The sequence below is a fragment of the Spinacia oleracea genome, chromosome 2, assembly GCF_020520425.1.
Source record: "Spinacia oleracea cultivar Varoflay chromosome 2, BTI_SOV_V1, whole genome shotgun sequence".
NCBI classification, from domain to species: domain Eukaryota; kingdom Viridiplantae; phylum Streptophyta; class Magnoliopsida; order Caryophyllales; family Amaranthaceae; genus Spinacia; species Spinacia oleracea.
The window spans coordinates 89,646,722-89,718,810 of record NC_079488.1 but is presented as its reverse complement, the minus strand read 5'-3'; the positions used below and the strand labels follow the sequence as shown (position 1 = coordinate 89,718,810).

The 72,089-nt window shown below is 39.0% G+C and overlaps 1 protein-coding gene and 1 non-coding gene across 3 annotated transcripts; both read left to right on the top strand.

Moving 5' to 3' along the window:
- The first annotated feature begins 17,069 nt into the window (after positions 1-17,069).
- On the top strand, positions 17,070-17,176 carry LOC130468233 (small nucleolar RNA R71). The gene has a single exon (XR_008928651.1). It is a non-coding gene; the product is annotated as a small nucleolar RNA R71 (small nucleolar RNA).
- An 8,302-nt stretch (positions 17,177-25,478) lies between these two features.
- Positions 25,479-60,427, top strand: LOC110777027 (protein RRP6-like 3). 2 transcript variants are annotated; one of them, XM_021981618.2, is made up of 12 exons: positions 25,479-25,794; positions 29,109-29,350; positions 29,802-29,900; positions 34,578-34,661; positions 34,873-34,959; positions 36,416-36,542; positions 42,282-42,484; positions 42,571-42,615; positions 55,333-55,847; positions 55,919-56,390; positions 58,523-59,154; positions 60,003-60,427. In XM_021981618.2, the coding sequence occupies exons 1-12, from the start codon at positions 25,575-25,577 to the stop codon at positions 60,073-60,075; spliced, it is 2,799 nt and encodes a 932-aa protein (XP_021837310.2). In that variant the 5' UTR covers positions 25,479-25,574; the 3' UTR covers positions 60,076-60,427. The 2 variants fall into 2 exon arrangements, with proteins under 2 accessions (XP_021837310.2, XP_021837312.2); XM_021981620.2 differs by having other exon boundaries at positions 25,655-25,794; positions 29,059-29,350.
- The last annotated feature ends 11,662 nt before the right edge of the window (positions 60,428-72,089 follow it).

The window sequence follows — 72,089 nt, the reverse complement described above, 5'->3', positions numbered from 1 at the left end:
CATACGATAAATGTGATCTAGTATGGCCCGACTTCATCTTGAAGCTTTAACTTCAAAGTCCGTCTTGAAAATCTCCGTGGGAGGCACCATTTTCTTCAAATAGGATAAGCTATAATTAAAACTAATTACAACTATTTGATGGTACGCAGACCATATTTGAATTGAAAAACTACTTTGGTACTTTAGACCAATTACATTCAAATTAATGGTACGCAGACCATATTTTCTATCCTATTTGGGCCATACTAGTCACTTCATAACCTGCAAAACAGTACATATACAATATATACCATTCACCCATTCATTATCATGAATGGCCCACATAGCTGGTTAGTAAAACACATTATGCATCACATAAACATTTGCAGCAATTAATCAAGGGCGCTAATAATCTACAAATTATTCAGTCCTTATTAATTCTAATCAAGTTGTTTTAACCTTAAGGATTTGTAGACCTAATCAAGAGTTTATGACTAAAAAGGGCTCCCACTTAAACCAATAAATTCATATGCTTTACTAATTTTAAACATAAAAATGTATTTCTAGTCTAACCGGAAACATACAAATTTAATTAAAATTTAAAGCTCATATAAATTTATAATTGAATCCAAAAAGTTTAATTTAATTTCAGTCGTATTTAAATTAATTCATGATTTTAATTTTAGTAAAATAATTAGAATAAATAAAATTTATTATAATTACAATATTCAAAATTAAAATCCAAGAAAATAATTTAAATTATTAATTTTAAAATTAATTAAAATTACGTAAACTGAAAATTTCAAATTAAAATTTCAAAACGATCTAATCGTACCGCAACAATCCCACGCAACGCACGCCCATGGGCCACACGCACACAGCCATCGCTGGCCATGTGCGCGCAGCCCATGCGTTGCGTCGCATCGCTGCTGCTCACCATCGCAAGGCATCAATCGAACACGCGAGCTGGTGCTCGCTGCGCGCGCCAGCGCTCGATGCACGCGAGCCATCGCTCGCTGCGCGCGCTTGCCAGCGCTCGATCCATGCGAGCCATCGCTCGCTGCGCGCCTGCCTTTCCCGCACGCGAGCTTGCGCTCATCGTACGAGGCAGCAGTATGCGAGCTGGCGCTCACTGCGCGCGGGCCATCGACGTTGTGCGTAGCGCTCGTGGCACGCGAGCTTGCGCTCGCTGCGCACGAGGCTCCGCATGCTTGCGCGAGGCAGTGCGCGCTGTGGCGTAGTACGCTTGCTGCCCACACGCGACTGCTCGTGCCTTGCTCTCGACCCTGCCCACACGCCCATGGCTCACAGCCCACGACATAAGGCAGGGCTGCTGCCTTGTGCTCGTGCACCATGCCCTTGCTCGCTGCATTCGTACCGCATGGGCGACGAGCTCCCTTGCTCGTCGTCGCATGCCCGCACTATACAACACCCCTTAAGGGTAACACGTAGCGTTCATTGCTTTGTGCGTGCAAGTTATATGAGCGAGTCGCATAAAATTAAAATTTTATATTCAAAATTAATGACAAATTAATAAATAATATTAATTTCATAATTTTAGGGCGAAAAATCGAAAATTTATTATTTAATTGATTTCCGATTAACATGGATTCAAGTCTAGGTCATAAAAATTTAAAATTTAACATAAATTTACAATTTTTATGGTGGTTTTTAATCATAGGTATCTAATTAAATTATAACTAATTATGAAAATCAAATTAATTCTAAATTATTCCAATTTTCAACAAATTAATCATAATTACAAATTAGATTGCATAATTAACAAGGCTAGGCATTCAAACTTGTTAAACATATACGGTAGGTCAATCAAAAATTCAAGATTTATCAACAAGAATCGCAAATATTTAATTTAACATCTTAAATTTACGAAATTTTGCATTCGAAAAACTAAAACCTCCGAAAAGTCATAGTTAGGCTTCGAATTTGAGAATTCTGGGTTCGGCCGAAAAACACTAATTTTGTCAAAATTTAGAATGCCTTTTACATGCGGAATTGACACAAAAATCACTCGATTTGGATGAGTAACGAAGAACCTGCCGAAAAACTGCGTACGTATAATTAAATAAAAACGCAATTTGCAATTAATTAACAATTACGAAAATTAATCACCCCTTTTAATTCTTGCAAATTTGTAATATTTAACCATGTTCATGCAATTTAGATTATGAAAATAATAAGAGGCTGGTGATACCACTGTTAGGTTATGATACATATGACAATTCATAAATCATGCGGAAAAACCATAAAGCCAGGAAAGCATATTATTTACACATAATCATTTAGCATAGTTTAGATGCATACACTTTGTTGCGTGTCTTCCCTAGCTGCGCCCGAACCGAACAAGAACAAGTCTTTAGGACTCCAAGTGTCGTCCCTCCGTAGATAGTCCACAGCACGTCCGGATCCGCCTTAAGCTTGACCAACTAGAATCGCCCTTAAGGTACTTAGAATTTTCGGCTAATGTAGGCAATTATATGACTGAATTTTTGCTCTCAAAAATCACTTTGAATAATTGAATCGTGTATACAAATAATGACCCTAGGCCCTTATTTATAGAGGTATGGAAAAGGAATTGTAATCCTACTAGGATGTGGATTTGTTAATTAGAACTTTATTAGGACTCTAAATAACAAAGCAAATCTAATAGGATTAGGATTTTAATCTTCGCACGAATCCTAATAGGATTAGGATTTCCCGCACACGCATCGTACAAGCCGTGCACTCGCGCAGGCCTTGCGGCCCACGACAAGTGCACAGCCCATGTGCGGTGCTGCGCGCGCGCGCGCCCTTGGCTGGGCCTGGCCTTGCGCTGGGCCTGGTCGAGGCGTGCGTTGCTGCGTGCGGCTCCCTGGGCGATGGCCTGGCTTCGTGCTGGGCCTTCGTCTAGCGGGCCTCGTCCGATGCTAATTCGTACGATACGCTTCCGATTAAATTCCCGATTTCGGAATTCATTTCCGATACGAACAACATTTAATATTTCCGATTCCGGAATTAATTTCCGTTTCGAACAAATATTTAATATTTCCGTTTCCGGAATTATTTTTCGATTCCGATAATATTTCCGATTCTGACAATATTTCCGTTTCCGGCAATATTTCCGATTCCGGCAATATTTCCATTTCCGATAATATTTTCCGATACGTACCATGTTTCCGTTTCCGGCAACATCTACGACTTGGATAATATTTATATTTCCGATACGATCCATATTTCCGTTTCCGGCAATATCATCGTTTCTGGAGTATTCATTTCTTGCCTGTGACGATCTCAGCTCCCACTGAAACCAAGATCCGTCGATTCCGAATATCCATAGATGGAGTATTTAATGCCATTAAATACTTGATCCGTTTACGTACTATTTGTGTGACCCTACGGGTTCAGTCAAGAGTAATTAATATCATTAATTCCACTTGAACTGAAGCGGCCTCTAGCTAGGCATTCAGCTCACTTGATCTCACTGAATTATTAACTTGTTAATTAATACTGAACCGCATTTATTAGACTTAATATTATATGCATACTTGGACCAAGGGCACTATTTCCTTCAAGTAGCGGGTGCATTACACAGACCAAAAGGCATCCTACGATATGCAAAGGTACCATAGGGACAGGTGAAAGTGGTCTTTTCCTGGTCGTCTGGATGTATGGGAATTTGAAAGAAACCAGAATAACCATCCAGATAACAGAAAAACTTGTGACAGGCTAGCCTTTCTAACATTTGATCAATGAAGGGAAGGGGAAAGTGGTCCTTTTTAGTAGCAACATTAAGACGCCTATAATCAATGCACATGCGCCAACTTATGACTACCCTAGTTGGTATCAACTCATTTTTTTCATTTCTCACCACAGTTGTCCCCCCTTTCTTAGGCACTACATGAACAGGACTCACCACTTAGAATCAGACACAGCATATACAATACCCGCATCAAGCAATTTCATAACTTCAGCTTTTACAACATCTTTCATGACAGGGTTAAAACGACGCTGGGGTTGGATGCATGGTTTATGATTTTCATCTAGATGTATCCTATGCATGCAAAAGTCAGGGCTAATCCCCTTTAAATCATCAATATTTTACCCAATGGCCCTTTTATGCTTTTTCAACACAATAAGAAGTTGGGATAACTGGTCTGCATCAAGTGCAGTACTAACGATCACAGGGCAAAGTTGTTCATCATCTAAAAACGCATATTTAAGGTTAGCATGAAGAGGCTTAAGTTCGGGTTTCGCTTTACCTCTTTAACAGGACAAACCGGCCGAACTAACCTCTTCAATTTGGTGCTCTCTGGTCCGGACCCTTCACCAAAAAGAGCAAACTCTAGAGCATCCACTTCAGTACTCCAAGAACTGCTATCACCTGCAGAAGACTCACAACAAAGCACTGCCTCCAAAGGATCTCTTTCGAGAACTTGGGAGACGTTATCACGCGTAATAAAATCAACTACATCAATACGATAGCATTGTTCTTCCTCTAGCATGGGACTTTTTAAGGTACTATTCAGATTAAAAGTCACCTTATGGCAAAGTCAATTTCCCACTTTTAACATCAATGACCCCCCTGCCGTGTGAAGGAAGGGTCTACCTAAGATTATGGGAATTTGAGAATCCTCTTGCATGTCTAGTACCACAAAGTCTACAGGTATATAGAATTTACCTACTCTGACAGGGACGTCCTCTAAAACACCTAAGGGGTATTTGACAGAACGGTCGGCCATTTGCAGAGTGATATTAGTAACCTTAAGCTCACCCATATTCAGTTTAGTACAGACAGACAAAGGCATGACAGACACACTAGCACCTACATCACATAAAGCTTTATCAATAAATACAGTTCCAATGTTACATGGGATGGAAAAACTACCGGGGTCTTTAAGTTTAGGTGGAGACTTGTTTTGCAAATAAGCACTACATTCCTCAGTAAAAGCTACAGTCTCTACCTCACAAAAAGCACGTTTCCTGGTCAAAATATCTTTCATGAATTTAGCATAAGCAGGAACCTGTAAAATTAATTTAGTAAAAGGAACCGTTACCTGCAAATTTTTGACCACTTCCAAGAATCTGCCAAACTGCTTGTCTAGCTTATTCTTGAGTTGCCGGTTTGGGAAGGGGAGTACAATAGGTGGTACTTGAATATCTGTCCCCTTCTTAACCTCAGTTGTAGCCTCATTCTCATTGACTACCTTTTCAGCTTCCTTACTGATGTGGGTAAAAATACCCTCGCATACGTGGCCCAATTGCCGCAAGACACGTGGCACTCCCTTACTGGCTGGCCGCCTATTGGGCTGCCACTTAGGAGTCATCCATGTGCTCATGAGTGACTGCCCTAATTGTGCCAACCACTTTAAAGCCCATGGCCCATAGGGAGTTATGATGGTGACACATGTCACCATCTTACACACCAACCAATCATATGAGCTCACTTTAGGGTTTCCCCCAAAAGGGGGGGACTATAAATATTCCCATTTCCCAAGAAATGGACACACAATTCTAGATAGAGAAACATTCTACTACTTACTTTAATGCCTTCTGTTTATTAATTACATCTTCCTAAAAACCCGTGTCTTACTTAAGCATCAAAGGGAATATTCCTTCGGGAATATTCTTGTTTTGTAGGTACGTCGCCGACGTGGACTGGACTCGACACTACGTGGAACCTGATACCTCCTCGTCATCATCCAAGGAAAAACTCCCACAACATTTGGCGCCGTCTGTGGGGAGGTAAGGTAACATGGTAGACGTCCAGCACTTCGGAGACGGACCCATCAGTCGAAACGAAAACGACGAAACCACAATCAATGGTGATCGTCCTCCTCGAGGGAGGGACGACAGAAGCCACCAGTCTGTAGGGCAGGACGGTCGTCATGAACCTCCTCCTGAGTCGCAACTTGAGCAGGTTCAAGTGGAAGATGAGACGGGTCAACCTTTGTTTCCTCCAGGCGGCCACTTGAGAGCTGATGCCGACACAGTCATGGAAGAGAACCCAGACTTGCCGGTGTCTGCTGGGCAGCTTAAAGATATCCTAGCTGGATTCAAGGCACAGATGGACACCCTTCAAGATGAGATCAAGATTATCCGTTCTCAGTCTCAGGGGACGGGAATTCCATTCTTTAATGGACTCACTCGGTCTAATGTCTGGCGGCAAGACCAAGCGCGAAATGACGATCATGACAGACGCTTTGACAGATTCAGAACTTCCTTCCAGCCCATAGCTCCGCGTCGGATTCTGCCAACTTCTCGACCTGAACCTGAACCGTCTCGAAGAGTACCGATCATTCAGCTAGATAGGCCTCAAGAAACTGAGCTGTCAGATACAGGCTCCACTTCTGTCATGCAAGATTCACCCCTCGCTGCCCCTTCGCGCCGTCTCACCAGGACTCATGTCAGCCGCGCGGACAGCGAGCGGCGTAGAACATCCCTGAATAGAAGGCAAGATCCAATTTTCCATATTCAACAAGGGGTAGCCGGCATTATCCTTGATTACACTACCCCATTCTGTGCTGATATCATGAATGCTCCCAAGGAGCCTAAAGTAAAACCACCTGCTATTGACGCCTATGATGGCACGTCTGATCCTAATGTACACCTCTTGGCCTATCGGCATCATATGTATGTCCATGGGACTACTGATGCAACATGGTGCAAATACTTGCCGTCCACTCTGAAAGGAGTTGCCTCCAAATGGTTCGAGAAGTTGCCTGCGGGAACGATCAACACATATGCCGAATTGGAGATGTTATTTTCAGCAAGATTTATGGCTTACAAAGAAGAGAAAAAGACGAGCATGCATTTGGGTCGAATACAGCAAGGAAAAGACGAATCTTTGCGAAGCTATGTTCGACGTTTCAATTTGGAATCAGGACAGATTCCAGACCTGCCTGATGGGGTGGCGTTTGATAATTTCTTTAGGGGACTTAAGAAGGGGTCCTTTAAGTTCGATCTGGTGAAGAAGAGCGTGAGAACAATGGCTGATGCTTTGGACGAGGCCGAATCCTTTATTCATGCCACTGAAATCTGTTCGGTCCCCAAGGAGTCTAAGGGAGCAGAGATTGCAGACCACTCCCAGCGGAAGGACAAATCGGAGAAAAAGTTCAACCATCCGAATGGGACGTGGGCCATTGAAAAGAAAGGATATCAAGCAAACGCCTCCCAAGGAAAGAAGAGGGGACGCCCCTACGACAAAGAGAGGTTTGAGTATAACACTGACTTGTACACGATATTGCTGGATGTCAGTGATAGGTATGAGATTGATCGTCTGTTCCCAATGAAGTCGCCGGTGGAAACGCGGGGAAACTCTCTCTACTGTAAATTCCACTGTAACGTGGGACATGAAACCAAAGATTGCAAGAGTTTGCGTAGGGCCCTTGATGGGTTAGCCGCCAAGGGATTCTTGAAGTCATATCTCAGCTCGAGTGCAGGAGGAACTGGTAAAAAGTTCTACAAGAAAAGCAAGTCACCGTCATACCGACGTGATGACAATGACACTGATCCAGATATTGTAGCCGTCATCTCAGGGGGTTTGGCCGCTGGGGGGACAACCATGAGAGGACAAAAAGACTATGCAAGCCGGTTGGAACAGGTCATGTTGTCTGGAAAAGACCATTTCCCTAAAGTAGAAATTTGTGAATCTGACAGGGGTAAGATCGCCACTCCACATGACGACCCCTTGGTCATTGAGTTGAAGGTGGCAAACCTTAAGGTAAGGCGCATTCTAGTGGATACGGGGAGTTCGTCAGACATTATCAGCACAGCTTGTCTAAGTCGTCTTGAGCATGATCCGAAGACAATTGAGAAAATACATTATCCTATCATTGGATTCGGAGGCGGTATAATCCACCCCCAGGGGATAATCACCCTGCCCCTATGAGTTGGAGGCCGGCATCAAAGCAAGAACTTGAACGTCCGCTTTTTAATTGTGAAGGACCTCACTGCTTATAATATCATACTGGGTCGTCCAACTTTGAATCAGGCCAAGGCAGTGGTCGTCACTCATCTTATGCTCATGAAGTATGTCTGTGATAAAGGTCAGGTCGGCACAATTCATGGTGATCAACAGCTAGCAAGAGATTGTTATCTCACTACGCTAAGTCCCGAGGCTTGGGGGAAAGCTGACGAAGCCAGAGTAAGCTCAAAAAGAAAACTAGATGAGATGGAGGAAAAAGTCAAGAAGGAGACCTTTACCATTGCCACGGCTCATATGGAAACTAGGCGGCCTGAGCCGGTTGGTGGGCATTATGAGATCATCCTTGATGAAGCACGCCCAGACAGGACGGTGCTAGTAGGGGTCTCTGTTGACGACCAGCTTGGGGCACATTTAGTCACTCTCCTGAGGGAATTCCAGGACATTTTTGCTTTTGCTGTGGAAGAGATGCCGGGCATCGATCCAAGCATAGCTGTACACAAGCTCAATGTAGATGAGTCCTTAAAACCTGTTCGTCAGAAGAAGAGAAATCATGGGGAAGCAAGAAACAAAGCTGCAGTTGAAGAAGTGCAGAAGTTGTTGGAGGCTGGGTTCATTCGGCCAAGTCAATATCCAGATTGGGTGGCAAATGTAGTGTTGGTGCCGAAGCCCAATAAATCCTGGAGAATGTGTGTGGACTATACAGATCTAAACAAGGCTTGCCCAAAAGACAGCTCCCCTCTACCCAAGATAGACCGGTTGGTAGATTCAACGGCTGGCCATGCTTTGATGTCTTTCATGGACGCATACTCGGGCTTTCACCAAATTCCTTTGTGGCCAGACGATCAGGAAAAGACGTCATTTGTTACTAAGCAAGGCCTATACTGTTACAAAGTGATGTCGTTCGGGTTAAAGAATGCTCCAGCCACATTTCAACATCAAGTCAACACTGTCTTCTCTTGTCAGTTAGGACGGAACATCGAGGCTTACATTGATGATATGATAGTAAAAATCAAGCAACGTGAAGAACACCTGGCTGACCTAAGAGAAACTTTTGAGACGCTCCGAAAATATCAGATGAGGTTGAATCCAAAGAAGTGTGTTTTTGGGGTAACGGCTGGGAAGTTCTTGGGATTCCTTATTGATGAAAGAGGAATCGAGGCCAATCCTGATAAAGTACAGGCGGTAATAGATATGACGTCGCCAAAATCAGTCAAGGAAGTCCAACGCCTGACGGGATGTCTAGCGGCCATGGGGCGGTTCTTATCAAGGGCAGGTGACAAGTTTCATTACTTCTTCGGCGCAATCAAGAAAAAGAGCAAATTTGAATGGACTGAGGCGGCAGAAACTGCCTTCGTCCGATTAAAGGAACACGTCCACACCTTACCTCGGCTTGTCAGTCCTCTTCAGGGGGAAACTTTGTATGTATATTTGGCCATTTCCGAGTGGTCCTTGAGTGTTGTCTTGTTGGCTGAAAGGGAAGGAGTGCAACTCCCCGTCTATTTTGTGAGCCATGTCCTGCAAAACGCTGAATTAAGATATTCTCCAATTGAGAAGTTCACACTTGCGCTGTTTATGGCCAGCAAGAAGCTGCGCCCTTATTTTCTGGCACACAAACTAGTGGTATACATCGACCAGCCTTTGAAACAACCTCTTACTAAGCTAGACGCTGCTGGACGAATGCTGAAATGGGCAATTGAGCTAAATGCATTTGATATCTCATATGAGCCTCGAAAAGCTATCAAGACAAGCATTTGGTGATTTCATTGCAGAGATGACGAGGCCGAATTTTGAAAAGAATGTGGCGACTCGCTGGACAATCTATGTAGATGGCTCGTCAACCCATAACGGGTGTGGAGCCGGCATAATATGTCAGTCTCCTGAAGGAGACAAGTATGAGTATGTCATGAGATTCAACTTCCAAACATCCAACAATGAGGCATAATATGAAGCTTTATTAGCCGGCATAAAAATGTGCAAAGCCGCTGGAGCTCAAGAGATACTTGCCTTCTCCGACTCTCAGCTCATTGTGAGCCAAGTAAATGGGGACTATGAGGCAAGGGACCCTAACATGATCAAATATATGCAAGCTGTGCATCAAGAAATAGAACATCTAAAGAGCTTCGAAGCTAAGCAGATTCCCAGAACGGAGAACAATCAGGCCGATGCCCTGTCGAAACTAGCTAGCTCAGCTTCCTGTGATACTCCGCGTCACGTGTTTTGGGAACTAAAGGATAAGCGAAGTATTGAGCAGGAATTGTGCGCTCCTATAGTAGCTGTCCTGGATCGGTCGTCAACATGGATGGACCCTATCATTGCTTACAAAATGGACGGTACGCTTCCGGACGATTCAAGTATGGCCGCCAAAATACAAAAGAAGAGTTCTTGGTTTGAATGGTGGAATGGAGTTTTGTACAAAAAGTCATTTTCTAGACCTCTCCTGCGGTGCGTCACTCCTGAGAAAGGAAAGGAAATTCTAGATGATTTGCACCAAGTATTATGTAGCTCCCGCATTGGAGGACGAGCCCTGGCAAAGAAAGCTTTGCGAACTGGTTATTATTGGCCCACTTTGAGAGAAGACGCCCTAGCCATGGTGCAAAAATGTGACAAGTGCCAACGGTTTGCTCATCTCATCCACAGGCCAGGCCCACCCACTTACTCCTATTATGAGTCCCATTCCGTTTTCCAAGTGGGGGATGGACCTGTTAGGGCCATATACAGCGGCCCCTGGAGGCCGGCGCTATATGATAGTGGCTGTTGATTACTTCACCAAGTGGGTTGAAGGAGAGGCTCTCAAGAACATAAAGACAAGTGATGTGAGGGCATTTATCTGGAAAAATATCATGACTCGCTTTAGAATACCTCAAGCTATCGTCTTCGATAATGGGCCTCAGTTTGAGACGCCTAAGCTGAAGGAGTGGTTAGCAGATCACGGCATAAATAGCTGCTTTGCCTCTGTGGGACGACCTCAAGCCAATGGCTAAGTCGAAGCTTTTAACAAAATCATCTCAGAGGGGATCAAGAAGAAACTAGATGAAGCCAAGGGTCTATGGGCCGATGAGTTACCAAACGTCTTATGGTCCATCCGCACCACGGCTAAGAACTCAACCGGCGAGACCCCATTCTTGTTAGCCTATGGAGCTGAGGCCGTATTACCCATATAAATGTGTGAACCTACACTAAGGGTCATGTTATATGACGAGAATGCCAACTGGGAAATGATGAAGTTGGCCCTTGACTTTTTACCTGAAGTGAGAGGAAATGCAGCATTGAGGCAACAATTGTACAAGATAAGGATGGCGAGGGAGTACAACAAGAAAGTCTCCAAAAGGGTGCTCAAAGTAGGAGACTTTGTTCTCCGGAAAATGGAATCTGTGGGACGAGCCAATGAACAGGGTAAACTGAGGCCCACTTGGGAGGGGCCCTATGAGATCTATGACGAAGTCAGAGATGGAACCTATCGCATTCAGGACATGCAGGGCCGGCCAATTTGTCGTTTTCTTAAAAAACATGAAAATTTTCTAAGGCAAATAGGTTCATTCCCTATATGCCGCGGCAACAAACGTGCCGCTTCACATTGACGATGGGGAAAACCCCCACATAAGTCATACGCTGCGGCATCAAACATGCCGCGCCCAATTTGCGATGGGGGAAAACCCCTCACAATTTGTCGTTTTCTTAAAAAACATGAAAATTTTCTAAGGCAAATAAGTTCATTCCCTATATGCCGCGGCAACAAACGTACTGCTTCACATTGACGACAGGGGCAAACCCCCACATAAGTCATGCGCTGCGGCATCAAACATGTCGCGCCCAATTTGCGACGGGGGCAAATCCCACACAATTTGACGTTTTCTTAAAAAAACATGAAAATTTTCTAAGGAAAATAGGTTCATTCCCTATATGCCGCGGCAACAAACGTGCCGCTTCACATTGACGACGGGGGCAAACCCCATATAATTTTTGGTTTTCTTAAAACAATGAATATTTTCTAAGGCAAGTAGGATTACTCCTACATGCCGAAACAAAAAGTAGTCCAACTATGAGAAGCCGCACAATAATCCCCATACCCAAGTTCAGCGGCAATCATACTGATTGATTGACTTGCGTCAATCAATCAACTAAAATAAACTTGGGCATTGGAGTCTGGTTCAAAGACTTGCAAACACCTGCTCTGGGGCATAAAATGGACGGCTAATCACACACGACATAAACAGAGAAGGCGTTTAAAAGTCTAACAAGAAAAGGATAACATAAAAAGGTGACGAATCACCACTGGTCTGCGCTCAAAACGGCGCCAAATTCAACAAATAAAAAAAATTATCCAAACAAACGCCCAAGGCGTTGAAACACAAATAAAAAATAATTCATTATAGACGCTCTAGGCGCCATAAAAACTGATTTTGATAAGGGGAAGTGGAGTTAGGACCCAGCGGGACGAGCAGCAGCAGAATGAGCGGAGGTCGACGTGCCCACACCATCTGGACCGTCGACACCAGGCTTTGAGGTTGGCTGAGCTGAAGTCTCCTCCTCCTGAGCCGGTGAGTTCACCTCCTCACTTTCGGCGTCGGAATCCTCAAAAACGGGAGGAGGAAGACCTTGTTTCTCGGCCTCAATAATTGCACCCTGCTTTTGAATCTGCCGCTCAAACCAGGCGAATGAGAAGTCCTCCATACAAGCGTCCCAGGCACGACGAGTTCTCTCCCTCACCTCCTCCGCAGCCAACTAGGCCTCGTCCTTGACCCGAGAAACCTCGGCGTGAGAAGCCGAGACCATCTCTTCAAGGCTGGCCACTTGCTGACGCAAGCCCGCAGCTTCCTTCACCTTGGCTTCGGCTTCCTGGAGGAACGACTTGGTAGAAAGGGCTTCGGCATTAAGAGTCTCAATAGCAAGAACTTGTTCATTAATTTTGATCAAGCACTGCCTCTTGTCACTCCTCAGGACGGCCATCTCCTTGCTCTGAGCTTCAATGGTCTCCTGCATCTCCAGCGGAACCTTCTCTACCGTCGCCATGGCATAGTCGCCGGCATCAGTAGCCTTATGCACCTGCCGCTGAAGCTGACTGGTGACGTCAGCTCGCCAGCGTTTAAATCCTTCAGCCTTAATGAGCAGCTGCGGAAAAACACAAGTAAGAGGGGATAAAATTACTAAGTCAAAAGGGTGAAACAAAAAGTTGGACGCTTACATCCAAAAGGACCGCCTACATAGCCCCAAACTGCGCGTCCGCTGCCGGAGGGAATTGGTCCACATATTCCTTCGGCACGGCCTTGATCACCGAAGAGATGATCTTAGCCTTATCCCGGGAAGAGAAGTGCCTGGACGGAGGAATATTGCGGACCTCATCGTCCAATGCCGCCTGCCGACCAGAAGCTATACAAAGAAAAAGCAAGAGATTATGTAAGCCCTTAACCCAAAAACAACCAAGTCTAAAAGAATCCTGAGCATACCTGGATCGTCTCTGCCGCGGGGAGGAGGACGAGGTGCCTCAGGAGTCCGAGCCGCCTGAGCCGATGGAGGATCGTCCTCACCATTGAGGATCTCCACCGGCGTAGGAGACGCCGCTCTCTTGCTGGGGCCGGCTCCGCCCCTGGTGTCCCCCCGCCTGGCCGAACCCTTAGGGGGAGGGTGTTGCCGTAACGGAGTTACAGCCATGGGGACAACCTCCACAGGAGAGTCCGCTGACTTCTCCGGCACGTCCTCCTTTTTGGGACGCCTAATCCCCGCCTTGACTTTAGGACGCTTCCCCGCTGCGGAAGCATCCCCCTCTTCGGCCTTGCGCTTTGAGCCGGTCGGACCCTTCTCACCCTTCTGCAAAAACAGAAACAGACACCATAAAGAAAATTCCGAACTAACATACCAACATCAATAAAAACGAACTAACTTACTTTCGCCGGGGCACCTCCGCCGAGTCCTCTTAGCTTCTGGTCAACCATCTGGGTTATCCACTCCTTGGTGTTAATAACCCCCTTCTCTTGCGGCGGAAGCTTGGACATGGCGACGGCTGCAAAAGGAGAATTTATAGAAGTCAGTAAGCAAGTAACATCCAATACAAAAGGCAGTAATGCCGAGGTACCTTGGTCCAAGCCATGGTCCAGACCGGCCGCTGCCAGAAACACGGAGTCCCTGAGCTGAGAACACGATGGAAGCCAGGATAGGGGAATGTTCAAGTTCTTGGCCTGGGCCGTCACAGCCTCAGCCTGGAAATGGACCGTGATCTGGTCCCATTCCTACGCCGTTAAGGCCGGCAACTCCTCGTTCCCTCCTGCAAAACGAGGATTCAGCTGCCAATGGATAAACTTTAGTTCTGCCTCCTCGTCGGCGGTCCACATCACCACCCACCTCATTCTCCAGAAGTGATGTTTTGACGGCTTGTCAAAAGTGGTGGCATACTCCCCTTTGTTAGCCAACTGGAACCAACCTTCGGCCCCTTTCACTTTCTGAAAATGCACCAGTCTAAGCAATGCGTTGAAAGACGGCTTCAGGCCCAACAGCTCACATTTGGCGACGTACCCAAGTACGTTCGTCCAAGAGTTGGGGGACAATTGGCAGATGCCAATGCCGAACCCATCCAAAACCTCCTCCACGTACAAAAGGGTGGACTGGAAAGCGTAGTCCACTCTTAAAGGCTCCAGCATATATAGGGAACTCGCCTGGGCCCACGTCAAAAATAGTGGACGCCTCACTTTCGGGAAATCTCATTTCATAGCCCGGGCCGGTATTCATACCAGCGGCATAATTTTCTTTATGCCTCTCCAGCCATTTAAGCCACTTCGGGTCAGCCCCAATATGACCCGCATCGATCTGAGCATTCTCACCCTGGACGCCCCCAACAACAACCTGGGGCACTCCAGCCACCTCTTCTCCAGCTTCTTCACCCACAGCCTCGCCGCCGCTCTCATCTAGCTCCGACTCATCGAACGAAGCGGCAGGCTGTTCTGATGGACCAGCTTCCATCTCTTCCATCCAAAACTCGTCAAAGAAAGTACCTCCTTGACGAGCACTACTAGCCTCACCTGGGGGAGTCCGACTTATTTCCCCCGCTGGCACCTTGATGGATCTCCCTCCTGAGAAAGAAGGGTCCATCTGCTGACCTCTAAGCCGCAAGTCAGCAATGTTTGCCGTCTTTTTCGTCCTCGCCATCGTGTCCTGCATAAAGACGCAATGGGAGGCCGAACTTAACGACGGGCTTAAAAGGAAACAACGAGGGATATTGGTGCGGCGCAGATCAGACCACCAAATCCAAGAGCTCCAACCTTAACGACTCGAGAAACATAGGCCATTGTTCCAAAAAGAAAAATAGACGATTCCAACACTAACAAAAAAAAAACAATACAAAAATAACTTATTGAAATCAGGCCCTTACCTCAAAAAATAACGGAGATGATGGCGTCACAGGTGAGCGTCGCGAGAAGAAGACGAAAGGCTTGTCCGGTCTTTCCTTCGTCTTAAGAATGGGCCGAATCGAAGAAAGCGCCAAGAATCTCTGTAAAATCTCTCTCTAGAAAAGCACAGAGGTGAATTTTGGAAAGTGAAAAATGAAAATTTTACCCCCCTTCGCATATATATAGGGAGGGCAGAATGGGAAAGGTCGCCACATGACGCACTCTCCTCGGTTCGAAAACGCCTAATCAGGAGATCAGGGGTCAAGGAAGGGCACCACGCCAACCGTCTTACCGTAATACCCTTCTTGAGGGGCAAATGATGTGGGTAAAAATACCCTCGCATACGTGGCCCAATTGCTGCAAGACACGTGGCACTCCCTTACTGGCTGGCCGCCTATTGGGCTGCCACTTAGGAGTCATCCATGTGCTCATGAGTGACTGGCCTAATTGTGCCAACTACTTTAAAGCCCATGGCCCATAGGGAGTTATGATGGTGACACATGTCACCATCTTACACACCAACCAATCATATGAGCTCACTTTAGGGTTTCCCCCAAAAGGGGGGGACTATAAATATTCCCATTTCCCAAGAAATGGACACACAATTCTAGATAGAGAAACATTCTACTACTTACTTTAATGCTTTCTGTTTATTAATTACATCTTCCTAAAAACCCGTGTCTTACTTAAGCATCGGAGGGAATATTCCTTCGGGAATATTCTTGTTTTGTAGGTACGCCGCCGACGCGGACTGGACTCGACACTACGTGGAACCTGATGCCTCCTCGTCATCATCCAAGGAAAAACTCCCACAACACTTACCATCCATGACTATCTCTGGGACTTCCTCACTAACCAGACCACTAGCAGACACCCCAGAATCAACCTCAACCAGCATAGAAGGACCATCATAATCCCTACCACTCCTCAATGTAATTGCATTAGCAGTTTCCCTATTTTCGGGCTGTGAAGGAAATTGGCCTGGTGGCCTCCCTGCAATAGTAGTAGCCATCTATGCCAACTGTGTATCAATGATCTTGTTGTGAGCAGCAAGAGCATCGATCTTTGCATCCTTTTCACTTAGATATTTTTGCATTTGTAGCATCATGTTTCTCATCTCTACTAGCATAGGGTCAGGTTGTGTGGCTTGAAGTTGTGGTGGTGGAGGTGATGTGTGTTGTCTAGGGAACCCAGGTGGTCCACTAGACTGTTGGTTGTAGTTGTTCCGTGGTTGGTAGGATTGTTGATGTGGGGGTTGGTATGGTTGTTGTGGTGGATGTTGGACTTGGTGGGGGTTCTGGATATTGTTGCTCCTGTAGGATAGTAGAGGGTTGTTTTTGTAGCCCTCATTGTAAGAGTTGGAGAATGGGTTGTTTTGTTTGTAGGATTTAAAAGCGTTACATTGTTCAACAGAGCTCCTACATTCCTGTGTATAATGACCAGACATTCCACAACTTTCACAAACAGTAGCAGGTTGGGCACTCATAGCAGCTACACTAACAGGTTGGGCAGATTGAGCATTGGCCGCTTGCATATTATCAAACTTATAGTGTAAGGCAGTCAATTGGGCAGTTAATTGTTCAATAGAATTCAGATCATGCTTACCACCCCTATTAGATAGACATCTAGGATTCCCATATTAGGCATTGTGAATGGTTATCTCCTCAATCACCTCCATAGCTCTGGGCACCTCAAGTTGCATGAATCTCCCACTGGCAGCTGAATCTAACAAACATCTAGACTCATTACCCAGACCATTATAAAACTGCTGAATCAAGAACCAATCATCCAAACCATGGTGCGGGCACTCTCTCTGCAAGTCCTTGAATCTCTCCCAGACCTCGAACAAACTCTCATCTGCTTGTTGTGAAATACCTAATATCTGACCCCTCAGACGAGCCGTTTTCTCAGGTGGAAAATATTTAACATAAAAAGCAAGAGCCAAGGACTCCCAATTAGTGATTTTCAAAGCCGCCCGATTCAACCCATTAATCCACAATTTAGCTTTCCCACTCAAAGAGAACGGGAAAAGTATCTCCATAGTCTGCTCCGGAGTCAATCCCTTTTGCTTGATGGTGGAACAATATTAGATGAAGGACTGTATGTGAAGATTCGAATCTTCACCTGGTTCCCCACCGTACTGGCGTCTCTCAATCATGTTAATCAATGCAGGCTCAATCTTGAAGGTCTCAGCTGCAATAGAAGGCATGATTGCCTTTGGTAGCACGGACAAACTTGGCTTAGAGTAGTCTGTAAGCCGTGGGGTAGGTGGCGGTAGTGGAGTTTCTTCACCCATCTCTATCTCTGAAACTGAATCTGTATCTGAAGGAAAAAGATCGCCAATATTATGATCAGAATCAGAGTAATTCCCACACTGTGCAATGAAAGTTCTTCGCCTACGAAAGGTTCTTTCGGGCTCAGGATCGAATGGAGTAAGATTACTAGTACCTACGGTCCTGGGCATAGATAAAGACTACAAAACAATGTGAGATCCGGTCTCAAGGAACGTGAGTTCCTTGAGTAGTAACAAACAATAATCTAGGATAAGCAATCAACAACAGAAAATTAAACCGTTTCCCCGGCAACGGCGCCAAAATTTGACAGGCTAAAGTCGTATCACCTAATCAAAAATAACCTAAGTCCACTAGCTAGGTAGCAAGGGAAGTCAGGATCGAATCCACATGGAAACAAGTGTTCTTTCTACTATCAATTAATTAAACTAGACTATTGGGAACAAGAGTTGGTTGGTGATTTGTATACTAAGACTACGAACAATAATTAAACGAATATGAATCAATATGTTAAGGAATCTAGGGCATAGGTTCACCAACAAATAACAATCCAGGACAATGAACAATCACGATAGTCAACAAGGTAATTAATTAGACTAGCATGCTCTCTCGAATCGATACTAATCATAGACTTAGAATTAACGGGCTCTCGCTACGTATTAATCCTAATTCCACCTATTGACACAAGCCAAAACATCAAATTGCATCTCTCGAATCTTAATTTGATATTGCATAACTACCACAATTAAACCTGCGCAAATCTAATTGTATAGTGAAATAAACCAATCAATAGGAATTAATTACAATGCCATCAATCACAATTATTCAATATCCCTTCATATTAATCATGGATCCCCAAACCCTAGAAATTAGACTACTCAAGCATATTAACAATAATAAACAAAGCAATTAGCATGATTGAAAACAAAATTAAGGCAAAATAAAAGATTGAAATAAAGAACAATACCTAATTGAAGAACAATGGCAAAAGAAAGCTTGAATTTTGGATTGAAAATAAACTAAGTGTTTAGAACAAATTAGAGAGAAAAACTAAGCTTAAGAAAATAAAACTAAGTGTTTAATACTAGAATATAAGATAATAAGATGTCCAACTAAATTAACCAAGGGCTATATTTATAGTTTTGCCCAAAAAGCTCAACAAAAATGGGAAAAACTAAGGTAAACCGCGCGCACAGAAAGCCCCAGGGTTGTCGTCGCCCGGGCGGGAAGCTCGAAATCCGCCCGACGGGCGCAGGTCTGCCCGGCGGGGGGAGGGAGAAACTTTGGAAAACATCGTCACGCGCCCGGTCGGGCGCCACTCGCCCGTCGGGCAGTTGGAGATTACTCGCTGCTGCTGCTCTGCTGGGCGCCCGGTGGGCACCGGGCAGAAGTCCGCCCGTCGGGCGCCGGGCGACTACTCGTTCCTTTGGCTTGCTCGCCCGGTGGGCGATGGGAGATCATCCGGGCGGAAGGCTAAATGTGTCCGCAACACCGAGTCTAACTTCCGGGGCTCAATCATGAACATCTAAGGCTCCCGTAAGTCGACAGTAATCGTCCTGAATCCCCTCGGGATCGTGTAGTGGCCTAAATCATCTTGAAACGGGTCTAAAAAGACCAATTTCTCACTAAGTAGTCCTGAAACTCAAGGCACACTCAAATACACAGATTAGTACTAAAATGGCTCATAAGAGCTCATTTTACACATAAAAAGTACTAAGGGACGGGGGTAGAATACTATATAAAACATGCATATCACCCACCTCTCTAGGACCCTAGCCCAACTTCACTTTACCCATTTTCTTTCACCCCTAGCAACACTAGCAAACTCAAAAGAGTAGTCTTCAACTTCTCTCACTAGAAACCCTAGAAAAAAAATATGGCTTAGCCGCCACCCTCCTTCACCCCATAACTAACATCCATCCAACTTCATGACCTTCTTATCTTTTAGATCTAGTTGTCTGTTTACAAAAATTCTCTCAGTCGGACCACCCTTACCGAAGCAATCAAATGTCATGAAACCTTTCATCTGTCAATGTAGAGAAACTTCATCCAGATAGTCAAATTTGCTAATCTAATCCTTCGCCAACATATTGAATCGAAGTAATGTGCTATTGTCTTCACTATGGGTCTATTGTCTTTTCTTTCTCGAAATTCCTAGTCTCGGGTCTGAAACTAGGTAGTCGGCATTAAATGGGTAATTGTTGTCAAAGGTCAGGTCTCCATTAATACTTTCATCGCCAATTTGAATTTTGTAAAAATATACTCATTATATTGATTTGTTTATGATGTAATTGTTGTAGCTTTTGTATAATTTTTAGTAATTTTAAGTTTTTTCTTTTGGTTAGTTTTAGATATGGGATTTGAAATCTTTGTGCTTTAATATATAAATTAAATGCTGAATTTTGTGTAACAAATATATACGCAAATTGTAAGTTTTGATTAATTTCATAAGGTTGTTGGTATGAAGAAGAAAGAAGAGAACCAAATAATTGATGAAGGCCAAAATGATGGATATCCAAATTGTAAGTTTTCTTGTCCATATCCTTGTCATAGTGTACTCCCATCCCTAAGTTCGGATTAGTGTGGGTTGAATAAAAAGCTCCCTCGGACGAGGTTCAACATGACTAACAATAAAGTGGTTCATTGATTCTTGGTCAAGGGAAAAGACATTTTTAAAGGTTGCAAGTTGCCTCTTATGTTGGTGAATTACATCTTTCATAAATCATTAAGGTGGACTGAGTGAGCCCCCAGTTGTTGGTCCTGAGATGGATCCTCTTTTTTTCTTCTTTTTTTTAAAGTTAACATGCTATGTTGGCCCCAAGTATATTTTAGAACTCTTTTATGTAAAGCACATAATAGGTTTTGCCATTTGTTTCGTGTATCGAATAATTTTCCTTTTCGTTTGTTCATTGCTTTTAAAACTGTTATGTTAAGACAATCAAGGATGTACTTTAAAGTTAAATTTTATTGTTTTTGGATAAAACTACATGATAAGAAGGCTTGACAACAATTTAGCTTCGTATTCCATGACATAGAATTAGTCTGAAGTGCTAGATTCTAAGTCCGAGCTTCTTTGAACTTTGAGTATGCATCTTCGAGCTTTGGATAATCGTCTTCAGTGCAGCCAACATTCTAGTTTGTATCTTAATGTTTCCAATCCAAAAGAGATTTGCTTATGAGTCTGTCATTGTGAACACTTTGGTGGTGGAATGTTTGATATGGTAGAGGGTAAGTATGTCCCAAATGTTGTTTGGTACTAAAGGAATGCTATGAGAAGTCAATTAAGTTTTAAAACATTGAAGGTGAGTGTTTGATCTTAATTGGCGTGTAGTTCTCTTTACTTCGTATCTTACATGGGAAGAGTCAAGACCCCGTCCTCAATTAGATCTTGTATTGCATTCTTTAGGTGCCAACACTATTTGATAAGATAGCCTTTTCCCTGATGATACTCACAATATGAGTTAGGGACCCAATACTTGCCTTTAACACGAGGGTCCGGGGTGGGACCTATTGGACACAGTATCCTTTGACAGTCAACTGTCTCGGGAGTAGGGTGCTACGAAGTGTTGTAACCTATTAGGAGGATTAGGCAATTGAGATTATCACTTTGACCGTGCTCGAATTGATGAATTTGCTTGTGTGTTTTTTCTAAGGCGATGAGGAGAGAATTAAGCTCTACAAGAGTAATCTTTATTAGATGGATCTGCTGTTGAATGCTACTCATGTTTGGACTAGAAGTTAAAAGAGTGCGGATTTGATGAAGACTTTCCTGAATGATTAGAGTTTATGTTGCCGAGCGACCGTTCCTTGAATTATTCTCGAATTAGTTAGGACCCTTAGAGAAGAACTAATGAATTGTTTTTGAAAACTAGAAAGAATATAGAACTGATTTTGAAAAGTTAGATATGATCACCTAGTTCTTGATTAAATATTAGATTGGAGAAATAGGTTGCTCTAAAATCCGGACGATTAGAAATTAGATTGTCATGATCATCTTAAGATTCCATTAAAATGACAAATTAAGTAAATGTCAAATTTGTATTTTGGGCAATAATTCTGTGTCGATTAGTCAAGTGAGAGTTATAATGCTCTCATGGTCTATATTTTTAAGATTTAGGTGATTTGAATGGAATGTAATAATGGCTTATAAATTAAGAGTGATAGTTTATTAATTTCGAGGTATAGACTGACTTAATAATCCTTATAGATGGTGAATGGCATCTATAAAAAATGTACTAATTATTTGGAATATGTTAGCACGCTATTTCGGACAACTCAAATTCAAAGGTTGGATATGGGTTTGACTCAAAACACAAAAACGGATTTTGACAAAGCTGTTGGACTGTAGCAGCTATAACTTTTCAATCTGATATGGACGGTAGCAACTATGGACAAGATAGACTCGAGGGATGACTCACATAAAGGGTGGCAGACTTGTCTAGGACTTTTGACTTGACTTGATTCGTCCTTTTGCCCGAATATTATTAAGCGATTATGGCAAGTAATTTGGTGTAAATCCATTTTTAACTGGTTTACGAAAACAGAAACTTTTCGTTTTCAAAAACTTTTGCTTTTAGTGAACGTCAAAGGTACGTTATTTTAGCATGAACGATATTATGTCGGACATTAGTGTCATTAGAGGACTAATAACTATTTTACAAATCGTTTTTTTAGTCATACACATATAGGAGTTGTTGACAGGAACTGAACCAATAGCCGCCAAAATATTCTAGCGCTTGGATGAGCAGCGCTGGAATTTTCTGGCGTGGGCTTGTTGTGCGCTGGTTATTTTCAGCGCTTGCAAGTATTTTGTGGTTTATTTGTGCAGTTGGTTTTGTTATTGTTTTGATCAGTAGGCTTTCCCGTAGCTTTATTTTACTGATCTGAGCCCTTTGTTTGAGCGTCTGTGCACTGAAACATTCAGCATTCCGGCACGAAAAGATGTAACTTCTGCGTACTAGCCTTTGGGGTTGATTTGTAAATGCTAGTTTGGGTCAGTTTTCGTGACTATACTCGATTGATCTTAATTCCGCGAAAATACCTTCGGCGCAATTTTGAATATGCGTGTTTTTAAGGTGAGTATTTTAAGCCAAACTTACGTAATATTTTAACGCAGATGCGTATTTCAGTGTTTTGAATAAGCCGCACGAATATCCAACTTAAGTTTCTTTTAGCTCCTAATTTACTGACTTAATTGCAAAAAATAAACAAGTTAGCACTGAGATTTTGTAGCGCTGTAGCAAGCAACACACCTATTTTATAGCGCTAGTCAGTCAAGCGCTGCTTAATTCTGGCGTTCGGAAACTTCTTTTTTGTTTTGATTTTTGTGCAGTATGCGCTGCAATTTTCTAGTGCCAGTTAGGTGCGCGATGGAATTTTGTAGCACATCCCTAAAGTGCGCTTAAGTTTTCTGGCGCATTCTCCAGAACGACATAATATGTTTTTCTGATTATTCGATTCGTAGCCTTTGATTATTTTCTTGACGTTTTAAGCATTTTTGTTGATTTTGACGATGTTGTTGACCCTAAACTATGCGCCTGGTTAGTTAATTTCACATAGCATGTAAGATTTCTACACAAAACTAACGAGCATGGATTCAGATACAAATGCGCATTTAGTTGTATGCTAGTCTCTAAGGTATGATATATAGGTTGGGTGTCAAAAGTGTACCAAACCTATCGCCAATTCCCCAACAGGCCCTTGTCAGAGTAGCCAGGTTCTTGACGAATTTTATCAAGGCCTATCTAGTACGTGCTGGAGTTGCATATACCGTGAATGGACCTAGGAGATAAACGATTTGATTTGGGTGGATGAGCTACATTGCGAACGTGCCGAGTGGACTACATCTGAAGCTCATGTACCCCCCGGGGGCTGATGGGTGTTGTGAGGGGGTCGAAAAAACACGACGAGACGCCTCTAAAAGAGAATACGGCCCGCACGAATTTTTTACTCTGGATGTGGCAAGCAATATTAAGTAAAACATGGACTAACTGTGGGAATTACCCTCTTTTTACTATTTTGTAGGTGTCGCTATTCAGCTTTCAACGGCATTGCGGAAAAATGACAAAACCCGATTATCGTGATATGCATGAAGTGAAGACATATTTGACTCACAACGGCCAAAGTAACCCAAGAATAATATAATAAGTATCATGAAAACCCCCCTTTAATTCTTTTTTAATAAAATTAGTAACTTTAATACGGAGTAATAACTCTTTTAAGTAGTAACTCTAGATATAAAACCAACACGGTTATACCATCGCTCCACTAGTACTTTCATTTTCACTCTTTTACATGTTATAGTTAAATACGTTATTTCGATGTGATTGGGCCACACACCCGCACTAAATTATTATATTAGTCGTGTCACACCATCAAGCCTTATAGTTAAATACGATATTTCGACCTGATTTGGCCACACGCCCGGACTAAATTATTACGTTAGTCGCGTCACACTAGGGATGTCAACGAGCCAAGCCGAACCAAGTATTTGGATGTTCGAGTTAGGCTTGATAAGAAATTTTTGAGCTCGAGCCGAGCTCAAGCTCAAGCTCAAGCTGAGCTTAACCGAGCTTTCATTTTTCCTCTTCGAGCTTGGCTCATTTAAGTTTTTCGTTGTTCGAACTTAGCTCACAAGTAGCTTGTTTAAGTTTAACCTCGATCCGAGCCGAGCTATTAACAAACGAGCCTTAATAAACGAGCCTTAATAAACAAGCAAGATCGCTTTAAACGATCATATTAATAAACGAAATATTATTTTAAAAAATTATAAAACATTAAAACATAAATTTGAGGGTTCTGACCTTTAAGAATTTTAATATATCCTTGATTGAAGAAATAAGAATAGTAAACATATATGATTTTGGTAGTTTTGGTAGTATATATTTGATTTCTTACCCTTAATTTTAGCATTTTATATGAATAATATGAATAATATATTGTTTGTTAATATTTTATTATATTTACTATAAATATATTTTTCTAGAAATTTAATATAAACGAGCTTGAACGAACGAGAACGAGTTGTTCGCGAGCTTTTAAATGAGTTTGTAAACGAACACGAACGGGTTTGGAAACGAACATAAACGAGTTGTTCGCGAGCCTAAACGAGCCGAACAGTAGGTTGTTCGAGCTAGTATCATTTATTAAACGAGCTTAAATTTTTTCTTCAAGCTCGTTATTTATTAATGAACAAGCTTTGACCAAATATTGACCGATCTTACTCACGAGGTGTTCACAAACGTATCGGCTCATTGGCGTCCCTGCGACACAATATTCAATTTTTTTTTGGTTAAAAAGGATCCAATAATTCATTTTTAAGTTATTTCCCACCATACCGTCCACGTAAGCAAGGGAGAAAGAGAAGTAATTTTTTTTTTCGGTTCAGCATTGAACCGCCATATGAGATAGCGGTTTCGTTTTAAAGCAAACCGCCATCTCAGATGGCGATTCAATGTTATAAACCGCTATCTGAGATAACGGTTTGCTTTAAAACAAAACCGCTATCTCAGATGGCGGTTTGCTTTGTAAATATTTTTTAACATGAATTACAGTTTAAATAGAAATATAATTTAGAAGTAACCTCTTGTTACATCAATTGTGTCTGTAGCTCAGTGGTGGAAAGATTATGTTTTAAGCAGTAGGTCTTGGGTTCGATCCCTACCTAGTGCGCTTATTTCTTTTTTACCATTTCTTAATATTAATTATAAACATTACCAAATTTAACTTATCAACATAATCGTCTGTAGCTCAATGGATAAAGCGTCTAATGCCTAAGTAGAAGGTCCTAGGTTCGACCCCTACTTAGTGCCGCTTCGTTAAATAAAAAAAGAGTGGCCCATTTTGAGAGTTTGACGTTCTTTAAACAATATTGAAGGAAATCCTCTTTCTCAAGACTTTGGGCTGATATTCATTTCCTTCCCGCCGCTACAGAGACTCCAACATCCCTCTTCAAAGAAGTGAACGTGTGAACTCAATAAGCAAGCAAAGCGTAAACCAGAGACAATGGGGCAGAAGCACCTGAAAATTAGCATTGCTATCGTCATCGTATGCGTCTCCGCAATCTCTCTCTATTTTACCACCGTTGATCGCCGGAGACGGCGGCGAAACAGATTGTCGTGTTATTTGTCTTTTGAATTCAAGCCACAATCTAATTTCAAACGAGTTTTGGCCGATAATTCTTATTCTCAATTCAAGCATTTCAAAGTTTCTGATTGCAGTAATGGTATGAATTACTCCACTATTGTTGACATTTTTTTTTATTTTGCTCATGCTTTTTCATTGTTTTATGCTGATTTGGAGGAAATGATAATGATAATAATGATTAATGAGTATGAATTAATGGATGAAAAAAAGTTCAAAATTAGAAAATTCGTATACCTAAAATCTTTGTTTAATCGCTTACTTATTTTTTTTTGATATATCAGAGTAAGCTTTCCATTAGCAAAAAAACACACCATTTACAACCTAGAGCAATTGCCTCAAAGTTAAGAACCTTCTAGGAGAAGGACCCAACCAAAAGAGGCAAGACTAAGACAATAGCCATAAAAAGAAACAAAGCAGCTATAGAAGTTATCTTCCCTGCCACCAACTTTGTACACTATCACTAATCTGTGTGTGTTGCACTCTAGGAAATTGCTGATTCCAAAGAGCTTCATTTCTGGCTCTCCAAATTGCATACACTGTTGCATTAACAGCAGCATACATCACATTTTTCTGAAATTTACCTCCTTTACTCTTCCAGTGAATCCACCTGATTAAGCCCATGTAATGCACAATGTGGTCAGGAATACCAAGCCAAATCTTCACTTTCACGAGACATTTACTGCAGTACAAACACTCAAAGAACAGGTGTGGATGAGATTTCTCATGTCTTTCACAAATCAGACAGACTGTGGTATCACAGATACCCATTTTACTCAGTCTGGTTCTAGTCTGCAACCTTCCCTGCACCATAAGCCAACAAATGACCCTATTCTTTGGAATAGAAGGCCTATTCCAGACACCACTGCACCAAGGAACTTTCTGAGTGTGCACAATCAGCTTCTGATACACTTGCTGAATAGAGTACTTAGGCATTTGAGAGAAACACCTCTCATCATAGTACATTTTCAGTTTCTCCTTAACATCACATATTTTTCTCCAATACCATACATTATCAGCCTTAGGCTGATACCCCCACCAGCTCTCTCCTTTTACATAGATAGCATTAACCCATCTAACCCACATGATATCTTGTTTTCTGGCTATTGCCCAAACATATTTCCCCAGGGCTGCAGCATTCCAAGCCTGCACATTCCTGATGCCTAACCCTCCTTCCTTCTTTGTTGCACATACTTTCTCCCAAGCAACATACCCAGGTCTAGAACTAAAGTATGTACCTTGCCATAAAAAAAACTCTACAAATGGCCTCAACTGTCTTAATCGCTTACTCTAGTTGTTGAATGCTAGTCTCTTTTGAAATTTTGGAGAATGCAACATAACTACAAAGTGGGCCATTTGGATATTTACAGGGGTTTAATGGAAATAAATATTGGATAAATAAAGAAAGAATTCAGAAGAGACTTAACAAAAAAAAACACTCGATACGGAAAAATGACTAACACTCAATAAATGATTACATTTTGGGAAAAAACACCTTTAAAATTTTTTTGTTTGAGATAACACATTATATGTTATTCCATCCGTTTTGACTTTTGCACTATTCATACATTCGCTTTGACCATATTTTTTTACTAATATATACAAATCCATGTTATTGTGTAATACGAAGTATGTTGTTAACTTAGTTTTAATGTATATTTTTCAAATATAAATATTTTATAGTTTTTATTAATATATATTTGCATATATTTACGGTCAAACTAGTGCATTGACAAGTTTGCCGGTGAAACTGTTACAAGTATTCTGAAATGGAGGGAGGAATAGTTTTCGGTAAACACACCTTGAGGTCCCCAAAAGACAAAATTTGTGCGTTCACTCCACCATTTCCCGCTCTAACTAAGTGCGTCGATTTCTTTGGTAATCGTTAATAGTGTAATTTACGCACATAGTTGGAGGAAGAAATTGAGATTCAATGCCCGAAAACTTGTCTTTCGACTGAAATTTGACCTTAAGGTGTATTTATTAAAACAATTTACATATAAGGCGTTTTCTCACAAAAAAGTTTAGAAGGTGTTTTTTCACAAAACTTTGACATGCAAAGTTTTTCTCACAAATTTTCCTTAATTATAATCAATATTAGAATTTAACTTAATCTCTAGACATAGGCCCTGTTTGGATAGGAGTTGTTAGCTAGTTTGACTAACTGTTGTTAAGATTAACTGATTTGTTTGTATTAGCTAGTTTGACTAGCTGCTTGTATAAGAATGTTTGGTAATTACTGTTAGCACTTTAATATGTAAAATGACCATTAATGACATCGACATACTTTGTTGTTGGATACTTTATTTCTCATTACTGTTAGATAAATAGTTTATTGTGTTAATTAATTTCTCTTTATTTTTTGAATAAACATTGAAAAATAAAATATTTTTTTTATAAATATTCATGATTTATAAATTCTTGATTTGCAAAGAGAGAAATATTACTAATTTACAAGCATGATTGCAATTGCTTTCAAGTGCTTAAAAATACTACTCCGTAATATAAAATTTATTACCACAAGAAACGAGTAAAGTAAATAAGGTGAAATGAAGAAGACGTGAGTAATGTTTTTAGGAGGGAAATAATGTAGGGTGCCAAGTTTGGTAAGGGTTGTAATTTTAGGCAATATTATGATAAAGTAGTCATTTTACATTCCCTTTCTCAAACCTCTAAATCTCTAATTGCAAAAAGCTCCCATGTTGAGATTTTTTACCCAAAATCTCTTCCAAATACTTCCAATTAGCTTTTTCAAAATGTCAAACCTCTAATTCACCTCAAAAAGCCTTTTCCCCCTCAAACCTCTCCTAACTAAACACCCCCCCATAGTCTGATGAGTAATTGATTAAAATTCTATTTGAATAATGTAACGATATTAGTTGATCAAAGTAGCAGGTAGTTATAGTGTAAAGTTCAGATTGATTTAACCCGCGGTGCATATGTTGCCACAAGCTATGGAGATCGAGCACGAGTTGTCGAAGATTGGAGTGTAAATGCCTGATGTTTTGGATGGAATGCCTGCATTTCTTAGATTTTGGTTCAAATCTTAAATGGTGTGACAAACAATAATAGGGGAGAGACTGAGATATTGCCCTTTGGCTTTTGAATATTGGCAGTTTTTCCCCTTTGAGCTGGTATTATTCATAGTTTGAAGTTTTTTGTTTCACCAAAATCCAGCCGAGTTATCTTTTAATATCTTTGTTTCTTTCTTGTTATGCAAATGCTTGCCCTTTATAAAATATATGTCTGCTTATGCATTTGATAAATTGATTTTGAAACGTCAAACCGATTTAACTGTACAATGGAAACAAACTAAGATGGAATTTTTCGTTTTCCTCCTTTTGAGGATCCATGACAAATTGGGCTGAAGTTAGTTTTGGGACAATCATCTTGCAGCACAGTCATCAAATTCGCACCCATATGAAAGAGATATTATGGCAATGTTGAAGAATCCTCGAGTTGATTATAGCCTTTTCGACGAGATATCAGTGGCGGGAATGAGCAACTCACATGTCTGGGTGGAGTCAGAGTCGCAATTACGAGAACTTGTTGATATATTGAGTGAAGAAAAGGTTTTTGCAGTTGACACAGAGCAACATGGCCTACGATCATTTCTAGGGTTCACTGCTTTGGTACAGGTAATATGTTATACTTAAGGAGTGTTTGGTTTGGTGTTAATCGTTTTTAAGGAAAATAATTTTCCCCTTACAATCATTTTACGTTGTTTGTTTTGGCACGTGATGTAAAACAATTTTCCATAACTCTGTCAATGGCGGAAAACATTTTCCATTTGAAAGGAAGGGAGACCACTTTTCCATTATTCCTCCTTACCTCCCTCTTCTCTCTTCTCTCTTCCCATCAATCCCCACCCATCTATTCTCATTTTCTAGTAAGGAACCAAACAAAAGGAAACTAATTTGGAATTGTATTTTTCCCTTGGGAAATGTTTTACATGGAAAACAATTTTCACTTAAAATGTTTTCTGCTAAACCACATGGAGCTTTATTGCGTATATACTTTGAGGCTTTTGATATTGTAAGTTTATAAAATGTGTTAATCCCATTCCTTACAAACATGTATGTGAAACAGATTTCTACTCAGAAGGAAGATTATCTTATCGACACCATTGCCTTACATGACGCTTTTCATATGTTGCAGTCTGTTTTTTCTGATCCAAATGTTGTCAAGGTAAATATCTATTTGTATATGGCACTTTTCAGTAAACCCGACTACCTATGTGCAAAAGTTGCTTGAGTGCCTCCGGGTGTTATTCAAATATTTCACCTAATGCTGATGTCTTAGCAGCCCTGGAAGGGGGAGGCCTGAATAGTTAAATTTTGGTCCACCCTGAAAAATCTGATTGCCATCAAAGCCAATTCCCGGCAATTATCAGGAAAGTCTGTTCTAAAGATTCCTTATACTCCCAGACCCCCAGTCCTTGCACACTCTACAATTTGTATGTGGAAGGTCTTGGGCTTGGTTCAGGGATAAGTTAATTGGAACAGAAGGATACAAGAATAAACTTAACTATGAGTCTATGCCCAATGCAATGAATTTATCACTTCTGTGGAAGTATACACTAACATTATAAATTATTTATTTTATACTCAATAGTAATACATGTCTATTGACCCATTGTAATTGTGTTAGCAGTTTTTTCAATCCTCTTATATGACATTTAGAATTTGTGTTTTTCTTTTAGTAATGTTATTTTGTTTATGGAGTTCAAAAGTCTCTAAAACTCTCCATCTTTTTCTCTTTTCCCAACTCTTTTTTTGACCTATTTCCTCTCTTAATAATTACATGATTCCATGTTATATTTTCTAATTCAAAGAGTACTTCACCTTTGAGGAGAATAAATTGAGATGCGTCTCTTTTTTCAAATTGGAGTTACCAAAAAACTATGATTCAGTAGAAAGTAATAGAAATTCCAGCATAGTTTAGGTTTGGTCGATAGATTGTGTGATGGAGTATGTCATCAATTGAATCGTATTGGGTGAGTGGGTGGGGGGGAGATCTATAGCCTGGACATTACTTTAAGAGTAAGACAATCTAGCATCATAGTATATTTTAAAATTAGTTTCCAAATCCTAATAAACTTTTTATTCTAAGATTTTACCAATTAATAAAATATCCCAAGAAATAAGTATTACTCTTTTTCTTTTCAAATTATGGCACACAATATGTAGTTACCAAAATTTTGTGGAGCGTGTTAGATTTTTCGCTTCCTTTCGAATCATTTTCATTGCACTTCTCTTATAGTTAAAACTTGCGACATAGAGGAGGGTAAAGAAAAATTGTGGTATAACGGATATGAAGAGAAAATTGGAACACATTTGGTGGAGAAGATCCAATGAACAAAGGATAATGAAATCTACATATGATATGTCAATGATTGCCCCATCCGTATGAAATCTACAGGCATATACTCCATCCGTATGTAAAGGATTGCCCCATTATCCCGAAGTTACCTTTTTTAAGAGTCGTATTGAGTGGGTAGGTGGTCTTTTCCTTTTGTATGTGGTGTAGGAAATAAAGTAGAGAGAGAGAGAGAGACTGGGGAGCATGTTAGTAAAAAAGAAATAGAGCAATATTTCAGGGCTAAACTAACATAAAAAATGGGGTAGTCTTTTAGGGATAAAGGGAATACCGAAAGGGATAAGGTATAACCTCCCTTTTCGTGGAGGCAAATGTGATAAAATTGATAATTTAGGGTGTGCTAGAATTGCCATTTCTTGTTCAGCCATTACTAACTTCTCCCTCCGTTCCTGAAAGTTCTTCCTGTTTCATTTTTTGGCGTTCCTAAAAGTTCTTCCTGTTTCTATTTTTAGACATGTTTTTTTGTCCAAAATACCCTTATATTTCAACTTAATTACACACAATACCTAAGAATCTTTTCATATTCTACCATCAATTTCCCCACCATCTCTTATTTAATTCATTCACATTTCCCCATTCACCCACCCAACCCCACTTTTATGATTTTTTATTACTTTATAAAAAATATCTTCTCTCTCCTTCATTTCTTTATTACTTTCTCTTACACTCAATCATTACTCTTACACCCAATCATTACAAGATTTCATTTTCTTAATTTTCACCCCAAACCTCAAAGAGGAAGAACTTAAAGGAACAGAGGGAGTACTAAGTTTGAATTGCATTTTTAACACTATACGGTATACTGAGAGAAGGGAGAATAAAGTACGACAGTAGTTGTTGTGAGCCTGCGAACCCCATACCGGAGCACGGTGCAGATTTTTATGAATGAAGATCAAATTGGCATTTAAATGGTTTGATGTAACCAATCTGGTTTTGGGTCCATACTCCGGTCCATTCCGAAATTTCCACACCCTTAGGGAAACAAGAGGGTTTTCCTTTCCCTGGCACCTACAATTGGTTTCCTTATTAAGGATAGCTTTACCAATTAGAGTTGTACATATGAGCTGTAAGTACTTGTATAGGTGGAAATCGTGGCATACCCACAAACATGCGGGTGCCCGATTTTCTATGACATTCTGCTAGTTCCTTCTTGTTACAAATGGATTTATGTATTAAATCCTATGAGAGTTGCACGCAAACTAAATTTATGCTACTAGTATTATATTACATCATTTTCTCTCTCTCCTAGAATCAGGTTTCTCTGAATCTTTCATTACCCTTATTCCATAGTGCTGGTATCTCGAATGGGTAAAGACTTAAGCTTCACCCACTCAGACTTAAGGTTGGGTTTGAATCGTTTGATTGTATTTATTAGGCTCCACTCATTTAATCAAATTGACAAATTCATTTTGGATTTCACTCATCTGAAATAAGGAAACTTTATTTTTCTTCACTCACAAGCTAAGGGGTTTTGTGTTTCAGACTTTCAGTGTTTGAAGTCACTTTTCAAAACAAAGGATTGCATGGGGAAAACTTTTCCACTTTTTTTTTCTTCTTCTCATTAACAGTTTTATTGTGTATAGAAATCAAATATGGAGTAAAACTAATATAAGAAAGGTTTATCATATAAATTATCTAAATCTGTCAAACTATGTCCTTAATTAATAAAACATGCACACACAAGCTGAACATATCTATTCACTTCTAAGAACTTTCGCCTTGCTCACCTGATTGTATCCTTACTAAGCTCGAAAATTGTGAAAGCAATTCTGGAACTTTCTGAACTTTTTTCAGCTTTCTGCCAAACTTCAGTCATATAGGACTGTAGAAGTATTTTGAGAAGCCCATGCGTACATTCCGAAAAAAACTGTGTCCCAGCTAGTGGATATGCAAAGATCATGCACATGAACGGAGCTTGCAACAATATGTCCACCCTACCGGCCTCACATCCCAATGGCTGTGATGCCACCAAAAGAAACAAAGAATTAAAGAATCAGTTGGAAGAAAATAATCGAACCATGATCCAAGCAAAATGGGCCAAAGAACATTCAAATGTAGGGTCTTCAAAGATGTGTCCCATGAATATTCATCAAGGAGTGGTAATGGACAAATGAGGTTAGAATGTTAGATAAGGGCTATGTTACTCGGACTCGGGTACGTGTCCCAATGTCTCACTCGGTTATTTTGTGAAAAGAAATTCTTGATTTTAGTCCAAAATGAAGTGTCTAGTGTCCATACCCATGTCCGAGTGTCGTGGATCCGACACGGGTACTTGAGGTAAAATGAAGAGTCCAAGTAACATAGGATAAGGGTTACAGGTCCCCAGATAAAATTAGGTCTTCTTCACCAACCAAAGCTTTTAAAACCCCGCTCAATAATGGGATTGCACTAGTAAAGGAGCATCAAGGTATGTCAAATTACACTTATTCGCAAGAGGTTCAACTGCTTCATGCAAGGCATCCAAGTTAAACGTTGAATTTTGACAATTAATTTTTTCAGTATGTATCGATAATATTGATTAAGTGTACACATTTAAATTAATATAATATCTCTTGACTTGCTTGTTATATAGTTTGATGTATATTGAAGAAAGTCAAAGTTCAATACTCAACCTCGACATGGCGAGTGCCTTAGGTTTATATAACAGAGGGTGTACAACCTAAAAGCCTAGAGGACTAGGTTTTTTTTAAAGATCTAAATTATACATCAGACAAGGGAAACCATTGCCCTGAGAATCCATTGACATGCGCCTATAACTCTATAAGAGCCATGAAAATGATTTTGTTCCTTAGAAAAAGTATTGATCAGAACCCCCTCTTAATTATGCTGCACACTACAGAGTCATAACATCCTGTCGTCATTCCTTTCTTAATTATGATGCACACTACAGAGTCATAATAGCCTGTCGTGATAGCACTTTCCATCCCCTATGTCACTCAAAGCCTTTACAATGTACTTGTGCTCTAGACTAGAGATCGAGAGACTATAATTCTGCTGCTTCAGGAACTTTGTAACCTAAAAAAGAACCTATTTCATAGTTCAAAGAAACAGAAGTGGATAAAATGGCTTCCGTGGCAGTTCCACATGACATAAGTACTTATAAAGAGAGAGCTGCATTGACCATTGGATGTACTGTTTACTGTTGGTAATCGATTTATTTAACCTGCTATATTTGGCTGGTAAAAGATAGGGTAAGCTGCATCTGACCAGCTATCAACTGTCACATGCAGCATACTGCAAGTTTGTTGTTCAGAATTGTAGCTAAATGTTTTGAACAGCTGAAGTTTTGGATTATACAAATGCGTCCACACAAGAAGCCCTATTATATCTTTCTTTTGTTCTTTATGTGTTAGGAATCGAGTGTGTCCAACTAATTGCTGAATGTTATGTCCGCGATATGGAATTATTAGCCAGTCCCCTCCAACTAGGTAGCTGTGTTCATTGAAATATGAAGGTTCCATTGATTAATTTTCCTCACTTATGCAGGTATTTCATGGTGCAGACAGTGATGTACTTTGGTTGCAGAGAGACTTCCACATATATGTGGTTAACTTGTTCGATACTGCAAAGGTTGTTGTCCTCTTCCTTAGCACAATGTCATTTACAGGTCTATTGGTTGAAAGGGTTCATTGGAAATTTAACAAGTCCAACCGCTGTTGCAATTTACAAAGTCTATTGATAGCAGAAATTGGGTTTCTTGACGTTTACAATGCATGATTTTCTTGTTGATAATCTTCTTTTGAGATGCTCGCGGTGATGCTTCTCCATTACTGTGTTACAGGCATGTGAAGTTCTATCAAAACCACATAAATCCCTGGCGTACTTACTTCAGAACTATTGCGGTGTTACCACAAACAAATTATTACAGGTAGAGTCCAATCATTCCATTGTTCAAGCTTACACTCTTTTGTTAAATATTTGAATTTTCATTTCGTTGCCTCTTAAATTTGCAAGAGTTGAGGGGGGGGGGGGGGGGGGGGAATAAGGGATTCACATTATGTTCAGGAAGTTGGAATTACGAATTCGAAGGCTGATGGCATAGGTAGGTTGAAGTAAAGCACCTCTTTATGGGTTGTGCTCGTCTCCATCAAGTTTTGCTTCAACTTATTCTGCCTTTCTGTTTCACAAAAGAGGGTTACGCACATTGGTGATTGCTCAGTTATTCCAAGCTAGGTATTTGCATCTATGAATAGGAGCAAAGTGCATTTTCATTTTTCAAACAGTATATTGAGTTCTCATTTTTGTTTGGTAGACAAAGTTATTTAAAGGTGATAATTTGTTCGGTGAAGTAGTTTGAGCCATGCTTGATTATCAAATTTCTTATTGTTGGAAAAAGGAGGACGTCCTAGCATTTTCCTTGTAGAAGGATGTGTGAGAACTTCGGCAATTGCAATTTGAGCTTTATAAGTACACAAATGCGGCTATGATTGGTATATTGCAGTGAATAATACAGAGAATGAATTGTTGATATGTATTTTTGATAAGGCATAACAAATTAAGATAAAAAGCTTAAAACATATTTATAGAATCGCTGTAGTTCCGTGGCTAATCTTTCATATCAAATGCTTTCTCAAATTTTGATTTTTAAAATTTTTTATAATTGCACCATCTGATGTTTCAATCACGCTACTGATGCCAAATTTTAGCTCATTGATATCTCTAATGATACATGAGTAAAAATTATAAAAAGTTGATAATTTGAAAATATATATCGAGAAGAATCTAACAATTATAATTTCTTATTTATAAATCATAAAAAATTGATAAAAGAAAGTATGTAAATAGCGTAAAAGTGCAAATGGTGCAATTATATTAAAACACGGAGGACGTAGCTGTCAAAGCAGATCATGTTTTTGTTTAACGACACTTCTATTAAGCAGCATATCGGTTTATAATATTTAGAATCTTTGTTTCTAATATTATATATAAACAAAAGACACAATAATAACACTAAAGAACTCTAGATTTCATTCTACTCCATAAATATTGCACACAAACTTGTTACTTGTTAGGTTTTAGAAGCTGTTTGAAAGTTCTTTATCATTTTTCTTTCTTTGCCACATTCCAGATCTTAAGAATGGGAGGTTTGTAGAAGGAGATATTAGGCTCTGTTCAATTCGACTTATTTTGACTTTTTCATACAAAATAAGTTAAGATAAGTTTAGAATTTCACGCACAAATAAGTTACTTTCGGGCAAAATAAGTTTCTAATTTCAATAATTCAGATAAAATAAGATAAGTTCAGAACTATAGATAAAATAAGTCGAATAATACGGAGCCTTAATATAGAGTAACTATTAACGTGTTATTGCCACTTTGTCTAGCGTGAAGATTGGAGACAACGCCCTCTCACCGAAGAGATGGTGGAGTATGCCCGATCAGATTCACATTATCTTCTTTATATTGCACGATGCTTGATCAAGGAGCTTGAAGCAAAGGATAAAGATAAAGGTACAATTCTAGTGTTCCATTTGAACTTTAAATTGTTGTTGGGGGTTGAATATTAGATGCAATAACATGCATATGCGATCGAAATCTCAATATGAGAGAGAAATTCTCATGCATCCATCGACTCAAGCCTGAATACTCTGCATAATAAATGAAATGTCGTCCCCTTGTTTATAGAGTAAAAGACTTGATCAAATAAAAGAAAATTAAAACAAAATAAATCTTTGTACTAAGCGATTGAAAGCTCAGAGGTTCAAATATGAGCTATGTTACTTGGACTTTTCATTTTACCTCAAGTACCCGTGTCGGATCTTCGACACTCGGACATGGGTACGGACACTGGACACTTCATTTTAGACTAAAATCATGATTTTTTTTTTCAACAAAATAACCGAGTCGGACATTTGGACTCGTACTTGTGTCCGATATGGGTATCGAGTTCGAGTAACATAGAATATAAGAAAGAAATTCTCACACATCCATCCTGGTTAATATGCATAGCACATGAAATGTTTCCCCCTTGTGTATTATAGAAGACCTTTCTAATAAAGAAACTAAAACCAAAATAAATCTTCATACTACTACGATATTTTTTTTAAGAGAACACATCATTCCTAACAACCAACTGGAAGGGAGCTCTTCAATCTGAATGAGGTGATTTATATGGGAACCAAGTATCTTTGCATATGAAAGTCCAATGCCCACATGAGCTAAGAATGTTCTTACAAAAGTAATGCTATAGCATGAAACTGTTTCCTATCCCGTTTTATTACAGCTTATATGTCTAATTGCTGCACAAGCTGTATCCAATTCTTGCTCTTGTATTGTTCTTACCCATTTTGAAAATATTTTTTCTTATAGGTTATACTCCCCCCGTCCCAAAATAGTTTTGACACTTATAAGGCACACAGTTTTAGCAGATAGGTTGTTTAGTTATCAACTATTATTTTATTAGAAAAAAAGTAGATGGGAAAGTAGATAGAGGGGTATTTTTTTATTGATAAGTAGATAATGAAGTGTTTATTTTAATGTACGTGGGAGTGAGTGGGACCCGTACTTTATGGCAGTTGAAAGAGAGATGTATTAAAATACTTGTAGGGTCTTTCTCAAAATAGAAGTGTAAAAACTAATATGGGACAGATGAAAATGGAAAATGGAAAGTGTGAAGACTAATCAGGGACGTAGGGAGTAGTACTCAAATGTCATTACCGATAAGTTTTTAAAGATTAGATGGACTTTTTCCTTATAATTGCGTTCTCCAACGGTTTCTTCGCCTGTAATGAGTTTTTGTGTGTTCAGAACTAAGGATAGTAATATATGATAGATAAGCTTAAGGCTTGCAAAATACAGATTGTGTTTGAGAACTTTCGAGAGGTGCTCTTTCTCTCCTAATTCCACTCAATATATTCAACATACCTTCTACTCTCAACTCTTACTATTTTTAATTATAGCAATCCAAAAAAGACATGGACATTAATAAAAAAGCTAACATCGCAGAATGAAAGCTATTATGACAAAATGATCTTTGCTTGCAAAATACAGATTGTGTTTGAGAACTTTCGAGAGGTGCTCTTTCTCTCCTAATCCCACTCAATATATTCAACATACCTTCTACTCTCAACTCTTACTATTTTTAATTATAGCAATCCAAAAAAGACATGGACATTAATAAAAAAGCTAACATCGCAGAATGAAAGCTATTATGACAAAATGATCTTTAATTGCTGCTCGCTTGTATAGTGGTTCTGCGTCCTTGCAAGGTGTTGACCGCAACTACCAAGGCCCCTTTTGACTTTGCTTGTCTTATAGTGTAAGTGTGCATAATTGGTGGCTTCTATTGAGTAGGTGAGTTCATTGCACTGCCCACCCAAGACTCACCTTGTCCTCTAGGTGAAATGCCGGAAAACGTGATCTCATCATTGGTGCCTCCTCCCAAGTTGCTTCAAAATCAGACAAGCCCTTCCACTTAATTAAAACCTATGTGTTCTCCTCTTCATTTTTCTCGGCCAAGCGGACCGGTGTAAGTTGCTCCGGTATGTCAAGTGATATGTCATGGTTTCCTTCTGCTCTTTTGAGTTGAGACACGTGGAATACTGGACGTAACTTACAAATATCAGGTAGTTGTAGCTCATAAGCCGAATATTTGGAAAAGGCCCATAAAATCGAGCAACCAATTTTTCCCATGGTCCCTTGGCTTGTGATTTTGGCAAATGCAGTTGGAGTTTCAAGCGTACAGATTCACCTACTGCAAATTCTACTTCTCCCCTTTTGCGGTCTTCCATGTCCTTCATCCTCTGTTGTGCCCGGAACAAATTTAAATGGGGCTCATCTAACATTTATCCCTCTCTTGTAGTAATTCTTCCAAACTTCTCAATTTTGATCAAATGTGGCGCCCTTCCATAGACCACTCTAAATGGAGTCGCTTTAATGGAGCTGTGAGGAGATGAATTGTAAGAATATTCGGCCCAATGCAGCCACTTAGGCTGCTCCCCATGTAAGCACCTTAAGTACGCCTCCAACTTCTTATTTACCACCTTGGATTGTCCATCCGTTTTGGGAGGGGTCGTATTCTGTGCTTCGTTTGAGGGCAGTCCTTGCATACGGAAGAGTCCACACCAAAACACACTTAATTTTTTTACGGTTAGAAATAATGATCAACGGAAACCCGTGCAAACGAACTATTTCCTTAGTAAATGCTTCCGCGACCACTTGAGCATTGAATGGGTGTCGAAAACCAAGGAAATGTGCGTATTTCGAGAGAGGGTCCACCACCACTAGGATAGTGTCTACCCCTTAGAGAGAGGCGATCCTTCAACGAAGTCCATAAGAAATATCCTCCCAAATTCTTTTGGTTATCAATAAGGATTGTAGGAGACCAACCGGGCTTTGTTGGGGGACTTTGTTTCTTTGGAAAACCTCACACTTCTGTACATACTCCGCCACATCTTTCCTCATTCTGGCTTCCACTTCAATACCGCAAGACATGCGACCATCAACTCCTTCTCGGACACAAACTTGCATTAAGTTGGCCCCAAAATTCGATTGAAACAAACAATTGGGCAGCCTTCCTTTATAAGCACAACTCCTAATCCAAAACCCAAAGCATTGGTCTCTACTACGAATAGTTTCAAGAAGTCGGGCATTGCTAGCATTGGGGTCGAACACATGGCTTTGAGATTTTTAAAGGCCTCAATAACTCCTTCCGACCACCCAAAGAGTCTTTCTTGAGTTGTTGGGTAAGTGGTTGTGCCGTTTTAGCATACTTGGGTATGAATTTGCGCTAGTAACCCGTGAGCCCCCAAAAGCCCGGAAACTCCTTTTGATTTTTTGGAATTGCCACTTAATCATTGCCTTAAACTTGTCCAAGTCCACCGTTACTCTCGACACTACATGGCCCAAATAAGCCACTTTCTACTTTCTAAAATCACATTTCATATAGTTCACATTGAGCTCATGCTCTCTCAAAGTACTCAAAACCCGTTTAAGGTGCTCATAACGCTCTGCCTTATTCATACTATTCGTACTATACATAAGAACGTCATCAAAGAAAACAAGTACAAATTTACGAAGGAAAGGCTTGAATACCTCATTCATGAGTGATTGGAATGTCACTTGTGCATTAGTTAGCCCAAACGACATTACCATGAACTCGTAATGCCCTTTGTGAGTGCGAAAAGCAGTTTTGTGAGTATCTTCTGGGTATATGATACTTATCGGGTATAGTGTCCCGATTTAGAGCCCTATAGTCCACGCAAAACACACGACTTGTCTAGCTTGAAATGGTCTGATGGATGGCCTGATTATTTCTGCTGCCATTATCTCCCTAATGAGTCTTTCAATCTCATCATTTTGAAATTGCGGGTAGCGATACGGTGGGGTTCCCACGGATTTACTAAGCACGATAGTGTACTCAACTGCTCATGGTTCCTTAATGGAGGCAGCCTCGGGGGCATATTAAACACCCCTCCAAATTCGTTAAGCAATTTCTTGAAAAAAAAAAATATCTCGGCACCACTACACCACTTGATGCTACCTCACCCTCATATTGATTCACTTCCACCCACAATCCCCCTTCCTTCCTTCCAGAGCTTACGAATCATGGCCTTCAGGGATATTTTTGAATGAGCTAAGGACGGATCTCCCTTTAAGGTGATCGTGCGACCATTTGATTGGAATTTGAGCACCTGTGTCTCCGTCGATACCACTTCGAGGCGTTTCCTTCCATAGCCACCACCGGGACATGAACCTTCTCCTCTTCACCAAGGCGACAAACTGTGAAATATTTCTCACTTTTGAGAATCCACCCGTTGGGATCGGTCGCTTCAAAGAACGGCATCTCCACCTTCTTATACCGCCAACGGCCTCCTCGACCACCGGTGTGGTACTCCTTCCCTCTTTCAAACACTCTTCTGGCAACTCTTCCACCAAGGCTTCTTCCTCCAATTTCCTCCCTCACAGCCAACATGTGCTTCATCCTCATGCTGCTGCCTCTGTGGACTCTTTCTTCCTGCCATAAACTCTCGCATCTCAGCGTGAAATTGATAATTGATCTTGCTGTAACTTCATGTTGGCTACTTGGGTATCTTGAGCTTCTCGGAAACTGTTCAACCTTCCCTCTAAGAGAACGAGTGTCGAGTCCACCTTGTCCGTGTTTTTTTGTGTCTTCATTCTCGTGGGCCGCTAGTCTCCTCCGTGACAATTTTCTTCAATTTTTCTAGGACCTTACCTACAACCCAACCCCCATTTAATCGATGCAGGCAGACCATCGAAGCGACCTTTCAACAAACTGAAGCATTCGTTCAACTGGTGTTTTACCACTAGCAATGTTTCTCAATTGTGCCCAACTGTTGAGTTTTAGAGATAGGCATCTCTTAGTGCTCCGATAGCGGTTGTAAAGAACTCATTTTGCTCCCAGGAAATAAAAGATAATTACTATAATTTTGTTAAATAGAGGAAGGACTATTAAATGATATATAAGCTCAAGGCTTGCAAAATACAAAATGTGTTTTGGGAACTTTTGAGAGGTTCTCTTTCTTTCCCAATTCCACTAAAATACATTCAACATACCTTCTGCTCTGAATTCTTCCTCTTTTTAATTACAACAATCCAAAAAAAGATAAGGATATTAATAAAAATCTAGCATGACAAAGAAAGCTAATATGAAAAAATGATCTTTAATTGCTGCTTCAGGCTTTCTGCCACTTGTGTAGTGGTTCTGCGCACTTGCAAGGTGTTAGCCGCAACTACCAAGGTCCCTCCTCACTTCGCTTGTCACCTAGTGTAAGTGTACAAAATTGGCGGCCTGTATGGAGTAGGGGAATTCCTTATCTGATCTGGTATGGTTGAACTTTGACCATTTATCAACCCTGACATATAAGAAGAAAACTTTATCATGTTGGATCCTGTTAGATTCGTCTCAATGTATATTTTTTTTATAGTAATACACAATTAAAGATATTTTATCAAAAGCAAATGGATTTAAGAAGTTGTAGTCTGCTTGGCTGGGTATGATATAATCTGATTTGATTCTAACGAGAACAAGTATTTGAGTAAGTTTCTTAAATAAGGTTAAGAGAACAAGCCCGAGTCTAGATAAGTTTGGCACAAAGAAAAAATTTCCATGAGAAGCTTTGTTTTTTTAACACAAAAGATGACTTATATTCCGTGAGAAGCTTTTGTTAATCAGCTTTGAACGTTCTATATTAGAATTCGTTTATAATCTGTAGCACAAAATATTAACAGATATTGGTCAACCAAAAGATTCAACACCTCTGGATGTCAGGTTCCATTTTCTTCCTGAGGCCAGTCGCAGATCAAATACAATTAGTTTACAATTGTTTTCCAAAGAATCTGATGCTTTTCCTACAGAATCTGTAGCATCATCAATAATTTCTCGTTATTTGAATACTCAAGCAGTTGATGTCTCAAAATTTTCAGGACCCCAGGTACATAAATTAACTTTTTGTTTTGATGAAGCTATTATGTCTGAAATACTAATATTGTTATTCTAATTTTCTGATGCATTGACCAGTTCCAGAATCAAATAAGAAAACTTTGCGCCTGGAGAGATTTAATGGTCAGTGAGGTTCCTTTTATTTCTTTTTGGTGCAATAAGGTTCCTTTTTATGATCTGCATTGGCCATCTTTATGCCATCGCTTGTTACGTGGGTTATTTCTCTTAGATTACAATCTTTGTGTCTGTCCTTGCGCACTTGAGCATGTGTGTCCCCACACTCAAGCATACAACTGTTCTCTGCTAAACACAAATTACTATGGATCTGTTAGGCAAACACTGTTCTGTCTCCAAATTTGCGGGTTGGACCTACTTTAGCGGATTTGATGGTCAACCAGCTATTTGTGGTGTTTGGTAATAAACGGATTAGAAAAGCGGATTGATACCAAACCACTAATTCTCAAAGAGTTAAATATAAATGCGTTTTTCGATAGCAGTTTGGAATTTCAATTGAAAAATACACATTTTCCCATTAGCTTCAATACTTTACTGGTGTGGACTCTCCATGGCTCCATCCTTCTTCGTACTGAGCATTAATTCCAATTGAAATATTAATAAAACCACCAAAATGAGAGAGGGAAGACATGATTACATGAAAACATACCTGAATATTCTGTTGAGTAATAGGCCCAGTAATTAATTACTTGAAGATCTAAAAGTGAAGAATCCTGGTTGATTAATTAATTACTTTTGTATCTAAAAGTGAAGAATCCTGGTTGATTATTGGAGTCTTCATGCATGCAAAACAATTACTGTATCTGATTTTTTAGGAGCATTGCTAGATCAAAGCAATTGCAAAAGTAGGACCCAGTATAATTTCTTGCCTGATTGGTGAACTTAAGGGGTAAAAAATCTAAGGATGATAGAGTAGTTGAAGATCATCTTGAAGAAGAAGAGTAGTTGGAAAGTGGTGGTTTAATTGCTCACTCCGCCTTCTCCTTTTCATTTTCCCCTTTCTGGAGGGTGTTTTGTTGAGTATTGTAGGATTGAGCGAGGAAAAGACGATTAATGATTAATTATGGGGGGCGTTTGTTATGGGCGTATTCAGGAAAGGGAAAGAGAATCAACAAGGACAATTACCTTTGTTGTTGTTTATAATGCAATTTTTATCCATACCCTTCACCCCCTCCATTCCCCAAAGTCTTCTACTCTTATTCCTCACACCCCCAATTGTATTTCCATTCCCTTTCCTTAACTCACCTTCACACCACCACACCTACCGAGAGTACCCCCCTATCACCTTCTTCGCATCCCCGCCACAACTTCCCCATACCATCACCACTACTAAACCACTGTTTACCACTTGAATCCACCATGAAACCACCGTCTAACATCTGAAGAAAACCACTCCCTATAACTTGAAATTACCATGAATCATGCGTCTAACACAACGAAACCACTCCCTGCAACCCTAAATCCCCACAAAACGACCTGCTACCACCTGGAACCACCCTTCCCACCCCTTACAACCACCCAAAACCATTTCCCACCCCTCCCCCCCACCAAAAATCCACCCTTCCCACCCACCACGAAACCACTCCCTGCAACCTAAAATCACTACGAAACGACCCTCATACTACCCTTCCCAACCACCACGAAACCACCCCCACCAACCCAGGAAAAAAACTCCCTTATGCACTTACAAACAACACGACTCCGGATTCCACCAACATCCACAGGAAGTTCCATAGCCCTAAACATTCGAAAAAAAATAATAAGAGAAAGAATGGAAACCGGAAAGTACCTCTCGTATCTATTATTATGGTTTTAGATGGTCAAATTCGGCCATAAAAACTCAAGATCTAGGGTTTTTAAGGTCGAATTTTATCTTTAAAACTTCAAATTTGGCCTTTAAATTAGAGAAGGATGAAAAAGAAAGGGGGCGGCGATGACGGCAACGACGAAGAAAATAGGGGCAGCGACGGGATACCAGGATCCAAGATTAGGGAACCTCGTTGTAACTACTTGAGTCGGGCGAGGGGAAACTTTCACGTCCGGCTTTGGGTTGTGGAAAGTGGCAACCTTGTAGGGAGTACGGTGGAGCTAGGGTGAGAGAGGGAAAAGTGGTGAAAACTCAAAATGCCACCAAACAGCCTCTTGTATCAAAGGGTTTCCTTCCTTTTTTCTTCTAATTCCTTATTTTATTTCATTCCCTTTACCCCTTTTCAATCAAATGACCCCTAAGAATGTGGGTTTTCATTTTTCTAATGTTTTTTTTAAATAAATTCAATAATTGCTATATTCCGCAATAAATATCCTAATTGATTTTTGTAACAAGAATGAATTCCATTTTTTTTAATCTATTTATCGAAGTGCTCTGTCAATTATAACTATAACTATATCTTGACATCTTATTAATGAGAAAGTATTTAACAACTAAGAAAATGACATATGTGCTTTTACGTCTTTTTGTCCATCCAGATAATAAATTTGTCCCTACTAATAAATAATTCCATTTTCCTTAATGGTCATTTTACACAATCAAACAACTATTACCTATCAGCTATTTACTGAACACTTTTATACAATCAACTAGTCAAACGAGCTAATATAAATCGGCTAGTCAAATGGCCTAATACAATATGCTACATCTAACACCTAACCGCGGGTTGCCAAACAGGCCCTATATTCTTGCGCATGGTATTTATCACAACTATATTCGTCAAGGATCCTTTCTTGGTTAAGAGAGTTTCTTTTTTTATTTTTGTTTTCTTGTTATTTTGATTAAATATTAAATATTGAAATGTACCATTTCCTTTTATGTTATGTTTTCACATGATTTTTGCATTTGTGATGCCCTTGTGGCCACCTGGCCATGTTGGCCGTATAGTTGTGATGCCCTTGTCACATTCGCCCACCTTTGGTAAATTGGGTAGCTATCTGCTTGTTACTTAATCGGGGTTCTGCCTTTTAGCAATCTGGAAAAGCCACCTATGGACTTCAATCCCTAATGTTACGGGCACCAGGTTTTAGAACTGACTTTTATTTTTCTCTTTGCCTTTTTCTCCCATGTTTATTTCGGATAACGCCCATTGATGGTCTCATATTACAAACATCCCTGTGTAAAAGCTAATGCTATGTAGGTCATGAGGATGACACAAGGGTTTTGCCTAGTTTTTGCTTCATCAATTGTGTACAGAACCAACTATTAATAGTCTTTCGAAGATAAAAATATTTATATGCCTTCTAGTCTCTATTGATCTCCCTAGACCTGGCAAACGGGTCGTTTAGATTGGATTCGGGTCGGGTCTGTTTGGGTCGGGTTGGGTCATTTCGGGTTATTTTTCGGGTTGGTTTCGGGTATGGGTCGGGTCCATTCAGGTTTCGGGTTACTTTGATTTTTTATAATTGAGTCGGGTCTGGTTCGGGTCAGGATTCCGGTTCAATATCGGATCAGGTCTATATCGAATCGGTTCTTAATGGATCGGGTTTTTCGGGTTATATCCGGTTTATCGAGTTAGATCGAGTTTTTTGGGTTGTATCATAGTTTTCGGGGTTCGAGTTTTGATTAGGTTATTTCTCTTTGGATTTGGTGGTCACTATCATAATATTATCAAAGCTTTTTCCTATAACACAAAATAGTATAAATTAATAAAAAGAAAATAATAACAATAATAATAATAATAATAATAATAATAGTAATACTCCCTCCGTCCCTTAATACTCGACCTGTTTTGACCGGACACGCTTGCCAATGCACAACTTTGACCATCAATTTTTTTAACTACATATTATAAAAACTTATAAAAATATAAATATTTTGAAAATATATATTAAGATGAAGCCAACAATATATTATATACTAACATTTGTTTTCATATATTAGAAATAAAATGGGGTCAAAGTGAATTATGTGAATAGTGCAAAAAGTCAAAACAGGTCGAGTATTAAGGGATGGAGGGAGTATTAAATAATAAAAATACGAAAAGCTAAAAAAAACTTGTATTTAAAACTAATTGGTAATTTCGAGTTGCTTTTCAGTTCCGATCATTTTCGGATCTTTGGTTTGGAACGGTTCGTGTTGATTTAAATTTCACGGTTATTTTCGATTCGGGTGAATTCGGTTTCGGGTGAAGATCGGTTTGGGTACTGCCTTTCGGGTCGTTCGGGTACCGCGTAATTTCATGTCAAATCATTTCCGGGTAGGTTTCGGTTTTAGGTCGGGTTTATTTGGTTTTCGAGTTAGTTTTGGGTTGTCGTTTCAGAACAATTTCGGGTTACAGATCGGATCAATCGGGTCGGTTTTTCGGGTCCGGGTCAATTTTGCTAGGTCTAGATCTCCTTTACTGATGTAACAAAAACCAAGGATAAGGAGTTAGTGGAAAGTGGAACCCTGTAACACCCCGACAATTCTCTCTTTTCTAAAATAACCTTTTAATATAAAATATAGAGAATTATCAAGGCATTATCGCCCGTGTGAAAACGTAACGGCTTATTCAGAATTTTGCAGCGGAAAACATAAAACTAATTTGAGGTTTATAGGTAATTGATTACAGGTTTAATCCCAAAACCAATAAACGAAAATAAGGAAATATAAATAGTACGACAAATTTCAAATCCAAGTTAACAAATTAAATCACTTAATTAGACAAATAGAACTACAAGCTCTCTAATCCCGATCCCAATGATGCATCATCTTCGAACCTGTAGATGGGCAACGCTTATTGATCCTTAGAGACTGCTCACCAAAGATGGGTCATCACATGATCAATAGGCATAGCCATGATCAACACACACAAACAAAGCACGTAATCAGCAAAGCTGAGTACTACATACTAAAGCAATAATAATCCTAACATGATACTATTAAACATAATTAAGGCAGACAAAGCATGATAATCTGACGACCATACTTAACTAGACTAGGCTAGACTGGACTAGACTTTTATAACAATAATATTATTTTAATTGAAATAGGCAATGGACCGAGTTTTCTAGCTAGACGAGGTACGGGCGCGACTCCGTAACCTCAGTGACCTGCGATATCGAGGAATGTTTGACTGAAAATAGGACGCGGTGATCAATCCGGTCCGAATGAAAGGCCATGGGCTACCACCATGAACCCCAACTCCTGTTTGTCCGTCACTTTAGACGTGCACAGTCTAAAGCTATTGCTACTCAGTTTCACTTTACATGATTTACAAATTGACACCCCGTTATGACTCAACAATCACATAAGGCATGCAACTCACATTTATTTACAACTGTTTTTATCTTGGAATTGAGTAAGTGATCACAAAGGCATCAAACAAGACTCATTCCAATTAACTTCAATCTTTTCTTTAATACTGATCAACCCCTGTATATGGGTATAAGGTTTCAACTTACTAAATAAGGTCCTCCGCCCTCATAAAGTAGTGAAAAGCTAAAAGGGAACAACAATTAACTGATCTGAATTATATACTGAATAATCTAGTGTTCCCAATCAAACATGTTTGCATCAATCTTCCATACTAACATGTTATAATCCTCAAAATGCAATAAAGGTTTAATGTGTTCATCCAACAGTATCAAACATGCAATTTCAACCTGACTAAGTTCATCAATAACATTAACATAACCAAGTTCATCAACAATTCAACATGGTTTCAACAATTAGCACACATTCCAAGCACACAGGTATGTACGTACCTTGTGTAAACAAACTAATAGGCCACTTTAACACTTTCAGAAGTCGCCTAAAGAGAATTCTCCGCCTAAAACAACCAACAAATATTCCCAATCAACTTCTAATCACTCACAACAATAACAAGCATTCTAAATACATCCTAAACATATTTAGAACATTCCGTAACATTGAAACGTGCACATTTGATTTCCTAGCATCATAATTATTGAATTAGTGATTGAAATTCGTTGAAAACTCTTCGCAAACATTATACTTTAAATTTCCAGCAATATAAATTCGTTTAAACTTCGTCAAGACCAAAGTAACATGCTTAGAACATCCCAACAATAATTTTAATAATCCACAATCATCCTACCATAATTTAAAACCATTAAACCCTTAAAATTCATACTTTAAATAATTCAAACTCTTATTTCAATCAAATTATATAATCTGAAAATTAATAATTTAATTATGCAAACATATAAATATGAAATTCGTAAGTAAATCATAAAACTATAAATTTAATTCAAGAAAACATAAATTAAATTAATAAAACATAATTAAAACATGAATTAGTTTTAAGGGTTTAAAATTAACCAAAGAGAGAGGAAGAGGAAGTGCTGGCCGGCGGCAAATAACACACGATAGCGGGCCTGGCGGCGGCAGGGCTGGGCGACGCGGTGGTCGGCAATGGTGGTTGCGTGTTCGAGCAAGAAACACAGAAGAGAGGGCAAAGTTGCTTGCGTGTGTGGAGGAGAAGGATGGAGGCCGACTGGGCAGCAGCAACGGGTGGTGCGGCGCAGCGTGCAGGGGAACGACGAAGGTGGCTGATGGTCCTCGGTGGTGGCTACAGGAAGGCAACACATTAAGGGAGAGAGAAATTGCAAGGAAGAAAGAAAACAAGGAGGGATAAGGACGACGAAGGGGAAGGAGGTGAGACCTTACCAGTGGCCACGGCTGGTGGTGGTCTGACGGCCTTGGTGGCTGCAGCAACGGACGTGGAGGCGGGAGGGAGAACGGCGAGAAGAGAGGATGGAGTTGTTGAGTTGTACGTGAGTTGAATGAGGGTGGAGGGTTTTGGGTGTTTGGTTTGTACGTGAATTAGAAAAGAGAAGAGTGTAGTTGGTTTTATTGAATTGGGCTTTGCCCAATTAGACTAGGACTAGAATCTAGGTTGTTGAATCCAAAGTGGTTAGGATTAAATTCAATCGAACGTGTTTTCGTAAAACGAATTGTTTCAATGTAAAGTTCTAAAATTATTTTGATTTCATAAATCGTTAAAAATTTAAAATGTAATTAACTTAAATAAATATACGTTAATTATATATTTATTATTAAAATTCGTAAATTCTATTAAAATATAAATAACTATACGTTAAAATATATTAATAAAATCTATAAATTTACGGGGGATTACAAATCCTTCTTGACTTTTTGGGCAGGAAAAGGAAAGTTTTTTATTGACATGGGTATTATAAATAGTACTTCCTCCGTTTTTTAAGACTCGCAACGTTTGGACTTTTACCACTATTCATATAATCTACTTTGACTATTCTTAGTGTTTTTTATATAAGATAAAACATAGTCATGTGGGATCTTGTTAGATTCGTCTCAATGTGTATTTTCAAAATATCAACTTTTTATAATTTTTGCATAAAGAGAATTTAAGATATAAATGATCAAAGTTGTGCATTGGCATTCGTGAAACTAACGAACGTTGCGAGTATTAAAAAACGGAGGAAGTATTAGATTTTATTCCTTGTCATCGAAGGAATAAAGCAATGTGTAAAACACCTAAAAGGAAAGTAAGAAGATCAATCGAGAGGGAGTACTTGAGAAATTAAAGAACAAACAGAAAATTAGCAAGTATCCAGTGTGGACTCCCCATATATTTTTGCTTCACGTCTGCACTTTTCGTCTAAGTATCTAATGATCCCCTTAAGAAGACTACAAGGTCCGAGACTATTTATGCGAGTACGGTGGTTGATATTGTGCCATCACATGAGTCCTTGGATATCATGATTGATGTTTTGGGTTGGGTCCTATTGGCAGGCCTTTTGTTACATGTGTCTCGTGGGAGGGTACAAAGTAGACTTGTTACATATGTTTATTACTTTAGTAGGATTAATATATTTAATACGTTATTGTTTGGGCTTTACGGTCCGATTTGTGCTAGCTAGTTAATTAAGCTCGTTAGTCTAACTCGTTTCCTACACCTAGCTGTTTCCTTTTCCTAGTTAGAATACTGGAGCAAGTATTATTTAGCTATAAATAAATGAATCAACACTACTTTGAAGGTGGACAATTTATAATCAAACTCGTGTCGCTTTTTGCTATAACATTGAGGTTGCCAACAAGTATGTGTCCAGCTCCTATGCGCAACAATTTGGGCGGATCCCGTCCATAGAGCACCTTGAACGGATTTATCCCGGATTCCCGGTGGAAAGATGTGGTGATGTATTATAAGAGTGCTTGGCCCAAATCAACCATTTGGCTCAATCCTTCGGTTTTTCCCCACAAAGCACCTCAAATATGTTTCTAGCCCTTTGTTCACATTTTTTGATTGGTCGTCCGTTTGTGGGTGATAAGAAGTACTTCTCTTCAAGTCAATACCATGGAGTTTAAAGATTTCTCTCCAAAAGAAACTTAGAGCATGCTTATCAAACACAAAAAAATTGGATTTCGATCCTAATAAAATACTTCCTCCATTTTTTTATTATTGCACCATCTACATTGGGCACAAGAATTAAGAAAGGTGGTAAAAGGTGAGAGATTGACAAAAATACCCATGTGATTAAATACATGTAGGTAAAGAACAAGTGAGGTTTGGTCCCCACCACCCATACAAGGATAAAAATGTCATTTCATGTAGCTAAACTTACTAAAAAGGAAATGGTGCAATTAATATGCAACTTCCGAAAAAGGAAAATGGTGCAATAATAAAAAAATGGAGGAAGTAAATATTTTATATTTTCTCTCTTCCCAATACCAAACCCAACACCAACAACATTTGAGCATGTTTAGCAAACGCCAAATTTTTTACAAGTATGCATCACTTTTCCACCATCTCTTTTGCAATTATAGGAAGAAAAAAAAACAATACTGTTTGGTCCCCATTTGTCACATGTCAAGTACTCCTTGCATCAAATTGGTTTTCCATTTGGTGTTCACGAACACCAATTATTGCATGGTTTCATTCTCTCTCTTCCTTTCTCTCTCATCTCTTTACTTATTTTATACTTCCTCTGTTCATAAATACTCGCAACGTTTGATATTTTTACACTATTCACATATTCCACTTTGACTATTGTTGGTGATTTATATGTCAAATAAAACATAGTCATGTGTGATCTTGTTAGATTCGTCTCAATACGTATTTTCAAACTATCAAATTTTTATAATTTTTGCTTGGAGGGAATTTATGATATCGACGATCTAACTTGTGCATTGGCATGCGTGAAAGTGAAAAACGTTGCGAGTATCTATGAACGGAGGAAATAGTTTTTTATTCCACTCTCTCTTGAACACCAATTTTTGGTGTTTGATAAACATGCTCTTAGTAATATTTTATTACGATCCGAAATAATCGAAGATGGGAACCCATGAAGTCGTATCAAATGGGTGCTTAAGGCCAATGAAATGGGCGAATATTAACAAGCGGTCCACTACCACTAAGATTGTATCCACCCTTTCGATAATGACAACTCCTCTACAAAATCCATTGCGATATCATTTCACAAAGCGCAAAGTGAAAGCACACACTTTGCGTAGACAAAGTGCACCTTAAGTGCCAAAAACCTTTAAAATAATTTCTATAACATACACCCTCCGTCCCATAATAGTTTTTACACTTACCTTTGCACAAAGTTTTAGGTGATAAGTGGTTGTTTCGTTATCAATTGTTATTTTATTGAAAAAGTAGATGTGATAGGAGTTAGTGAGGTATATTTTTAATTGAATGAGAGAGGGTGTGGGGACAAAAAAAATTTAGTGGGAAGAGAGAAACAATATAATAATTGTGGGGTCATTCCTTATTTTGAAGTGTAACAACTAATCTGGGACGGACGAAAAAGGAAAGTGTAACAACTAATCTGGGACGGAGGGAGTATTTTATACTAAAAAACAACATGATACTTGTATTATAAATGCTTAAATTAACAAAGGGAAACATAATTCATTACTAGACACCATACCGAAATACCTCTGAGAGGCCAAAGTACTAACTTAACACTTACAGTAAGTCACAAGCTCACAAAAGTCACAACCAACATAAAACAAGTAAGTAGAAAGACTAGAAAAGGAAAAAGAAAAGCAAACTCGGTTCTTCAAACTTATTAGTTGCGCCCCTAAACTCCTAAAGCACATCCGCATCATCATTTTCATCATCATCAGAAGCATCCTACTCATCCTCATCATCTCAATAATCCCCATCCTTACCATATCCTTTTCCATCTCATCGTCATCTAACATCACAACTCGACGAGAAAATTTAGGAGTGGAGGTAGTAGGCATACCCTTTCCTTTATTAACTCTGGATGAGGATGACATGGACTCCCTAACATCCATGGAATAAAAACTCGGCCGAGTTAACTCGGTTCGCCCGAGTTAACTCGAATTTTCAAGTTGCCGATACGATATTTGCCGATTTGTCACGCCCTTTTCTAAAAGGGCGATATTTCGCCCGATACGACCGATACAGTCCAAAATCGGCCGAGATAACTCACGAATCGACCGCATCCTTGAGGATTAGATTGAAAAGAGGAAAAATAAAGCGAAGAAGAAGAAACAGATTAGCGAACCGGATTGTCGAACATGGCGGCAGTAGATCTGAGAACCTTTTGATTTTAAATTTCTTGAGTAATGCGTGATTTAGATTTTGGTTTCTATATGAGGTTGAAATTCGAAGCCTCATCTTTGTTAATGGCGGTGGCATATTGAAGAAGACGAAGAGGATGAAGAGAAGACGTATGAATGCCGACTCTTTTTTATTTATTTCTTCATTTGGGTGAAACTTATTTATTTCTCTATGAGTGACAGCTGTTAGAAAGTTTGAAAAAGGTTACAGCTGTTTACAATGAAACATAACGTAGTGGACCTTTACCCTTTTATTAACCTTTTAGTATTTTTATTATATAGGATTTATTTATTATTTATTTATTTTAGTTGTGAACAACTAGCTATTTTTGAGGGATTATACAATATACTTATCTCAATAGGGTATATTTCCTTTATCAAAAAAAAGAGAACTACTGTACAATATAATTCTTTATTCATTTTATTTTTTATTCATTTTTTCATTCATAATTGTTTTCTTTACGCATGGAAAAATAAAAATTCGTCCGCGTTCCGATCCGCGACAACCGCAATCGTTCCGTTACCGCATCACCGCGACGATACCGCAACCGCGACCGATACCACATTTTCGATCTATGCTAACAACCCTTCTTGCTCCTCTAGTGGCATAGATCGGATCATTGGCTCTAGCGGCTCTACTAACCGTAGCTCATGTCAAGTTATCTCCGTCAAACACAAGATCACCTTCATCATCCGAAGAGTTCTCTTCCATTCTTCCAAGTAACCACTCATTACTTAAATCAATCTTTCTCTAATAAATGGGCTCAATGGTGCCTTTTTTCTTATATCGGCGTTCCAAAGCTCGATTAGCTTTCACATACACCATGTCATTTAACCGACTTTGTGTCAATTGATCCTCTTTTTGAAGTAAAGTTGTTGAAAATCTCCCCAATTTCTCTCACAACCCATATCACTACAAGTGAGGCTAAGAACCTCCAAAAAAATTGAGGTTGGGAGTTGAAGATCCATAACAAGACCACCAATCCGCTATAAAAAAAAAAGTTAGCGATAAATTAATTTCAACATAAAAGGTTAAGAGCAAGTATCCTTTCAGATTATAACAATTACAATCTTGCGTCGAACTTGGGTTGCTAGTTATTACCATGCGATTTGGTCTGTCTTAGTCTCTTAGCCATATAATGACCAAAGAGACCGGTGGCATTTTAAATGAATCCCATTCCATAAGAATGTATGCAATCATACAAACCCTTTATCACTTCTTCACATTCGACATCTTCAACATTACCATAATGGATCTCGGGATTTAGATAATAACCGGCCGCATGCAAAGATCGATGAAGTTGACAATCCCTTCTTTTATCAATTAACCCAAAAGCTTGTTTGTGTTGCTCCTCTTTCATTCCAAAACTCTTAGAGATATCTTGGCTTCATAAATATTGTCCCATAAGAGGCTTTTTCTCCCCATCAACAATTCTACGCACCTTATCTAGTGGACCGGTAACTTAAGAGCATATAAGACATTTCTCCAAAAAGTGTCTTGCAAATACTATGTTGCTATTTTCTTTCCTCCCACCTCCTTTGACCACTTAGAGTTGTTCCACTCTTGAAACCTTTGGCTTATGAAATTAAACAAGAGTAATGAAAGATGTAGCAAATCTCGTAAACACCGGCTTATGCGAATTCCTTTGATTTGTGAATTTCTTCATCAAATTCACAAGAGATATATGGTTATTTATATATAACCATTCATGAAGATGCATTTCTTCAAAGCATTCTTGATCTTAGAAATTTTCCCGACATCTTCTAACATCAAGTCCAAACAATGTATTGCGCAAGGAGTCTAATAAAGATGTTGTCTTTTAGCCTCCAACAATCTTCCTACTAATTTATAACAAAAGAAAAGGCATTTTGTTTCAAACAATAGGAAATAAAATATAACACAAAAATTGAAAAGAACTATATTTCTTACCGCCTTAACATAATTGGATGCATTATCCTTCACCACTTGGATTACATTTTGTTCTCCAACTTCCTCTACCATGTCATCAAGCATATGAAATAACAAATCCGCATCTTTCACAACATCGGAAACGTCCATGGATTTCATGAATAAAGAGCCCTTTGGAGAGTTGACAAGAAATTTCACAATATCTTTTGAGGCAACCAAATCACGCCATCCATCGGACATAATTGAACAACATTTTCTTGCCCACTCTTTCTTTTGCTCTTTTGAGAGACCATGTGTGTTTTTATCAATTAAGGAGAAAAGTTTGTTGCTCTTTTACTGCTTTAGCTCTCTTTTATATCGCAAGGTACAAGTGAGTTATTTTACGATTTTCAGTTCTCAATTTCAGGCTCGTATTCATGATGAGAGCTTGAGATATGTATTATCTGATCAGGCTATTGTTGCTCTTGCGGAAAAGAAGCCAATTTCTGAAAGAGAAATATATACGATTATTTCTGCAGCTGATGAAGATAATGATTCATTACCATCGTCATTCAGTGCAATATCACCATCTCCTGTGATCTGCAGTCATTGGGATGATGTCCATTGTTTATTGACAGAAGGACAAAACAACTCTGTTGATGATATTTTGCGAATGCTTCTTCATAAGCACCTTGGTCCAAATGGGAGTTGCTCCCTGTCTACTTTCAACTATAATTTGCTCTCTGGTTCCAACCTGAAACTTGCAAATGGGTTAATGTCTATGCAAAATGGGGTGAGAAGTGGAAAGCTAGTCACACGTAAGGCTTCTAGAGAGCTCTTTGTTCAAAAATTCTCGTGCAAAGCTCCAGTTTATCATAACTGTAAGATATATGCTAGTGATGGCCGGTTGCTGTGCTATTGTGATCACAAAAAGCTTGAATGGTTGGTTGCGTTTAAATATGTTTGGGCTTCATCTACCCCTTTAAATGTCACTAATACTATTGTATATATAGGTATCTCAGTCGCAACTTAGCAAAACTTATGGATGACAACCCTCAAGCTGTCATGCTTTTGTTTGAACCCAAGGGACGCCCAGAAGATGAAGACAATGAATTCTACATCCAAAGTAAAAGAAACCTGTGTGTTAGCTGTGGTGAGAGCAAACATTACCTACGGTATCGGATAATACCTTCTTGCTACAGAATGCATTTTCCGGAGCACCTGAAAAGCCACCGTTCTCATGATATAGTCTTGCTGTGTGTTGATTGTCATGAAGTTGCTCATGCTGCAGCTGAAAAGTATAAAAAACAAGTAGCTACAGAATTTCATATACCACTTTATGTGACGAAAGTGGTGGATTCTGAGACACCTGAATTGCAAGATCAAAAAGTAGGTGTTTCACCCTTGCAACTGCATACGGCAGCTATGGCACTTCTGAGGCATGGACCAAGGATGCCATCCAAACGCCGTGACGAATTAATGGAGGTATGGAACTGAAACAATTTTGTTTGCTATGTGAAAGTATTGGTTTTGATTCAGTGTTGTCCTTTGCTATGTGAAAGCACTGATTTTGATTATGTTGTTTTTATCAGTAGGAGTTGGATTTTGCATCTTCGTTAATTTGTCTGACCTCTTTTAGGTTCTAAAATATAGTTGCATTTTTTAAATTTACAATTTTCTCTCAGCTCATTTCACGTCCGTTAATGTTAGTTGCAAATTTTCTTGTTTGGTTCTAGATATGAATGAAACTATAATGGAATTGAAATGTTGACCTCCATGTGTTTTAGCCTCTTTTTCATGCATGCTTGTGAAAATAGGTTGGCTTGTAAACTATATGCTTTCGTTTAATCATTCCTCGTCCATTCTCTTACTTCTGTAGTGCTAGACTAGAAGGTTTCAGCGCCATAATTTAATTACTGCTGGAATTGATTGCATTGTTGGTCCATGTTAGATGTTGAACTCGTAAGGCTGAGATAGAGGAACAAGGAAGACTACACGTAGTATGCTATTAAGACTCCCCTGGGTTATGTGGTAATGGTCCCGCTCTTATGCTTTAGATAGAGGAGGTGAATGAAATTTTAAAGAGCAAATGTTATTATTTAAGAGAGGAGGGGAAGATTAAGAGCAAAACTTAGCCAGCAAAATTCGCAAAGTAGATCATAGATGGTTGGACACATCTGCACGATGTCATTGTGCACCAAATTACAAAAAAAACACACACGTGCATATGGAATATAACATGACATTATGATAAATATACATGAGATATGTTCCTTTTTATTGACAAAATTAAAAATAAAACTAACATATCGCATGTTCTTTTATCATAATGTTATGTCTTTTAACATGTGAATTTCCGGTTTACAATAAGCATCATGCACATGCGCCTGATGTGTGTATATGTTCATAATCCAGAGTGAAAGCATGATCAAATATGTCATGACATTAACTGAAGTGGTATACTAGGATCCCTAAAAAGGAGGTTCTTTGAGTTTAATTCTTATCGTATCATCCTTTTGATACTTAAAATTTGGTTTTTGAAGTTAAGTTATTTTATGAGAAGGGCTTTATTGTACTGTTATCACTTTAGATGTGTTTTACGGAATCATGATGATTGGTTGATATCATAGACAGTTAGGCATGTCCCACCTAGTATAAAAATTCAAAAAGGGTTATAAGGGCTTCATCAAGTGATGTAGGAGCATCCATTCCCCCATTTGGGATGAATATGAAGGTCAAATCTTGGTTTCTGAATAGTGATGATTTGGCTTATTCATGGCTTCCAATTGGAGGACGGTTTCTTAAGCTTTTGATGCGGTTTTAGATGAAAGTTAAAGGTTATATTTGGCTTATGTTAGTTCGAAATTGGTTTACAACAGAATTCAAAGCCTAAGAGGGGATAAATGCATGATAAGGTGTAGGCTACGGCCATATCCCATTTCCTTGGTGAGTTGGTGTTCATTTCCACTATGTCCATAGCCTAGCAGGTCTGCAGGACTGTCCATAAGAGGGTATGACAGTAGCACTCATGGAAATAAAGCACCATGGTTGTGGCCTTTTGGGTTTGGCAATCAGTAAGGTATGTGATCAAGAGTCAAGACCTACAACAGTGGCGATTATTGGCTTAGTGCACCATGACATTATGACAGTGGCCGATTGATTAAAGCACCCCGACCATAGCCACCTAACACAGTGGCTCAGTGGAGCGTGCGTGGATTTTTCCGGCGTTACATATTTACTTTAATTGTTCCCTTGTACTACAGTATCTGATGTATGCACTCAAGTAGAACTAATCTGCGCCAGAACCTGCTTATCTGATGTGTTTCTTTTCTTGTTATTTCACGATTTCCTTTGCCTGACGAAGAGTGACCATTTTTTCTTACATGTCCTGTGGTCAATCTTCAGCCATCATGTATAATGATGTGATACTGACAAAATTCTATATGTGCAAGCTACATTACTGGGTACAACTTTAAATACTGAATTATGTGATGTGTTTTAATTCCAGGTTTTATTGAGCATTGCAATTACTGCTTAGAAGCATGATAGGAACTTGGCAAATCCTCTATGCTTTTGTTTCTCTAATCATGTAATTTATTTACCTGCTATCTATGAAGATTGTCCGGACATACTATGGAGGGAGGGAGATATCACACGAAGACCTTGAGACAGCTTTACAGGTTGGCATGAGTCCTCAAAAGAGAAGAAAGTTTGATAAAAAGAGAGGGGTTTCCTGCAAGCATTTTCCGTTAAGTACTTGTTCAGATGAGGTATTGGAGGATAATTCTGTTAACATGGTTGAACCGAGCAACCATTATTCAGCTGTAACTAGCGGGCTTGGTGGATCAATGGATGCAACAGATCAGGCATCATATGTACAGCTAGTCAACCAGCCTGAAACTTATGTAAAGACACCCTCTTTGTCTTCGGTGAAAGATATTAGCGAGGATACTTTTGCTACTAATGGTGAATCTATGACTCCAGCCACCAGTGGGACCTCTGATGTCAAAGATGTGATACTTTTGAACACTGAAAATATTAATCCTTTGCAAGCAACAGTTGACGGTAAAAAGTATAACTCAAAGGTTTCATTACTAGGACATGGGCCTCATGGGAAAACAGTTGTGGATTATTTGCTAAAACAACATGGAGAAGAAGGGATTCATGAATTCTGTCAAAGGTGGAGACAAGTCTTTATTGATGCTCTCCATCCCCGTTATCTTCCTGGCGGCTGGGATGTAAAACACAGGTACGGGTTTTCTGCATCATGCTTATCAAATTATTTAGTGTTCCTCTCATCTTTCGCCCCACTCCCTATTTTTTGTACCCGTTGTTTGGAAAGGGAGAGAAAGTTGTTTTCCACCTTTGAGAAATATGTTTTTCACCCTTAACAAAACAAACAAAGGGGAAAATCTTTTTCCGTAAAGGTGTTTTCCGTCAAAACAAACAGAGCCTTATTCCAAAACGTACCAACTTGTTGAAGGGGAAATCACGTTGTTGGCAAACTCCTGTGCATTTCAACTGTTGGATTCATTAGCATATCTCTTTGCATTTGATTCTATTCTTTGGCAAATTATTTATCACGATCTGCAACGATGTTGTATAACTGATTGGCAGTTGCTTTGCTCCTTAGACTGCATTTACATGCAACTTTTACGGGGTCAAGTATGTTATTTATGTATATGTATGAGATTTGAAATTTAAATTAAAGTTTGTCTAGCATGACCGAAACTAAGGCTTTACATTGCCAGGTAATTTGTTGCACGCTGGCGGAAAACTTGAATTCTTATGCAGCTGCTTCCATTGCATTGCATTGCATAGGGTGTATAAAACTTAGTTCGCATGTTTTTTTTTTTCTACAACTTCTCTAAAAGTGGCATCAGTGATTTGATTATTTTGTTTCAAACTTTTGGGACTAAAATCTATTTTCAATTATGTTCATACTTGTAACTTGTCTATGCTGACATAGAAGTTATTTGGAGTTATGCTTGTTCTTCTGAACTCTGTTAAATTTTTGAACTGCTCTGTCACCCGCAACATTTCTGTCCCTTTTATAACTATTTTTGTTTCTCATGACTTTTTATGTGATTTTTCCAGTGGAAGAAGAGGTTTTGGAGAATTTAGTGTATATAACCCGGCAAAGAAGGCTAGTGATCCGATCCAGGGGTAATAAATTATGTTGGTGAGCTTCTTGATATGAATTTTAATCTGCCCTTTCTCCTTTAATTACAGAGTTGGTTTCGAAATTGTAATTTTCACCATTTATGGTTCCTAGGCTGTTTCAATCCTTTCGAGTTCTCTTATGGCTTGTTGGTGATTGAACTTACAAAGTATGTTTTTTTCAAAATGATAAAAGTACCAGTGCTGAACTTTCTTATACTTGGTAGATTCATCTAGTTTGTTGACTTAATTACTTTAAATGTTTGATTGATTGCGATAGTTTGTAACTGTAGCATTAGCAAATTGTAACGTCAGAACTAAAAACACTGTTCTTTTTTAGTTAATACATTTATTTTGTCACAGTTTGTCAATGTAATATTTCAATCATTAATATATTTAATTTTTAATGGGTAAAATTATAAAAAGTTGATATTATAAATCTATACAATGCGATGTTATTGCAAGATACCATAATACCATATTTTTTTTCTTAAGTACGTATCACAATTGATAGTCAAAATAAATTATATAATTATTGTCAACATAAAATCTTGTAAAAGGTGGTGTACATTAATTTACTGTATACCAATCTTATTTTGGAAAGTCCCGTGTGAGTCCATTTGAAAAAAAAAATCAACTTCGCAGGGAGGAGTATTGCTAAGCTTTCTCAATCACGTTCACTCTCTTCAACTATTTCTCACCTTTTCTCTCGCCTTTATCTCCCTTCTAACTGACGATTTTCTTTTCGATTTTTAATCGGATTTTTTTCAATCTTCTCCTCGATTGTTCTTCGCAATTATACGCATTGATTAAACTCTATAATCAAGGTTAGTTTCTTCTTTTATTGTATTTTGTATCATTTATTGTTCGTGCTTTGGTGTTTCCGATTCGGTTTAGAAATTATTTGTTTTGATTTAGGTTTATAGTATGTGTTTTCACTTATTGTTTGCGACTAGGCTATGATGATTTGAATTTGTTGCTTTTGTTGCTGCGGTTTTTAGGGTTCCGATTATTTTAGATTTAGTTTTAGGCCGCAATTATGTTCTTTAGGTTTTTTTATTATTGTTTGCGATTACTTTTTCATGTTTGTTGATTTTGATTTTTGGGGTTTCTTAAGTTTTGTGATTAGTGTATTACGATTCTTAGATTCTGTGATTAGTGTATTGTGATTTTTAGGTTCTAACTTTGAGTTGCTATTGTGTTTAATTAAGTTTGTGTTTATTTTTTTGAATGTTGGCCTTAATTGCATTATGGCAAGGTTTAGAGGTGGAAATTAGTTCAAAGGAGGTGTGGTTTACGAAGTTCTAATATGGTAATGGATGAGGTTGATGTTGGTGTTGATACTGGTAATGAGGAGGAGAATATAGTCAATAGGGAGGAGGAGAATGTAGACAATGGGGACGAGGACACTAGAGGCAGTGGGGACGAGGATGATGACGAGGAACATCGCAACAGTGGGGAGGAGGAGACTGGAGGCAGTGGGGACGAGGACACCGGAGACAGTGGGGACGAGGAGGACACTGGAGGTAGTGGGGATGAACATGAAGAGTCTGGTCACGATGTTGAGAAAGTTAACCGGAAGTGAAGAGGAAATTGGTTTTAGCAAAAAAGGGTACGATAAAGAAATCGAAGGTGAAGGCTGAGAAGAACCCAAGGAACGAGAAAAAGGTGATGGTGATGGCTGAGAAGAACCCAACGAAGGCATGGTTGGATTAGAAGAAACTGAGGGTGAAGAGAGGGTTGGTTGAGAAGAAGTCGAGGGTGAAGGCTGAGTTTCTTGTTGTTGATGATGATATCAAAGCTGAGTTTGATGTTCAAATGTGAGTCCTCCGATTTCCTTCAATATTGTGTAAAGAACGTCAAATTCTCAAAATGCGCCACTTTTTAACTTAATTCCCACCATACCGTCCACGTCAGCATTAAAACCGGTCTTTTTTTTTTCAACCAAGCGACACTAAACCGCTATCTCAGGTAGCGGTTGACTTAAGTAAACCGCTATCTGAGATAGCGGTTTATAATCAGGTAGTATTTATAAATGGTAAAAAAAAAAAAAAAAACCGCATCAGCTAGGAAACAAACGCTCTATCCACTGAGCTACAAACACTAATGTTGATAAGTTAAATTTGGAAATGTTTATAATTAATATTAATAAATGGTTAAAAAGAAATAAACACATCAGGTAGGATTCGAACCCATGACCTCCTACGTAGAAACAACCCACTCTATCCACTGAGCTACAGACACAATTGATGTCACAAGAGGTTACTTCTAAATTATATTTCTATTTAAACTGTAATTCATATTAAAAATAATTTACAATTAAGTAAACCGCCATCTGAGATAGCGGTTATGTTTTAATGCAAACCGCTATCTGAGATAGCGGTTTATAACATTGAACCGCCATCTGAGATGGCGGTTTGCTTTAAAACGAAACCGCTATCTCATATGGCGGTTCAATGCTGAACCGGAAAAAAAAAAATTACATCTCTTTCTCCCTTGCTTACGTGGACGGTATGGTGGGAAATAACTTAAAAAGTAACGTATTTAGGGAATTATTGGATCTTTATGCAATATTGAAGGAAATCGCTCCGTAAAAGTTGAAGTAAAAGTTATGTTTAAAATATTTCTTCTTTTACTGGATTAATCCATATTTTATACGGAGTAGTTAATTATCTGTTAGGTGAAATTATTAAGTATGTTTAAGTTCAACATTAGTTGTATGTGTTTAGTTATAGTTATAATTGTAAAAATTATAGTTTTTCTTAAAGTTGAAGTTGTTGAAGTAAAAGTTGAAATTGTTGAAGTAAAAGTTGTAATCCCTCCGTCCCTTAATACTTGCATCGTTTTTACAGGATACGCTTGCCAATACACAACTTTGACCACCAATATCTTTAACTACATATTATGAAAACTTATAAAAATATTAATATTTTGAAAATATATACTAAGATGAAGCCAACAATATATTATATACTAAAATTCGTTTTTATATACTCCCTCTGTCTCTTTTTGTTCTTTACGTTTGACATTTTACACGCGTTATAAAGACTAATTAATGTGCATTGAGATTCTCTATTTTTTATTTAAACAAGTCAAATTACGTTTATTTATAATGTTTTCACTTTTATCAAAAATCTGATATTGAAAAAATGAGAAAAAAATTAATGTCACTATGAAAAAGTGTGAGAGATTAAATGACCCAATGAGTTTAATTGGTTAAAATAATAATTGGACACAAGTTTTGATATAATATTATAGCATTTATGTGATAATATAAAAGGAAATGTAAAAAAGCATTTTGGGACACCCAAAAAGGAAAACGTAAAGAACAAAAAGAGACGGAGGGAGTACTAGAAATAAAATAGGGTCAAAGTGAATTATGTGAATAGTGCAAAAAGTCAAAACGGAGCGAGTATTAAGGGATAGAAGGAGTAGTTGTTAAAGTAAAAGTTATGTTTTGCATATTTGTTATTGTAGTGGTTTCAAACCATATTTTGTAATGATTTATCTGATTTTACTAGTTGTTACGGTCTTAATTGTAAACGTTATAGTTTGTGTTAAAAGGTATGGATGTGTCGGTAAAAGTTATCTTATGTCAAGTTTAAATTTCTTTTTTCAGCTTGGGGATTTCAGTGACAAAAGTTTCAATACCCATGTTAGACCCAATATTCTGCAGGGGATCATGACTAAGTTTTCTCACAATCGGAAATAAGCCGGGATTTAGATAGCTCGTTGTCTTTACCTGTAACTTCTTTCAAGTTCTAAGTAGTTACGAACATGAATGATGAAGACATTTAAGTCTTTGATGCATTGAAACAGCAAGCAATCAACATTTTCATTAGAGCTCTCATTTCATTATTCTTTCATGAATTTGTGTTGTGAGCAAACTGCTCATTACAAGTCCTTAAATAGGACGGCGCAGCATCAACATAGAAATGAGGGCCAGTCAATCATTGTCCTAGGTAATACCCTAAAGCATGACTCATACAAGGAGACAAAAGGAAGGCACATGATCCCATAAGTTGATCATGTGACTTTACAACCAAGTGGGCTGGACAATGTGAATGAAATGGGCTTTAAAGCTTAAAACATACTACTATTCTCAACACTCCCCCTCAAGCTGAGAGTGCAGTTTTAGTGCAAACTTCCAGCTTGGAGAGAAGGTAGTGTTGTTGTTGAGTTGAGAGAAGCTTGGTGAAGACATCTGCCAGTTGATCCACACTAGAAAACTTTGTGGGTTTGACTATACCTGCTGTTGCCTTTTCTCTGATGAAGTGATAGTCTATCTCGACATGTTTTGTTTTCTAATGGTGCACAGGGTTGGCTGCAAAGGCCAAAGTTGCTTCGTTATCACAATGAACAAGAGTTGTGCCCAAGTGTGATAACCCCAAGTCTTTCAAAAGTTGTTTGAGCCATAGAATTTCACAAACATTCGATGCCATTGATTTGTATTCTGCTTCAGCTGTGGATCTGGCCACCACAGATTGTCTTTTTGCTTTCCAGGAGATGGGAGAGGCACCTAGAAGGATGCAGAAACCAGATGTTGATCTTCTATTGGTAGGGCATCCATCCCAATCACTGTCACAGTAGGCTTGAAGTTGAGCAGATGAGTGTTATGCAAGGAGAATTCCTTGATTAGGTGAGCCAGATAGATACCTCGGAACTCTCATAGCAGCTTGCAAGTGAACATTTGTTGGTTTGTGCATGAACTTACTCAGTACATGGACAGTGAAGGCTATGTCAGGCCTGGTGATAGTGAGGTAGATGAGTTTTCCCACAAGTTTCTGGTAGGGTTCAGGATCTCCTAACACATCACCAATGTCAGCAGATAGCTTCAGGTGAGCATCCATGGGAAGTTTAAGAGGTGTGTAGTTGATGAGACCATATTCGGCAAGCAAATCCAACACATATTTCCTCTGTGAGAGAAATATCCCTTGATTGTTTCTGTCCACTTCAATTCCTAAGAAGTAGCTTAATTCTCCCATGTCTTTCATTAGAAATTGAGATGAGAGGAAATCCTTAGCTTCACAGATGGATGACATATCATTACCTGTAATGATCAAGTCATCTACATAGACTAGAATGCTTGTGAAAGACTTTCCAGTTCTTTTGGTGAAGAGGGAGTAGTCTGAATTGGATTGAGTGAAGTTGTTGATTTTCAGGGCTGAACTCAGTTTAGCAAACCACTGTCTAGGGGCTTGTGTAAGGCCATACAGAGATTTGTTGAGTCTGCACACTTTTGTGGGATCAGATTTTGGAACTGTCTCCCCCTTAGCTTGAACTGCTATTCTGCTCCACATCTCAGTGTACCCAGGAGGCATTTTCATGTACACTGTTTCCTGTAAGTCACCATTAAGAAAAGCATTCCTAACATCCATTTGATGCACAAACCATTCTTCTATGGATACAACAGCTAGCAGTGATCCAATAGTGGTTAATTCTGCAACAGGAGCAAAGGTCTCCTCATAATCTATGTCATATCTCTGTCTGTTGCCTAATACAACAAGTCTTGATTTGTGTATTTCAAGGGTTCCATCTCTATCATGTTTGTGTTTATACAACCATTTACACCCTATGGTTGTTTTCCCTGGTGGTAAATCTGTAGTCTCCCAAGTGTGATTCAATTCAAGAGCTTCAAGCTCCTCATTCATTGCTTCAACCCAATTAGGATTAGATATGGCTTCTTTGAAGTGGACAGTGTTGGATTTTTTTGGTTATATGTGACATGAAACAGGAGAATCTGAGGTTGTTTGAGAATTCAGTCACAATTTTCACTCTTTTTTGGTATGTGGAGGTAGTGGCCATCTTGGTGTGGTATTGGCTCAGCCAGCTAGGTGGTTTGTGGGTTCTGGATGATTTTCTTGGTGGAGGGTCAATAGCAGGTTCAGGGTCATCAGGTTCAGTTTGGTTGGTGGTTGGTTCAGTCACTGGATCAATGTGTTGATCATCACTAATCTCATTTTGTGTCTTTATCCATGCATTGTTTTGATTCAGACACAATGGGGTGGACTCAGTTGTGTGTTTGTGAAACAGTTGATATGGGTATATTTCCTAATAAAATTTCATATCCCTAGACACAAAGGTGATGTTTGTCATTAGATTAAGAAGTTTGTATCCCTTCTTTGTCATAGGGTATCCAATGAACACACAGGGTACACCTCTAGGCCCAAATTTGTCTGCAGTTCTACTAGGATTATGACACATATATAGCTAAGAAACCAAATACTTTCAAGTGCTTATAATTAGGCACAGTTTCGTGAAGCACCTAATATGGTGTTTTGTGGTCAAGGATTGTACTTGGCAATCTGTTTTTCAAATGAACTGCAGTGAGAACACAGTCTCCCCATAATTGGAGAGGAAGACCAGCTTGAAATCTTAGAGCTCTTCCCATTTCAAGAACATTCTTGTGTTTCCTTTCTACTCTGCCATTTTGTTGTGGTATGTCATTTCAAGAAGTCTGATGAGATATTCCCAACTCAGTGAAGAAAGAGGTGCATTTCTTGTCATCAAATTCCAGGGCATTGTCTGACCTTATGATCTTCACACTACCCCCAAATTGGTTCTTTGCCATGTGCACAAAAGTTCTGATTGCTTCAAATGCATCATATTTCTGCCTCAACAGATGAACCCGTGTCATTCTATATAACACCCCGACAATTCTCTCTTTTCTAAAATAATCTTTTAATATAAAACGTAGAGAATTATCAAGGCATTATCGCCCGTGTGAAAACGTAACGGCTTATTCAGAATTTTGCAGCGGAAAACATAAAACTAACCGTAGGTTTATAAATAATCGATTACAGGTTTAGTCCCAAAAATCATCCAACAAAAATAAGGAAATATAAATAGTACGACAAGTTTAAAGTCCCAATTAACAAACCCAAGTTAACTTAGCAAATCAAAACTAAATACAAGCTCTCTATTCCCGATCCTAATGATGCAACATCTTCAAACCTGCAGATGGACAATGCTTATTGATCCTTAGAGACTGCTCACCAAAGATTGGGTCATCACAGGATCAATAAGGCATAGCCATGATCAACATGCACAAGCAAAAGCACGCAATCAGCAAAGCTGAGTACTACATACTAAATCAATAATAATCCTAACATGATTCTATTAAACGAACAATCCTAACATGGTACTAAATAAAACATAAGCAGGGAAAATCAAGATATACTGACTTGAAGACTATATTTGATTGAACTAGACCTTTGTATCATTAACATTATTTTAATTGAAATAGTCAATGGACTGAGTTGTCTACTAGAAACTTCTTCTTCTTCACTAAGGAAGACGAGGTACGGGCGCGACTCCGTAAACCCCAATGACCTGCGATATCGAGGGACTTTTAAAATAAAAATAGAACCGGTGATCAATCCGGCCCCAGAAAAAGCCATAGGCTACCCATGACCCACAACTCCTGATTGTCCGTCACTTTAGACGTGCACAGTCTAAAGCTATTGCTACTCATTTTCACTTTACATGACTTAACTTTTAATACTTGGTTATGACTCATCAAACATAAATATTAAATTCAACAAGTAAACACAACTTCTTTTATCTTTGAATTAAACCAGTGATCACAACATTCAACCAAGAGCCAATTCCAACTGTTTTAATCCTTCCTTTATCCATATTTAAAAACCTTTATTAGGTATAAGGTTCAACTACCAAACAAGGTCCTCGGTCCTTATAAAGTAGTGAAAATCTAAAGAGGAACAACGATCGATAAAGATCTAAACCAATATTAAATAATATAAAGTTCCACAAAACCAACATGCTTGCATCAATATTCCATGCCAACATGATTCAATTCTTATAATTAAAGTTCTATGCTCAACGCATTAATTCAACGACATTGAACATGAAATTCCAACATAAACAAGTTCATAAATATATTCATCATATTCTCAATACAACACACATCCAAGCACACAGGTATGTACGTACCTTGTGTAAACAAACTGATAGGCCACTTTAACGAATTCAAAAGTCACCCACAAAGAATTCTCCGCCTAAAATAATCAAGAAACGTACCCAAATCAATTCCTAATCATTGGCAACCATAACAAAGCATTCTAAATGCATCCTAAACATATTTAGAACATTCCCCAATATCAAAACTTAAACCTTTGATTTCCTAGCATCATAATTATTGGATTAGTGATTGAAATTCATTGAAAACTCTTTGCAAACATCGTACTTTAAATTTTCAGCAATATAACTAATTTCAAACTACTCCAAAACATAATTAACATTCTTAGAATCATAAAAATAATAGCTTTAATAATATATAATCGTTCTATTATGATTTAAAGCCATTAAAACCTCAAAAGTCACACTTTACTACTTAAAGGCACTAATTTAACCAATATAATATAATCTGAAAATTAGTAACTTTATTATATAATTCGTATAATCTGAAATATATAATTTAAATCATAAAAACTATAACTTTAATTCAAGAAAACATAATTCGAATTAATAAAACATGATTAAACCCTAACTTATATTTTAATCAACCAAAACTGAAAATAATTAGTTTATAATATTAACACCAAATCTGAAAATCATATTCAAACCATAAAGATTATAAATTTAATTCAAGAACATAAATTAAATTATTAAAACGTAATTAAAACATTAATTAGTTTTAAGGGTTTGGAAATAACCAAAGGAGAGGAGTGATGGCCGGCGGTGACTAGGGCACGGCGGGGACAACGGTGGTACTGGGCGGCGGCACTGGTCGGGTCAGGTGCTGCGCACGGTGGTTGTTGGTGGTTGGCGAGGTGGACTTGTGCAGCAAGTAAGGAGGAGGTCGAAAGAGAATAGAAAAACGAGAGGGAGGAAAAGGGGAGCACCGGCCTGACTGAGACGCGGTGGCTGATGGTGTGGGCGACGGAGGCAGCGGCGCAGCAAGGCAGCGCAACAGCAGCGTCAGTGGAGGCTGGTCGAACACACAAACAGAAGTTAAGGGGAGAGCAAGAAACGAAACAAAGAGAGAAGAAGAAGGACGAACGAGATAAGAGATTTACCGGCGGCGAGGACGATGGTGGTCCGGCCTGAAGTGACAGTGGCCGGTGGCTGAGCAACGACGTGAAGGAGGAGAGAAAACGGCTGAGAGGTTGAGGGCTTGCAACTTCACGTGAATGATGAGAACGAAAAGGGTTTTGGGTGTTTCTTGTTTCTTTTTTTTTTTTTGCTTTTTACGTGAATTGAAAGAGAAGGAAAGGAGTAAAGTGTTTTGGGTCTTATTATTTGGGCTTTGCCAATTGGGCTAGAATTAGGAGTTTAATTTTAGGATTCGAATCCAAAACCGAAATAAGATCGTTTTCTAAATTCAATCGATTTTCTAAATTCAAATTCTTTTTAACTTAAAATTCTAAAATTATTCTTGATTGCACAAACCGTTAAAATATTTAGAATATATTTAAATAAAATTAAATATACATTAAATATATAATAAAGTTCTAAAATCGTTAAATATTTAGAACGTACTTAAAATAAAATAAATATACGTTAATTATATATTTATTACTTAAAATTCATAAATTCTATTTAAATATAAATAATATACGTTAAAATATATTAATAAAATTTATAAATTTACGGGGGATTACATTCTAGAGTGATCATCTACAACAGTGAGTAAGTATTTGTAGTGGCCTCTTGTTTCAACTTTATATGGACCCCGTGTGTCAATGTGTACCAGCTCAAATTGCTTGCTAGCTCTTGAAGTGTTCATTTTAAAGGGAAGCTTTGTGAACTTTGATAAGGGACAGGTCAGACAGATGTCTTCTGTGGTGTTTTTGAAACCTTTCAAATCACTTATCTTGTTGATTTTGTTGAGTGGTGCATGACCCAATCTATGGTGCCACAAGGTGGTCTTGTTGAGAGGTTTCACTCCTTCAATCACTGCAGGTATATTCAGAGTGGTGGAGACATTCATACACTGGATGTTCTGTTGTTTGAATTCTTCAATAATGTCATTCAGAGGTTTGTTCACAAGATAAAATAACCCATTTGACATTCTCCCAATTCCCTTTACTTCTGAGGTACTCCCATCTTCAATGATGCAGAATTTGGGTGGAAAGTCACCTTTCACTTCCCATCTTGAGTGAGTTTTTTAACTGATAGGAGATTGTATTTGAAAGATGGAACACACAAGACACTTTTGAGTTCTAGTTTGTTTTCAAGTAGCACTTCACCGCAATGACTGATGAGAGAGGTCTCTCCTGTGGGCAAGTTTATTCTGGGTTTGTTGTTGCAAGTTCCCAGTTTTGACAACAGGTTTACATCTCCAGTCATGTGGTGGGATGCTTCTGTGTCAATGATCCATTCATTGTTGCTCTTGTCAGCAAAGTAGCAGCTCACCATGTTGGAGTAGCTCACATTCATCTCTTCCTCAGTGTCAGATCCTCCATTTTTAGAAAGAGCAGGCAAGTTTCTCAACAGTTGTTCAAGTTGTTGAGCAGTGAAGGTTGTTGAGCTGGATGACCCACTTTCACTGTGACCATGAGCATTAGCAACCATTCTACCTTTGTTATTGTTCTTGCCCTTGTTCCATTTTTGGTTTCCTTTGAAACAGTCCCTCTTACTTGAGTTTTCTTCCCACTGTAGTCTCTAAGTTTGAACTTGTTTTGTTGTTGGCTTCTTGCATGCCACTCAGGATAGCCAACTACAGTCCAACACTTGTCTTGTGTATGACCATTCTTCCCACAAGCAGTGCAGTTCAGGTCTTGCACTTTGTTGTACATGGTTGCTGCATCATTTTCTTCTTTCACTGATCTGAGTATCTCTCTTTGAGATTCTTCTTGTTGCACACAACTGCATGTTGTGTCAACGTTGGGAAGAGGAGACATCATCAACAAGTGGCTTCTTTGAGCACCATATGCCTCATCTAGTCCATTCAGGAACTGAAGTTGCTCATGAGCTTGAACAAATGCATTGATCTCTGTAGTCATGGTGGTAATGATTGGATACACACTTAGGGATTCAAGTTCTTCCCATAGGGCTTTCATCTCAGTGTAGTATTCTGAGATAAGTCTCCCTTGCTGTTTGGTTTCATAAATTTCCTTGCATAGTCTGTATTTTCTAGACCCATTTGACACAGAGTACCTCCTTTCAAGCTGTCTCCATATTTGAGCACAGTTGGCTACCAACATTATGGACTTCTTTACATTATTCACACACAGATCCTAGAATCTAGGATATCACCATATCATTACAAGTATCCCAACATTCTTGTTTTACTTTGTCACTAGCATCTCTAGTTACATCACCTGTTACAAAACCAAGTTTTCTCTTGGCTCCCAGAGATATCTCCATAGATCTTCTCCAGGACCTATAGTTTGAGGATCCCTGGAGCTTCTCAATGTTTATGGAGTTACTTCCATCAGAGGGGTGCAAACACAAGGGGCTATTAGTTTCTATTGTGGTCATTTTCTTAATGTTTTTCAAACTTTTGGCATAAACTAATCACAGTATAGGTGAGCTAACTGAAATGTGATGAAAAAGCTTCTATTTTTAGGTTACTTAGCACAACATTGATTGATTGCTTCTACACAGGTTAACTAACCAGGAAAGATGAGAAAGGTTCGAGCTTTACTAACCTTTGCTCTGATACCATGAAGACATTTGAGTCTTTGATGCATTGAAACATCAAGCAATCAACATTTTCATTAGAGCTCTCATTTCATTCTTCTTTCATTAATTTGTGTTGTGAGCAAACTGCTCATTACAAGTCCTTAAATAGGACGGCGCAACATCAACATAGAAATGAGGGCCATCCAATCATTGTCCTAGGTAATACCCTAAAGCATGACTCATACAAGGAGACAAAGGAAGGCACATGATCCCATAAGTTGATCATGTGACTTTACAACCAAGTGGGCTGGACATGTGAATGAAATGGGCTTTAAAGCTTAAAACATACTACTATTCTCAACAAATGACATTGGCCCTATTTGGTTGATGGCTTTCTGCTAGCTTTTGGGTTGGCTTTTAGCGGTTGGCTTTTAA

Coding starts and splice junctions, on each gene's coding strand:
- LOC110777027 (XM_021981618.2), top strand. CDS start 25,575: ATGGGGCAGAAGCACCTGAAAATTAGCATTGCTATCGTCATCGTATGC. Junction 34,960..36,415: donor CCACAAACAAATTATTACAG/GTAGAGTCCAAT, acceptor CACTTTGTCTAG/CGTGAAGATTGGAGACAACG. Junction 59,155..60,002: donor GGCTGGGATGTAAAACACAG/GTACGGGTTTTC, acceptor TGATTTTTCCAG/TGGAAGAAGAGGTTTTGGAG.